This window comes from Larus michahellis, chromosome 24, assembly GCF_964199755.1.
Source record: "Larus michahellis chromosome 24, bLarMic1.1, whole genome shotgun sequence".
NCBI classification, from domain to species: Eukaryota; Metazoa; Chordata; class Aves; order Charadriiformes; family Laridae; genus Larus; species Larus michahellis.
Genome location: NC_133919.1, coordinates 790,793 through 846,014, shown reverse-complemented (window position 1 = coordinate 846,014; position 55,222 = coordinate 790,793). Strand labels below are relative to the sequence as shown.

At 58.7% G+C, this 55,222-nt stretch overlaps 2 protein-coding genes across 3 annotated transcripts; one reads left to right on the top strand and one right to left on the bottom strand.

Moving 5' to 3' along the window:
• The first annotated feature begins 14,218 nt into the window (after nucleotides 1-14,218).
• Nucleotides 14,219-25,255, top strand: LOC141734573 (transmembrane protein 107-like). 2 transcript variants are annotated; one of them, XM_074566463.1, is made up of 4 exons: nucleotides 14,219-14,296; nucleotides 14,768-14,859; nucleotides 15,277-15,344; nucleotides 23,232-25,255. In XM_074566463.1, the coding sequence occupies exons 2-4, from the start codon at nucleotides 14,773-14,775 to the stop codon at nucleotides 23,665-23,667; spliced, it is 591 nt and encodes a 196-aa protein (XP_074422564.1). In that variant the 5' UTR covers nucleotides 14,219-14,296; nucleotides 14,768-14,772; the 3' UTR covers nucleotides 23,668-25,255. The 2 variants fall into 2 exon arrangements, with proteins under 2 accessions (XP_074422564.1, XP_074422565.1); XM_074566464.1 differs by lacking the exon at nucleotides 23,232-25,255 and adding an exon at nucleotides 16,594-16,841.
• A 10,788-nt stretch (nucleotides 25,256-36,043) lies between these two features.
• LOC141734586 (SUN domain-containing protein 2-like) lies at nucleotides 36,044-48,148 on the bottom strand. The gene is made up of 11 exons (XM_074566491.1): nucleotides 45,571-48,148; nucleotides 45,210-45,310; nucleotides 43,980-44,064; nucleotides 43,185-43,249; nucleotides 42,546-42,591; nucleotides 42,196-42,292; nucleotides 41,599-41,683; nucleotides 40,914-41,026; nucleotides 40,342-40,509; nucleotides 39,883-39,972; nucleotides 36,044-39,086 (listed from the first exon to the last, which is right to left on the bottom strand). The coding sequence occupies exons 1-11, from the start codon at nucleotides 45,654-45,656 to the stop codon at nucleotides 38,955-38,957; spliced, it is 1,068 nt and encodes a 355-aa protein (XP_074422592.1). The 5' UTR covers nucleotides 45,657-48,148; the 3' UTR covers nucleotides 36,044-38,954.
• Nucleotides 48,149-55,222: the final 7,074 nt, after the last annotated feature.

Below are 55,222 nucleotides of genomic sequence, written 5' to 3'. Positions count from 1 at the left end.
CAGCCCGGCACCTCCGGTGCAGCCCCCCAGCCGTGGGACCGGAAAGGTACACGTGGAATGGTACAATTGGCAATACCATTCACCCTGGCATTTGAAAAAGGAACAGGATCCCTGAGCTCAGGCAATAGAGTAAAAAGAAGTTGAGGTGTATCCCTTGATGAACGGATCTAGAGAGAGATCCCATTGGAGTCCCTAGAGGGGTCCCAGATGAACACAATGCAAGGAATCAGATAGGAGCAGGATTCAAATCTGTCTTTCTCTGGTGGGTAACTATAAACCTAAATGTTGATTGGATAAATTATATTTCAGCATAACCAACAGAAGTTTATTAATTATACCAGAGATACATTAAAAGGGAATAGCGGAACAACAACGGTTGGGAGACGTGCTGCTTGGGCGCATCAGCGGAAGCAGACAACGGCGTGAGGTCGCTCTTCACCTCCCAGGCGCAGCTATGGAAACAGAAGCTGTGGCCACGCTACTCGCTGGGATCCTCTCTAAGAGAGGGATTGAAACACCAGCGAAACTGTTGCTCAAACTGATTAAGCCGGGGCAGGAGATGGGGCAACAAGTAACAAAAGAAGAAGGAGCTATATTAAGACTTCTCCTGCATATCCTCTCTAAGAGAGGGGTGAAATACGATGAGCGTATGCTCCGAAGGTTGTTAACCTGGTGCAGAGGGAACGGATTCGCACCAGAGCCCCAGACAGCTTTTAAACCAGAAATACGGGAGGCTGTTGGGAAAAAACTGTGGGAAGTGATAAGTAAAGGAGACAAAGAGGCATCACCGTTAGCGACGACATGGCGGTTGGTGTTATCGACCTTACAAGATATGAACACGGAGCAAGCCACGGCAGCCGGGGCTTTTGCAGCATTACAGCCCACGGGAGGGGGATCGAACAGGCCAGGTCCAAAGGTCTGGGACGATCCCCTGCTGATCCCCTCTGCTCCATCTGAGGCCGATGGAGGAGGCAGAATGTCAGCAGAGAAGGACAGAGCCGGAGCTGTTTGCTCCTGCCATTGCCCGCCTCGCCCCCTCCCCTCCCCAGTCGTCTCCCTGAGATAGAACTGCTGGTTTTGTATGTCTGCTGTGTAAGTGTGTGCGGGTGCCAGCTTATACCTGCTGATCAGCATCTGTGCTACTGTTTGCTTTTGTTGTGTGCAGTGTCGTTAGGTGACTCCACTTGAGCAGGTGTTCTGCCCGGTGTGGTGCTGTTCTCGTATGCAACTAGGGCTGACACTCCGTCAAGTGAAGAAGTTTGTATATACACAGTGTTTAGACGTAAGGCGAGCGCGCCCCAGGCAGATACACCAGGATGGGCTGTAGAACCGATGGAAGTCCTGAAATATTGGGGGAGTTTTCATCAGCCGACATGTTTACACTCTCGGGAACGGCTCGCCCGTGCAGGGCGTATCGCTGGTTGTTTGTTGTTTGTCTATAAGGTCATGGTTGATTGGGAAAAGGAGTTGAGCCAAAATCTATAGGATGCTCTGTAGGAAAATGAGAAACTTAAGGAAAAATGAGAAACTGAGCTCTTGTTGCAAAGGCAGACTTTTATGTCAGTCGTAAGTGATGGAAAAAAAAAACAAAAAAGAAAAAACAAAAAAGAGGAAAAAAAAGAGGGGAAAAACCCCCCCCAAAAAACCCAAAAAGAAACCAAACGGACCAATTAGATTGGAAATGTGCCACGTTAGCACAAATGTGTGCCATACGCATTACAAGAAAGCATCAGAAAAAGAGAAATAGGACACCTGATTCAAAGCAGTACCATAGAGATATGTTTTTGGTTTTTTCCTATATGTGTCTATGTTATTGCATGCCTTAGTAGATTGCTCTGTGTTATACCCTGCGAGACTAAAATGAACCCAGCAGAAGCGGTCTCTTGAGCACGGGGTGGAATATGGGAAAGCAACGGCAGATCAGCGAGGAGGGTTGTAAATACACTCAAGGGACTCGCACCTGGGTGCTGGAAAACACAGATATCACACCAATTGTTATTCAGTCTCGGGTGCTGGCAAGAAAAACATTTGGATGACATAAGCCTGTAATGGACTCACAGACACCTTATCCAGCTGCTTGAGAATCTTGGCCCGTTGTGGAAGAAGATCAAAGCACAGTACCAGCAAGAACAGGGAGTCCGCACGCGCTCTTGCTAACGAGGACTCTTTTGCTGCCAAGGATTCGTGATAACAAGGACTCTCTTGCTGCCAAGGATAAGTTTAACAATGCTACTAGTACCGCTATTTCTGAGTTATTGCTAGATGTAGATAGTATTCGATATGCGATGTTGCAAAACAGAACTGCTACTGATTTTTTGCTTTCAGCTCACAGACATGGTTGTCAAGATTTTAAAGGACTGTATTGTATGAATCTAAGTGACCACTCCACATCCATCCATGCCCAGCTGCAGGAACTGCACCGACCCAACCAGCAACTGGTGGAGACCACTGGGTGAAATCTCTTTGCTGGATGGACTTGGGGGTGGGGTTGGTTGAAGCAAATTATACTCATCGCCTGTGTGGAAGGAATTTGTCTGTTATGTTTAGTATGCTGTTTGCCATGTTTAATAAGCATTATACGATCAGCTGTAAATGCCGCTTTGCATCGTACCCTTGTACGAGTTGTAGAATATGTTTCTCTAAAAACTATGTGTGTATCCATGAGAACCTGACCTTCACAGAAGAAGATAACAAGAAGGGATTACAACAATGTAGTCACGTATCAGACAGCTGCTGTTAGCAAAGCTGGATCATGAGTTTGGTGAGACTCGCTGCATACGCTGGCCACGCGTGCAGCGACTCTGGCCTGTACTTTTCTACTCGATCCAGCGCAGGAGAGTCTGGTGGGACTCGCTGCGTGCACTGGCCATGCCTGCAGTGACTCTAGCCTGTACTTCTCCACTCAATCCAGTGCAGGATATAAGGAGGCTGTCTCAGGTCAGAGAGGGGGAGAGAGACATGAGCACACTTTGAAGGTACAGGGGATGCCCTGAAGCACTGTGTCTGCCCCCGCCCCCCCCCCCATAAGTTCTATGTTCATTAACCCCAACAGCTCAGAAGGCATTACAGCATGTTGAAAGATAAGATATAGTCTACTACTGCTGCAAGACGCACTGAACACCTTCCTACAAGAATTTCAACTTTATGCCCTGATAGGACAGTGGGATGATGCACTCGCAAAGAGCCTGACTGCATTAGAGTGGGTATTTTTGTCATGTACCTTTTCAAAACCAGTAACTATGATGATTGAAATGTTACCGCGATTGTTTTTCCAGGGTCGTTTGTGCTGTCACCAGCTTTCTGGAATGGATCCAAGCCACATACATGTCCCCATCTAAAAGGATGACCCTTGGTTATCACAATTTGACATGTCGTTGCAAAAAAAATATATTCGTCCTTTACATGATCAGATAAAAGCTCAAATACTAAAGATTCAAGACTTAATGAACCACAATGTATTTGAAATATTACAAAAGGATTTCTTGTGGGTAAATCCAAAGAAATTGGCTTTCTGGGCTAAATTTAGGAATCTGGGTATTTATTGCCTTAGCAGGGTTCTTTTTGATTCTGTTTTTAATTGTGTTTAGTATAACCCGCTAAGAGCGTCACAATGAGTAGAAGCACAAGTCATGGCGACCTTGTTAATAAATGGTCTGGTGTTAAACAAAAAAGGGGGAGATGTGGCAGATCTACGAGCAGAGGCCTGCGTACGGCCAAAGACACGGTGAGCAGAGCACACAGTAACCACAGAGCCAAGAGAACAGTTCATACCTTCACTCCATCCTGTGACGACCATATAACATTTTTGAATCTCGGACAAAGAACAGGGCTAATGCCGTGGTTTAGCCTCAGATGGCAACAAAGAACCACGTGCCGCTCGCACGTGCCTTCCTAATACAGGAAGGATCGTAAGAAAAGGCAAGACTCTTGGGTTGGGACAAAGGCAGTTTAACAGAACAGCGAAGGGAACATGCAAACAACAACACCACGGATAGGGGAATATACAAACGCGATTACGGAACCGCCGCTCCCCGCCGCTCGCCGACCGGCCAGACCCGGGACGCCCCAGCCCGCTTTTAAGCAGCAACTTCCTGCCCCCTCCCCCGGCAGCTCAGGGTGGGCGTGGCTCACATGGCATGGAATACCAGGAAAAGTTAACCCTATCCCCACCAGAACCAGGACAGCTAAGTATTCTTCCGTCGCTAGGAACAGCAATGGCATTAAATACGTTGAATAAGATAGGGTGTTGGGCAAGTAAACAGATAAACCTTACAACTGAAATCATATCTACCTTGCTTACTGATGCTGATAGCATTCGGCATGCTACGTTGCAAAATCGATCAGCTATTGACTTTTTGCTGTTAGCTCAGGGTCATGGATGTGAAGATTTTGAAGGTATGTGTTGCATGAACCTTTCCGACCACTCATCATCCATTCATAAGCAGTTACGGGAGCTGAAGGATAACATGTCCAAATTAAAAGCGGTTAAAAACAGTTTCGATGATTGGTTAAGCTCATGGGGTATAACGGGATGGTTATCAGACTTCCTAAAAGAAGGGCTCATGCTATTGTTGGTTATATTATTATTGATTATGGTAGCCTCATGTGTTCTCCGCAAAGTGACTGACGTGATAGAAAATGCCATGCACAAGGTCTGGCTGGCTCAAGAAGAAAAAGGGGGTATTGTAGGAATGTGTCTGAGAGAAAATGGCCATGTGAGCCAGCCTCCCTACTGTGAGAGACTGGATTAAGGGCAAAACAGGTGGTAGAAGATGGAATTACTCCATGGGAAAAACGGGAACTGAGAAGGTAGAAACCATGTTGTGCTAATGACTAAGCAATTTACTATGTGAATTCTTGTAACCAATCTGATCTGTGAATGAACTGCATGGACAGCGCGTGAACAGAGACTGTAAGCCAATCATATAGCTGCCGCTAGCGCGTGCTCTTATTGCCTGTCTATATATACTCTGTGAAAACTTGAATAAAGGCAGAACGATCATACTCATATTGAGACTCCATCGTTACTCCGGGTCCGTCTCCCACTCCAACACTCTGGAATAGACACCTCACCGACAGGTTGGCTGGATTCCTGGTTTGGGAAATGGAAAGGTGTGGCGGTATCAATATTGACTTCTCTTATAATGGTAGCAGGAGTTTTAGCGGCTGTAGGATGCTGTATCATTCTCTGTGTGCGAGGATTAGTTCAGTGATTGATTGAAACTGCCCTAACGAAACGAATGGAAGTAGACCCTCCCCCATAGCCGGGAAAAATGCTTCATCTAGAAGAAGAAGAAAATAAAAACTCTCGAGAAGAAGAATGTAACATCATGCTGTCGGCCCTAGAGGCCTCATGTGGAACCATGCCCTAGAAACGCAAAAAGCAGTAAGATTATGAAAAAGGGAAGGGGGAAATTGTAAGAAAAGCAGGTCTTGTTTTTGCAGTGGAAAAAAGCCGTTTCCATCGGAGGTGACACGATAAGGGAACGACTAGACAAAGAGGCTCCAGCAAAGGCTTGTGGAACATCTCCTATCGCACGGACAGAAGGACAAACTGATTCCTACTGGATTAGTGACTAGAAGGGGGGTCAAACATTTACCCAGGGCTAGTGACATTGGGCAGTTTTACCAAAAAGGAAAGAAATAAACTAGTCAGATAATCCCTCTAGGTGTAACATAAGGAGAAGTAAAGAGAGGGCAGGACATCCGGGAAGGATCTGAGGCGCTCCGGAGAGGCTGTGAACCCCGGAGTACCCAACCAACGGGAAATGGGAGGGAAAATTCGGCCGGGGATTAGGAAATAAAAAGGTGTGTTTCAAGAACGAAAAGTGTGCCTGCTTGTTAGGTCACCCGTTCTTGCGGGAATGTTCAAATACAACGTGCTTCGTATCGTTCATGGCCTGAGCCGTTGGTGTTGGATAAGGAGCATTTCTCACGCGGACACGAACCGGGGGGTTATGAGGGGGCCCGGGCACGTACCGAGGGGGGTTAGGAGGGGGCCCGGGCACGTACCGGGGGGCCGGCGGGGCGGGGCCGGGGCCGGGGCCGTCGTGGGCCCGCACTCACCGGGGGCCGCCGCCGCCATGCTGCCGCACGCGGGGATGAGGGCAGGGGCCGGGCGGGCCACGTGACGGGGGCGCGTGCGCGGGGCGGGTAGAAAAGGCCCGGCGGCGGCCAGGCCGCCTCAGAGCGGCGGCGGGGCCGGGGTTTGTGTGTGGCCGGGCCGGGGGCGGCGGCGGGGCGGGCTGTGTGAGGGGTCGCAGCGCCGCTGAGGTCAGTGTCCGTCCGGCTGTGGGAGGCTCTGAGCGCTCTGCGGGGGAGCAGGGCCTGTGGGCTGGGGGCGGCCCTCAGGAAGGGCCTGGCCGTGGGGGCAGGACCCCCGGGGGAGGGGCTGTCCGTGTGGGGAGGGGCGGCGCGGGGCGGCCGGTGTGTGGGCCTTGCACCGGGGAGAGGTGTCGTCCTGTGAAATGTGCTTAACTGATTCGTGTCAGTGTGGAACAGTGTTAGGGCCACAGGGTGAAGTGTGACCTTTGACTGTTTTGTCTGTCTGGCCGCAGACGAGACGGTGTGTCTGTCGTGTCTGTGTTTTGCAGGAGCCACCTGGCGAACATTCTAGAATACCACCTTAAACCGGTCCTGTTGTTATCTGCGTAGTGACCTGTAAGGGGGGGGATACACCCATTTTTGGCAAGGGCCAACCATTTTAGAGGCAGTTATGAATATGTATTATTATAGGAGATATAAACCAAAAATGGGGTCTGTAAGGTGTGTGTCTTGGTTGGGCAGGGACCCCTGGCACACCCAGCGCTGTTTGCTTGCCTTTGTTCCTTTAATAAATTATAAATTCTAATTGGAATCCTGTTTGCGATTAAATCATTTATCACAATGGGGTGAAATCCTCTTGGCGGCCGGTCACCAGTGGTGTCCCTCAGGGCTCAGTTTTGGGGCCGGCTTTGTTTAATGTCTTTATCAATGATGTGGATGAGGGGATTGAGTGCACCCTCAGTAAGTTTGCAGATGACACCAGACTGGGTGGGGGTGTTGATCTGCTTGAGGGTAGGAAGGCTCTCCAGAGGGACCTGGACAGGCTGGATCGATGGGCCAAGGCCAACTGTATGAGGTTTAATAAGGCCAAGTGCCGGGTCCTGCATTTCGGTCACAACAACCCACAGCAACGCTACAGGCTTGGGGCAGAGTGGCTGGAAAGCTGCCCGGCAGAAAAGGACCTGGGGGTGCTGGTGGACGGCCAGCTTAACATGGGCCAGCAGTGTGCCCAGGTGGCCAAGAGGGCCAACAGCATTCTGGCTTCTATCAGGAATAGCGTGGCCAGCGGGAGCAGGGAAGTGATGGTGCCTCTGTACTGGGCACTGGTGAGGCCCCACCTCGAGTGCTGTGTTCAGTTCTGGGCCCCTCTGTACAAGAGGGACATTGAGGTGCTGGAGCGTGTCCAGAGGAGAGCTACCAGGCTGGTGAGGGGTCTGGAGACCAGGGCATATGAGGAGAGGCTGCGGGAGCTGGGCATGTTTAGCTTGGAGAAGAGGAGGCTGAGGGGAGACCTCATTGCCCTCTACAACTCCCTGAAAGGAGGGTGCAGAGAGGTGGGGGTTGGCCTCTTCTCCCAGGGGAATAATGACAGGACCAGAGGAAATGGCCTGAACTTGCGGCAGGGGAGGTTTAGGTTAGATATTAGGAAGAATGACTTTACTGCAAGAGTGGTCAGGCACTGGAACAGCCTGCCCGGGGAGGTGGTTGAGTCACCATCCCTAGAGGTGTTTAAGAAACGTCTAGATTTGGCACTTCAGGGCATGCGCTAGTGTGGAGATTGTAGGTTGTTTGGTTAGACTCGATGATCTCCAAGGTCTTTTCCAACCATGAAGATTCTGTGATTCTAAGATCAGGAGGGGGATGCCCTCAGCATAGGAGCTTCCTGGGGGAATGGAGATCCTCTAGGGGTCGGGCAGCAGATTCGGTGAGCCCTTTTGGGTGAGGGGACACTGCAGGGTTCAAACAGACCCAGAAGTTTCTGTGGGTTCCTGGGGCCGGCTTCTGAGCACAGCTGCCAGATGTGCCAACAGAGGTGATGCTCACCTGGATCTCCTACATGCAATCAGGGAAAAAAGGATCAGGGCTGTGATAACGGAGTGGCAGCCTTGGCTGCAGTGTCCATGAAGTAGCGGGTTCTCAGCTCCCCAGGGGAGCAAGCAAGGAGAGACACAGAGTGCAGACAGCAGGTCTCAGAGGGGAAGACTCTGAAGTAACAACCGAAAGGCCGCAAGAAGGTCTCCCCGGAGCCTTCTCTGCTCCAGATGGAACAGCCCCAACTCTCTCAGCCCGTCCTCACAGCAGAGGGGTTCCATCCCTCCGATCATTTCTGTGGCATTCCTCTGGCCCGTTCTGTGAGGCAGCAGCAGGAATGCAGGGAGCTCTGCCTGGGGACAGACAGACTCGGCTGGGAGCTGAGGCGTCAACAGGAGAGGACAGAACAACCTGGGAAACTGGCAGCTTTGTGGCGGGTGAACGTCTGCTCCAGACTTCATACCAACAAACAAGCAACAGCTAGTCAGGGATGTAAAAGCCAGGGCTAAGAAGGTAGAGTTGAGGCTCCTGAGAGAAAGGAAAAAGGCCGAGAGCAGGAGACGTCTGGAGAGCAGGCTTTGGCCTGCTGGGGGACTGGCTTGGAAGAATCCTGTGGGATACGGCCCTGCGGAGAAGCAGGGTGCGGAGGGCTGCTTGAGGATCTCCTCTTCACGCTCCACAATGGCCCGCCTTGACATTCAGAAAGGACGGCGTGGATGAGAAAGAAGCTGCTGACAAAACCCAAGCCTGAAGAGGAAGCACAGAGGAGGTGGAAGCTGGCTGCCTGCCAGCCTCAGGGGTTTTGTGTTTCCATACCGGAGACAGGCAGTTGTGTGTGCGTGTGCTTGTTTATGTGGGGGGGAACTGAGGGATGAGGAGATCCTGGGGCCGGCTTCTGGATAGAGGATGTAAAACCAGCTCCTGGAGGGATCCATTTTCTCTGTGTGTCTCTACAGGTCTATATTTCCCACTGACGTAGTCTGCCATACAGGCAGCGCACCGTACCAATACCCTCCCTGGTATTTTGGTGATGGTTGTCACGGTACTTCCTACTTGAGTCGGAAATTCTATTGAACTAGTACCTCCTTTAATTGTCTATCGTGGCCTGCAACTCCTCAGGTTATCTTGTGAGAGACAGCACCACCAGGGTGAGCCATCAGCATAGAAACATTGACAGCTGAGCAAATGGATCTTCATTCCAGGGCAATGGAGCTTCACTTCAGGGGAACCGTGAGAAACTCTGGGATATGGCCAAGAGAAACCTCCAGAAGTTTACAAGGAGAAGTGTCCGGTCCTGCACTGAGGGGGAGGAAGGTGCATCAGAGCCCGCTGGGACCTAACGTGCTGAGCAGTGGTCCTGAGGAGAAGGTGCTGGGAACTGGAGTGGCCCCCCAAAGAAAAGTGTCCCCCTGCGTGCAGCTCCCCATTTTGGAGGAGTGGGGAGGAACTGGAGAGTGCCCAGAGGAGGTCTGCCCAGGTGTGGTTCAGCGTATAGTGCACATGCGCTGCGTGGGGAGGCTGAGGAATGTGGGCTTCTTTGCCCCTTTGGCCCCATGGTGGAGAGGCTCTGGGCAGGACAGGGGTTGCTCGAAGGACGGTTTCAGAGATGATGGGGCTTTTCTTCTTCGTGGGAGACCGCATGAGAAAGAAAGAATGCCAGAACTCGTAGCTTGGGAGGTTTAAACAGGAAACGGGAGAAAGAAACGTCACTCCAAGGGCAGTGCTGTGGAAAAGGCGGCCATCCAGAAAGAATGTGGATCAGCCCGTGGCTTTGTGTCTAAAGACATATCCCCGAAGGATGGCGAGACTTCAGAAAGCTTAGTGAGTTGCTCAGGCGAGAGCAAGGTGGAGAAGCAGGGGAGATGTCTGCAGCCTGCAGGGAACATGCCCAGGTGTGGAACACAATAGGACAGCCTGCGGTGGTTTCAACAGTGTGGGGCTGTTGAAATGTGAAAAGCCCCCAAGAGATCCAAGGTCTTAATCTCCGTGTCTGTGCCTGTTACCTCTGCCACTGATGCCTATAAGGAGTACAAGAGCCTGATGGCCTCCTCGTCCCCACCTGGGAGCCTGGGAGGTGTCCTGCTGTCATTCTGCACGTGTCATTGCACCTCCCTTCCCACATCATCCGCATGGAAGAGCAACTTGGAAGACATCATCCTGATTATGGAACAGGTCATCCTGAGTGCCATTATGTGGCACATGAAGAACAACCAGGCGATCAGGCACAGTCAGCATGGGTTCATGAAAGGCAGGTCGTGCTTGACAATCCTGATCCCCTTCTAAAACAAGGTGACCCGCTGAGTGGATGAGGGAAAGGCTGTGGATGTTGTTTACCTGGAGTTTAGTAAAGCTTCTTGACACAGTTTCCCACAGCGTTCTCCTGGAGAAATTGGCTGCCCATGGCTTGGATGGGCGTACGCTTCGCTGGGTGAAAAACTGCTGGGACAGCCGGGCCCAATGAGTGGTGGTGAATGGAGCTCAATCCAGTGGGCGGCCGGTCACAAGTGGTGTTCCCCAGGGCTCATTACGGGGGCCGATTCGCTTTAAAATCTTTATCAATGATCTGGACGATGGGATCGAGTGCACCCTCAGTAAGTTCACAGATGACACCAAGTTGGGTGTGAGTGTCGACCTACTCGAGGGTAGGAGGACGTTGCAGAGGGACCTGGACAGGCTGGATCGATGGGCCGAGGCCAATGGCATGAGGTTCAACAAGGCCAAGTGCCAGGTCCTGCACTTGGGTCACAACAACCCCATGCATCGCTACAGGCTTGGGGAGGAGTGGCTGGAGAGCTGCCTGGCAGGAAAGGACCTGGGGGTTTTTTGGTTGACAGGCATCTGAATAGGAGCCAGCAGTGTGCCCAGGTGGGCAAGGCGGCCAACAGCATCCTGGCCTGTATCAGGAACAGTGTGGTGAATTGGACCATGGAAGTGATCGTCCCTAGTCACTAGTTCAGGTTGCTCCAAGCTCCTGACCTTGGACACGTCCAGGGATGGGGCATCCACAACTGCAAGCCATTGCCCCTTGTTCTGCTATTACAGGCCCTGGTAAAAAGTCTCACTCCATCTTTCTTGGCCTATGACCACTGTGATTTCATCTGCAAACACTGTGGAGAGAGCCCAGAGATCTCCCAAGACAGGGTTTGGAGGCCTCAAGCACTTGACCAGTATCTAGAGGCTGAGAGCCCTGGGCTCAGTGGTTTGGAGACTGGGGACGGTATAGGAGGAGCCTGAGCGTGCTGGAAGGGTGCTTTCAGAGCTGGTGGAGCTTTTCTTCCTAGTGGAAAACAGCCTGAGAAAGAAAGAACTCCCCAACATGCAGGTGGGGAGGTGCAGCCTGGCCACGAGGAGAAAGAAACGTCACTCCAAGGGCAGTGCTGTGGTGCAACACGCCACCCAGAAGGAGTCTGGATCAGCCCAAGGCTTTGTGTTTCAAGGAAGAGCCAGGGAGGATGGAGAGATCTCAGCAAAGGAAGGTGACAGCAAGATGGGGCAGCCGGGTGGATGACTGCAGCCTGCAGGGAAAGAGGCAGAGGTGATGGGACACCGTAGGACAGCCTGTGGTGGAGAAGAAAGAGGGATGTGGCAAAGCTGGAAGTCCCCTAACAGAGCCAGCCTCTTCATGTCTTGGGCTACGGCTGTTGTCTCTGCCACTGATGCCTCTGAGACAACCAGTCCTTCCAGCACTGGGGTCTCCTTGCCTCCTTGTCCATACTCAGGAGCCTGGGAGGTGTCGTACCATAGTCCTGCCCTTGGCATTGCACATCTCCACATCCCACTGTCCCAGGAAGAGCCCTGAGGAAGGAGTGAGGGAGAGGATCTCCCTTCCTGGGGGCTGGGGGTCAGGCCTTGGCCCTTTGGGCGATGGAGTCAGGGCTTGGCCCTTTGCATTAATGAAACACATCCACGTTTACCCAGCATCAGAGTCACCTTCAACTTGCTTTTCCCGACCTGCCATCGCTGCCTCCAGTTTTCTGCTGTAACCGGACCCTGGGGGCAATTCCTCAGTGGTGTCCCTCAGTGGGACCCATCAACACCACAAGAAACTTTGGAGTTTGAACCCGACTTTGACTCCTTGAGAGGTTCCTTCAACTTCCTCGCAGCGTCTGACGTTCACGGACTGGGCCTCGAACCCACCGGAGGGGGTCTCTCCAGTTGCTGCCCCCCCAGAGAATCATAGAAGATGCCGAGTTGGAAGGGACCCACAAGGCTCAAGTCCAACTCCCTGCTCCTCACGGAAGCACCTAAAACTGAACCATATGACAGAGACCGATGTCGGATGCTCCTTGACCTCTGGCAGGCTGGGTGCCGGGACCACTCCCCTGGGGAGGCAGCGACCGACCACCCTCTCAGTGAAGAGCCTTTGTCTCACGTCCAGGCGGAATTTCCCCCAATGCAGCTTCGTTCCGTTTCTTCGTGTCCTGCTGCTGGTCACCAGAGAGAGCAGATCAGCACCTCCCCCTCCGCTCGTGTCCACACGCGTGTCCATTCATCTCCCTGCCTGTCTACACGTGTCCACACACCCCCGCAGGCTTCCATGCATCTCTGCACACGTGTCCATACGCCTCCACACGCATCCCCTCCCAACCACACGCCTCCACACGTGTCCACTTGCATGTCCACACACCCCCGCAGGCTTCCACGTGTGTCTGCACACATGTCCACACGCCTCCACACGCATCCCCTCCCAACCACACGCCTCCACACGTGTCCACTTGCATGTCCACACACCCCCGCAGGCTTCCACGTGTGTCCGCACATGTGTCCACACACCTCCACATGTGTCCACTCGTGTCCACAGGCCTCCACATGTGTCCACACGCCACCACTCCTGTCTCCACACACCCACATGGGCTTCCACACGTGTCTGCATGTGTCCACATGTGTCCACACACCTCCACACGTGTCCACTCTTGACCACAGGCCTCCACGCGTGTCCACACACCCCCACAGGCTTCCGCTCCTGTCTCCACACGTGCCCACACACCTCCAGACGCCTCCACCTCCACACCCCACCGTGTGTGGCCACACACATGTTCACACGCCTCCACACGCCTCAGACCGACCCCCCCCCCACCATCTTGGTGCCCCCCAACATCCCCTCCTGTCTCCCGTGGGGTGGCCCCCTCCCCGACCCACCTGTGTCCCCACTGTGGGGGATCTCCGTGTGTCCCCCTCTCCGCCTCCTGTCCCCCCCCACTAGGGTGTATCCCTGGCCCCCCCCGCCGAGTATCTCGGTGCCCCCCGTGTCCCCAGTGGGGGTCCCTGTGTTTGTCCCCCCCTCCGTGTGTCCCCCCCGAAAGGGTCTCCTCCTGCCCCCCCCCCCCCCCCCCGCTGTGTATCTCGGTGCCTGCCCCCCGACCCCCCCTGTGTCCCCGCAGGCTGAAGGGGGCTTTGGGGGGGGCCCTGGGGCTGCTGGGGGTCGAGTTCGTCAGGTTCTTCTCGGGGGTCTCCATGTTCCAGCCCGGGCAGAGCCTCTTCTGTATCCTGGGGGGGCCTGGAACCGGGGGGGGGAGAGGGACCCCAAAACCCGGGGGGGGACACCCTAAAAATGGGGGGGCCCTAAAACTGGAGGGGGGGGCCTGAAATAGGAAACCCCAAACCGCGGGGGGACCCCCTGAAATGGGGGGGACCCCAAAACCGGGGGAGGCCCTGAAACGGGGGGGGACCCCGAGATCGGGGGAGGGGGGAGGACAAAACATGGGGGGTGACCCTGAAACATGGGGGGGCCCGAAACATGGGGGAGGTGAAACATAGAAGGGGGACAGGGCCCGAAATGGCCGGGGGGGGGGGCAAAAACGTGTGGCGGGGGTCCGAAATGGGGGCAAGACACCCCAAAACCGGGCGGGCTGCCATCAGGGAGGTTCCTCCCCCCTCCAAAGGCCTCGGGTTCCCCCAGTTCCGCCCTGGAGGGGGGTGCCCGGGAGCGGGGGGGGCAGGGTCCGGCCTCCCCCCCCCCCCCCGTTTTTGGGGTGATTTTACCTGACGTGGGGCAGCGCCGGGGCCTGGCCCTGGCCCTGCTGGAGGACTGGGACGGCGGCTCCTTCTGGCTCCTCTGCGGCCTCTGCAGGTGGGTCGGGGGGGGGTGGGGGGGCTTTTTTGGGTGGCCAGGGCCGAGGGGGCGTGGTCAGCGCCGGAGGGGGCGTGGCCAGAAGCGCGCCCCGGGGGCGCGGCTGCGCGCGGGGCGCGTGGGCGGCGCGTCAGCGGTTGCCGCGGCAACGTGAGGCCCGGCGCGCGCGGCGCGGGATGGGGGGGATCCGGGGGAGGGTCCGGGGGGGTCCCGGGGGCGGGGAGGGGGGGTCCGTGGTGGCGACTGGGGGAGACGGGACCGCGGGGGGGGGGCCCGGGCTCCATGTTGGGGGGAGGGGTTTGGGGTGGGGGAGGGGTTTTGGGGGTGGGGGACGGGCTGGGGGTGGTGTTTGGGGTGGAGGAGGGGCTGGTGTTTGGGGGATGGGGGTGGGGTTTTGGGGGGTGGGGGAGGGGCGGGGGAGGGGTTTTGGGGGTGGGGGACGGGCTGGGGGTGGTGTTTGGGGGCGGGGGAGGGGTTTAGGGGATCCTGTGCCGGGGCGGGGGGTGTGTTTGGGGGGGGTCGAGCGCAGGGTGGAGGTTGGGGGGAGGGGTTTGGAGGGTGGGGGAGGGGAGGTCGAACCCCCGAACCCCCCTTAATTCCCCCCCCCGACCCCCTCCCCAGCCCCGATGCCGCCCCGGGGGCTGCTGGTCCCCGCCCGGTTCCTGGCCCTGACGGCGCATCTGGTGCTGCTGGTGCTGCTGGTCGGGGACACGGTGAGGGGCGGGGCCAGCGGGGAGGGGGCGTGGCCGGGGCAAAGGGCGGGAGCGGGGAGAAGGCGCCGGGGGCGTGGCCAAAGCGAGGGGCGTGGCCACGGCGAGGGGCGGGGGTGGGGAGAAGGGGCGTGGCCTCGGCGAGGGGCGGGGGGACACGGGAACACGTGGCGGGGGGGTGGGGGGGAGGCGGAGGCGGGGACGCGTGTGTCCGCACGCCCGCACACGCGTCATCACGCCTGTGCTCATGACGTCACACGGCTCCACGCGTGTCCAGGCACGTGTCCACACGACTCCCCACCCCCCGAGGACAGGCCACCCACACTGGGGTGTCCCGGGGGGGGGGGGGGGGGAATGATGTCCGTGTCCATGTCCCCCCCCCCGCACACCCATGTGTCCCCCCGTGTCCCCCCCCCCCAGGACTCCCCCGTCCGGGCCTCGCTGCCCCCCGACTTTTCGGCGGAGGAATACGCCCGTGCCCAGCGGTGGTGAGGCCCCACCCCACGTGTCCCCCCCACATCATTCCCCCCCCCCCCGGCTTCTCGGTGCCCCCCACACCTCCCCGTGTCCCCCCGACTCCTGTCCTCCCCCCAAGAGTGACTCTGTGCCCCCCCAGTGTGCCCCCCCACGTCCCCTCCTGTCTCCCGTGGGGTGCCCACCCCCCCGGACCCACTCGTGTCCCCACTGGGGGGGGGGTCTCTGTGTGTCTCCCCCCCCACCCCCTGTGCCCCCCCCGTGTCCCCCCACCCAGGGTGTCCCTGTGTCCCCTCCCCCCCCCCCCACCGTGTCCCCCCCTCCACCATCTCGGTGCCCTCCCACGTCCCCTCCTGCCCCCGTGGGGCGCCGGCCCCCCCGACCCACTCGTGTCCCCACTGGGGGGGTCCCCGTGTCCATCCCCCCCCTCCGACCCCCCCTGTGTCCCCGCAGGCTGGGGGGGGCCCTGGGGGGGGGCCCTGGGGCTGCTGGGGGTCGAGTTCGTCGGGTTCTTCTCGGGGGTCTCCATGTTCCGGCCCGGGCAGAGCCTCTTCTGTATCCTGGAGGGGGCCCAAAACCCGGGGGGGGACACCCTAAACATGGGGGGGCCCTAAAACTGGGGGGGGGGGCTAAAACTGGAGGGGGGGAGGGGCCTGAAATGGGGGACCCCAAACCCAAACCGTGGGGGAGGCCCTGAAACGGGGGGGGGACCCCGAAATGGGGGGGACACACACGAAACACGGGGGGGTGACCCTGAAACATGGGGGGGCCCGAAATATGGGTGTGGGGGGGCGAAACATAAGGGGGGACAGGGCCCGACATGGGAGGGGGGCCAAAAACCGGGGGGGAACCCCAAAAGGTGTGGGGGGGTCCGAAATGAGGGGGGATCCCTGAAATGGGGGGCGAGACACCCCAAAACCGGGCGGGCTGCCATCAGGGAGGTTCCTCCCCCCTCCAAAGGTCGCGGGGGGGCCCTGCCAGGCCCGGGGGGGGGCGGGTTTCGCCCAATTCCGCCCTGTGGGGGGGTGCCCGGGGGAGGAGGGGCCGCCCCCCCCCATTTTTGGGGTGATTTTCCCTGACGTGGGGCAGCACTGGGGGCCCACGTGGCGGCTGCCCTGGGCCTGGCCCTGGCCCTGCTGGAGGACTGGGACGGCGGCTCCTTCTGGCTCCTCTTCGGCCTCTGCAGGTGGGGCGGGGGGGCTTTTTTTGGGGTGTTCCCCCCCCTTACACCCGACTGACCCCCCCCATTTCCCCCCCCCGCAGCGTCCCCCCCGCTGTCACCGAGGCGCTGCTGCTGGTCTCCATTCTGGGGTGCAGGAGAAGAGCCCTCTGAGCCCCGGGGTGGGGGGGCGTCGGTGTCCGTACCCCCCGGAACCCCCCCGGGGGTCCCCAATATGCGCTGACCCCACCCCCCCGCGTGCCCCCTCACCCCCCCGCAACTTCCACCTCCGTGTTGAGAAATTAAAGGGTTTAGCGCGGGAAAGCGCCAGCGCGCCACGGCTTTGGCGCGGAAAAAGGGGGCGGTGGCCCCGCCCTCATGCAAATGAGAGCCGCGGGGCAGGCTGGGAGCGCGCGGGAGCCGGGAAGGAGGGGCTTTTGGGGGATGGGAGGGGGCTGAGGGAAGGGGATGGCGGGACACGGCGGGGGCCGTCAGGGGAGTGCGGGGGGGGATGCGGAGGGAGGGAGTTGGGGGGGGTCGCTGTTGGGTAGGGGGTGGTGGCGGGTGCCCGCCTCGGCGGGGGGGGGTAATTTGAGTATCGTCAGTGCGGTACATCCTAACTTGTGCCGCTTGGGGGGCAGCACGTCATGAGATGAGTGCGGCGTGATGACGTATGATTGCATGCAGCTGCGAGGGGCGGCGGTGGGCGAGTGGCAACACCCGCCGCCTCCGCGGGGCTTCTGAGTGAGCCTACGCGCGGCCGGTAGGATGGTGGGGGGTGGCGGCGGGGAGCCGCGGAGGGGGCGAGTGACAGCCCTTGCGCCCCGTACATGCCCCACCCCATGGATATCTGCTCTGCCCCACAGGCCTCCCCCCGCCCCATAGAGACCCCTTCAGCCCCATACGTCACCCACCCCGTGGACATCTGCTCTGCCCCATAGGTCCCCCCCCTGCCCCACACGCCCCCCTTGTGCCCTCCACTCTCCGCACTGGGACCCCACTCGCCCGCTCTCCGGTTTCTCCCGTTTCTCCCAGTTTCCCAGTTGGCAGCTCCCAGCCCCGTCACGCCGGTGCCCATCGGCACCACTCGCGTGTCCCCCCCAGGGACCCTCCGGTGCAATTCTGTGGTTCTCTGGGGCGGAAGAAGCTGTTTCTGCAGCGGCTCCCGGCCAGGCAGGAGCGTGTCTCCCCTCCCCGCCGTTGGCGGGGGCTGGATGATGGTCTCCGAAGGAGACGGAGGAGAGGGAAGGGTGTGGGTGAGGGCATGGGAAAGGGTCCACGGGAAGGAGGGGGACGTGGGGTTTTGGCGACGTTGGTTTTTGGGGACGTGGGCTTTAGGGACATCGATTTTCATGGATACGGGGTATTGGGGGACATGGGGTTTTGGGGGACGTGGGTCTCTGGGGACTCCTCCAATGGTTGGGGCTCTCTCCGGAATCCAGACGCCATTTGTCCTCTCGTGGCGTGTCGACACCAAGAGGCTTTTCCCTGGGGAACGCTGGCTCCAAGGTGCCATCCCCGAGCCAGAGGTGGCCGATGGGCAGCGCCGGGGACAGGCGCGGGGCCACCACAGCCCAGGGAGAAGAGCTGCCTCGGGGACTAGCGGGAGAGACCCACCAAGTGCCGGCCCTTCCTGCCCCCCGCCCCCCCCCCCCCCCAAAAAGGAGGGAATTTCCCCCCAAATTGGGAATGGGGGGAATTCCCGGGAGAGGAATGGGATGGGGAATTCCCGGGAGAGGTTGTGAGCTCAGGCGCCAGCACCGCGCGGAGCCGAGGAGCAAGTTCCAGCCCGGCTCCCACGGAGCTCTCTCCCAAGGGGGGCCCGTGACGAGCCCGCGCCGGCATTTCCGTCCTGTGCCCCCCATCTCTCCCCGGCCCCCTCCTCTCCCGAGACGCTCTGGCCCAGTTGGCCACTTCCAGCCCCCCCGGGGGCTCCTCGGAGCGACCTTTTTGGGGCGGTTCCGACCGCAGCCGGCGCCAAACCCCGCTCCCGGACATCGGAGGAGCCCCCCGGCGGGGACGGAGCTGGGTCACGAATCCCTGGGGGATTCTCCGCGTTCCCGAGGCTCCTCCCCGACCCGCGATGCCCCAGAGAAGGGGGTGGGCTGGGGGGGAGCGGTTCGGGAAGGCAGGTGGCCCGGCGTGGGGCTCCGAAATGGCCGGGGAACCCCCCGGAGGGCTGAGTCCGTGGGGCAGGTGCCCAGAGGTCCGGGCCGTCCCTCCACGCTCCTCTCCTGCCCCACACCACGGGGAGAGGGGCCACAGAGGGGGGGGCCACGTGCAGGCAGATGCGGAGCGAAGCTTTGCTGAAGGAGTTTATTGATGGCGAGAGGGCAACGGTCCGGGGCTCCCGGGGGGCCATCCAGGGATGACCATCTCCTCGTGCCGCTGGGGGGGGATGGGACGAGGGCGTCACCGCCGGTTCCAGTCCTGGAAGACAGAGCCCGGCGTGAGACCCCCCCGGCGTGCGCCGGGCCAGGAGAGCGGCCGCGTCCCCCCCATCTCCCCGCAGAGCCCTGGGGACGGAGAAGGGACCCAGAGCCCCCCACGCACCCAGGGCAGGACCTGGCTCTCCTGAGCCCCCCGGGGCACCCCCAGCCCCTCGCCCGGCGTGGCCTTACCCGGGGACGCCCCGAAACCTCCGCGAGCCCCGCCCGGCCCCCGTGGGCATCCCGGGGGGCACCAGAGCCCCCCGCCCGGCCGCGGCGGGGCCCCCGGCAGTCCGTGCAACGCCCCCCGGGCGCGGGGACCGGCAGGGCAGCAGCTGCGTCCCGCTGGCCCGGGGACACGCGTCGCCGCCGTCCCCTCTGCGTCCTGCTCCCGCGGCCCTGGCGGTCCCGGCCCCGAGGGCTCGGGGACCCCCTGGGGCCCAGGACCCTCCGTGGGGCTGGAGCGGCCGGGCCGTCGCTCACCTAGGCCTCAGCCGCCTCAGCCATGCGTCTCTGGCGCACCAGCTCCAGCAGCTTCTCAGCCCCGGGGGCCTGGGGAGACGGGGGGGTCAGGGAGGCGCTGGGAAAGCCCTGGGGGGGCTGGGGGTGAGCAGGCTCCCAGTGCAGGCACTGGGGGGAGTGGGGTCCCAGTGGAGATACTGGTGGGAGGGGGTGGGGTCCCAGTGCAGACACTGGAGTGTCGAGTGGGGTCCCAGTGCAGGTACTGGGGAGGGAGCGGGATCCCAGTGGAGATACTGGTGGGAGGGGGTGGGCTCCCAGTGCAGATACTGGGGGGGGAGTGGGGTCCCAGTGCAGACACTGGAGTGTCGAGTGGGCTCCCAGTGCAGGTACTGGGGCGCACTGGGATGCTCTGGAGCGCGGTGGCCATGGGAGGGAGGGTCTGGGGGCAGCAGAGCTGGCTGTACCTACCGCAGCCCTCTTCACTCGCCCGAAGCAGACTCCCCCCTGTGGAGAGACCGTGGGGTCGCCCGGGTCACTGGGATGTCCCCAGCCCCGGCGAGCAACGGGGGGACCGAGCGGCCCCCCCAGTTCCGCAGACTGGGCACCCTCCCAGCCCACCCGCCGCTTACCCCGATGCAGTAACCTCCGCTCGCTTCGAAGGCCTGGGGAGAAAGAGCGCAGCGGGCGCTGGAGGGGACCGTGGCGGGGCCGGGGGGGACGACACAGGCTCCCCCCGGCCCCAAGGCTTCCCAGGAAAAGGCCTTCTGCTGCCCCCCAGCACCGTCCCCCCCCCCAAGGTTTCACCTCACGCGAGGACCAGGGGTGAGGATGGAGACGAAGGAACCGCGGGGAGTTCGGGAGCCCCAGAGAGGACAGGGCGGGGGGTGGTGGGGACGCAGCGATGGGGCGCGGGGGCGGTCGGCGGGACCCCTGAGGGCCGGGGCCGGGGGCTCTGGAGGGCCGGGGGGGCATGGGACGGACGGGAGAGGGAAGGAGCCCAAGCGGAGGGGCCGTGGGGGCTCCGAGGCGGTGGCTGGGGGGGGCAGAGAGCGGAGGAGCACAACGAGGGGACGGCGTGGGGGGACGGTGGGGTCGGGCAGGGGCTGCGGGGACACCGCTGCCGGGGAGAGGGGGGAAGGCGAAAGGCTGAGGGGAAGAAAGACCTCGTCAGCGACGGAGAGGTGGGACACGGAGCGCGTCCCCAGGGGGAGATGGCAGCGGGGCCCAAAAGGACGGGACTCGGGGGTGCCGGGGGGGGATGGGACGGATGTGGGGGTGCCGAGACGAGAGGCCAAGCCAAGGGCTTTTGTGTCCCCCGCTGCGGCGGAGCCAGCGTCCCCCAGCCCGGCCCCGGCCCGCGGCCCTGGGGACCCACCTGGGCATCCTCCGGGGTGCAGAGCAGGACGGCGAAGAGCAGGGCCAGGCTGAGCACCGCCACCTTCATCTTCCTCTGCCGTGCGGAGAGTCCCGGCTGCAGCTGGGGAAGGCGAAGGGGCAGATTTATCCCCCCTGGGACTCCTGCTCGTCCCTCCCCGCCCCGAGAGCCCCCGGGGCAAAGCCGGCCTTGGCAGAGACGCCGGCCCTGGCCACCAGCCCAGCCCCGGCACGGAGTCACCTCCGTCCCGGCACCGGTCCAGCGTGGGCATGGGGCAGCTGGGCAGGGAAGGGCCCCGGCACCGGGGGGCGGCCGGAGCCTCCTGACAGCTGGACGCCCGACAGCCATGACCCACTGCTCCATCATGAGACCGGCCTCCAACAGCCCCCAAAGCCAGAACCCCCCAGCTCCCCGGGTCCCTCACCCCCAGACCCCCATCTCCCCACGTCCCTCTCCCCCAGACCCCCATCTCCCCACGTCCCTCACCCCCAGACCCCCAGCTCCCGGTGTCCCTCACCCCCAGACCCCCATCTCCCCACGTCCCTCACCCCCAGACCCCCATCTCCCCGTACCCCTCACCCCCAGACCAGCCTTTCCCTCCAGGGCCCCCCAGGGGCGACAGCACCCTCCAACCAGGGCTCTCAGGGCAGAAATACCTCTGCCTCCTCCCCAGCCCCTCGGGTAAAGGGGGGGCTGGGACCGACCCCTCTTCTTCGGCGCCGGGGACCCCGGGAGGAGGGAACATGGGAGGGGGGAGGACGGCCGGGGGCAGGGGCCACGGGGCCGGCAGGAGACCGGGGCCTTCGGGCACTGGGGGACACTGGTGGGTGCTGGGCGTGGGGAGGGGGGCGCTCGGCATGGGGGACGTGCTGGGGGGCGGCCGTGCCTGGCTCCAGCCCCCCCCGTTCCCCAGGCTCCGCGGGACCCAAACCGGTGCCGTTCCCAGCCACGGCCCCCCCGGCAGAGGGGACTGGCCCCCGCCGCCTGGGGACACCCCGTCCCCCCTCATCCCCGGGGTCCCCCGGGCAGAGCCGGCCCCGAGAGCGGGTCCCAGCGCCCCGGCCCCGGTGCGGCGCTGGCTCCGCTCCCCGCTGGGGCTCGGCCACCGCTCGCCAAAGGCCCTCGTCCCCTCCGGTGTCCTTGGCCTCTGCTGGCCCCGGACGCGGCCGTTCAGAGGGACGCGACGAAGCCTCGGCTCATCCCCGGGCAGCCCCTCGGCGCTGATGGCGGGCACGGAGCCCCCCTGGCGAGAGGAGGGACGTCTGTCCCGCAGCACCTCTGACACCTGCCCGCGCCCCGCGGCACACAGGGCCCTCCAGCCCCCCCGGGGCTTCCCCAGAGCCCGCTCGGGGGCAGAACGGCGGGGGCGACGGCAGCCGGGGCGCCCTCCAGCCCCGCCAGCGGGCAGAGCCCCCTCAGGAGGGCGGTGCTGGGGGGAGCGGGGAGCAGCGGGTCCTGGGGCGCCCCAGCGCCGCGGTCCCTCCTTCCCCGGGGACAGGCCGGCGCCCAGAGGCGGGGGATCTCCCTTTCCCCCTGGCTCCTGCCCCAGCCACGACCGTCAGCGGGAGGTGTCCTAAGGCGCACCCCGGCCTTGGGGGGGGGCTGCCCGCAGCCGAGCGCTGTCTGGGGCGGGGACCGAGGGGTTTTGGGCCCTTGCGAATATGGCTGTGGGTCACTTCTCCTACCCTGTGAAGAGCGCACAGCCCAGGAGCCCTCGGGGCTCTCCTGCGCGGCGGCGCCTGCGCCCCAGGATCTCCCCTGGAGCGGGGACGCTCGCTTGAGGTTCTGCTCCTCCGGGCCAGCAGGTTCCTCGCCGCAAGAGGCTCTCGGCGGCGTGCTGACCCCTGAAGTCTTGGCTAAGTGACGTAAGGGTTGATGGCGCGGCTATAATCCCTTAGACGTGAACCCTTGGCCAAGCCTGGGGCTCGGATTGGATCCAGCTGCACCTTGACTCCTCTCGGAGAAGGAATTCGGAAAGCCGGGGGGTCCTTCCCAGCCCCAGGACCCAACGGGAGGGTCTCCCTCGCGGCTCGCCTGGCCCTGGCCCCCGTGCGGTAAATAACCGGGTGCCCCTTGCCATCGAATCCCGTAAAACACTGTCACCTTCACTGCTGGCTTTGGTAAATGGTGTTTGCTGTTCATCACTATTTCACTGCTGCTCTCTTACGAGTGAAGCTCATCCCTCCGCCGGGGACAGGGCGGTGCCGGGGGAGCAGCCGGACAGCCGGGGGGGCTGCTCTCCTTGGGGGAGCCTGGGGGTCCGAGCAGCCGGGGTGATGGAGCTGCCTCCCCAGGGGCGCCGCGTCCTCTTCCCTCTCCCCCGCCTGCCCCGCGCTGGGCCTGGCTCTCCAGCCTGGTTTCCTTCACCCCCAGCCCGACCACCGCCACCCCGGGGGCCCTGGGCAGCCCCCTCGGGGCGCTGTGGGGCAGGGATGGCGTGGGGCTGGTCGCAAGCGGTGCGGGGCTCCGCTCCCAGCAGGGAGAGCCGCCGGGGGAAGCCGCACAAGCCAAGCCAGACCTTTTCCAGCAAGCCGGCGCCAACGGAGCTGCTCTCTGCCGTCGTGACGCTCCCGCAATCGGCCCCGGCTGCTCTCTTCAAGGGCGCAAGTGCCCCGAAGGGCAGAGAGAACGGCCAGGACCTCTCCCAGCGGGGACGGCTTCAGGGCGGACGTGGGCATTTTTGGCTCGAGGAGCTCAGGCACCCCGGGTTTTCCCCCCTGCAGACGCACACAGCTCTCAGGGGAGACAAAGAGCGGCACAGAGAGCGACTGATTGGCTTCTGCATAACGAGGAGACCAGCCCTTCGATGGCGTGAGCCACCGCTGGGAGGACATGGGACCGGCAAGGTCTCCATCGGGAGGCGCAGCACGGATCGACGGGTCTCTCTGGGTGGCAGAAGGAACCGCCCGTAACGACCAGCAACTCCACCGGCCGCGCCGAGCAACGGCGGCACCGAACGCCTTGGACTCGCCACCTGCGCTGAGTTCCCGGGACGTCGGCGTTATCCCGGCAAACCCGCGGGTGCTCCGTAAGGCCGGCGCGTTCCTCTGTAAGCTCGTCCTCTGTTCCCTGCCACAGGAATTCCAGCCACCGCGCTGCGCTGCCCAAGGGCCGTTCGCCCCCTAACCCACCCAGCGGCCCACGGCTGAAAGTAAAACAGCGCTCGATTGGAGTCCGTGGCCCCTGGGGTCGGGGGGGTGGTTTGTGTTTGTAGGAGACGCGGGGTGGGAGTCAAAGGCCGGTGGGAAAAATCTGGACGGGGCTTTGGAAGTCAGCTGGGAGGTTTGCCCGAGTTTCAGCGAAACTGAGGTGTCGCTGGTCGCGTCCCCATGACGGGACAGGCTCCTGTCCCGGCTCGGAAGAAACCCTGTCTGGGGTCATCTGCCCGAGAAGAGGGAAACGAGGGTGCGCTGAGAAGTCAGACACGAGAACCGTCAACGGCTCAGGGCCCTCGTTGACATTAGATGGCATTTCCGAGGGTTAGGGATAAGGTCGTGTCTTCACGAGACACTAACTCTAAATAAGGGATCTCTTGTGGCTCGGTCGCAAAAAGATTGAAGGCGCCTGACTGGAATATTTGCTTTGGAAATGCCCAAAGAGCAGGCAGCCACCTGGCAGATTCTCATTTTGACAGCTTCTGCTTTCTGCGTTATCTGTTGGACAGACAAGTCACCCGGCGCGGAATCATGCACCGCATTTAAACACGCTGGGGTGTTTTTTGCGTTCCGGGCCTGTTTTGAAAAGAATCGACGAATCGTAGGTGCTGCCACCATTGAGGAATATGGGATTAGGAGCGGCTGATGAGAGAAACACAAACCAGCGGGCGGCACTGGATGCCCCTTGACATTCACGGTGGTGTTCGGGGAAGTCCCCTCTGCTGGCTCAGTGGTGGGGACGACGACGCGCTCGGGTGGTTGCGATCGTGAGCTGCGCATTGAAAAAGGTAAATGTCAGCAGTTGGCCGGTTTGACCAAGGGCTGGACAAGAGCCTCCTCAAGGTCGCTCTGAAGGGTGGCTGATCCTACCTGCGCTGTCCCCCCGCCGCCTCCTCAGGGGGAGCGCAAGGCCTGTGGCTTCGACAGTTCGTGTCCCAGACAAAACCCCACCGACGCTTCCGAGCGCCCCAAAGTGCCAACACAAACCGGCTTTTAACAAACCCAACAAAAAGGGGCGCAGGGCACAGATCTGGAGGTGACTCCCGTTGAGCGCGAAGAAGTGTCCCGTCAAGGAAAGGTCTTGCCAATCCCCAAACGAGTGGACCACCGTTGAGGGCAGCACCCAGAGGGAACCTCCCGTGGGGCCAAGAGCACGTCTGTACCTTTCTCTCTTTTTCCTACAGTCCCTTCTGGGAGGCAGGGGGAGTTTTACCACATTTATTTTCCAAATAAATTTTTATCAGGGTTGCTCTCCTCAGGCTCTGACCCGCAGTGAGGCGTCCCGCCGTTTTACAGAGGGAAAGGGGAGGGAAAGTGCATGTACCGCTTCTTCTTTGGTGGGAACACTTGGTTCGGTGCTCATCGTGCACACTCGGATGGCGCTGGAGCCTGAGCCACGACCCCAGCTCTCCCCTCGGCTGGCTGGAGATGGATCTTCCCCGGGGATGGAGGCGGGAGCGAGTCTGTCTGGGGTCAACGCCTGGCACATCAACCCCATGGGAGTGTGAAGCTCTGGTGGACTCTGGTGCAATGTTTGCCTTTTTCCAGTCACTGGGGACTTCACCTGACTGCCATGGCTTTTCAAATATCATGGAGAGCGGCTTGGCAACTCCACCAGCCAGTTCCCTCAGGACTCTGGGAGGCATCTTGTCAGCCCCCATGGACTTCTGCATGCTCAGGTTCCTCAGGTGGTCACAAACCTCATCTTTTGCCACAGTGGGGGGGACTTTTTTCCTCCAGTCCCTGCCTTGAAGTTAATCCACTCAAAAGGTGTGGGAAGCGAGGTTGCCAGGGAAGATTGAGGCAAAACTGTTGTTGAGTACCTCAGCCTTCTCCTCGTCCATTCTTACCAGTTTGCCAGTCTTGCTCATCAGGAGGGGTACGCTTTCTTTGAGCTTCTTTTTCTGGCTGACGTATCTATAGAAGCCCTTCTTACTATTTTTTGCCTCCCTTGCCAAGTTCATCTTGAGCTGCACCTTGGCCTTCCTGACCCCATCCCTACACACCTGGGCAACATCCCCATGCTCTTCCCAGGATACCTCTCCCTGCTTCCACTGCCTGTGCATTTCCTTCTTGCCCTTTAGTTTGACCAGCAGGTCTCTACTCAGCCATCACATTGCTCAAGGCTTTATCCACGGGGATTATCTCCACCCCAGCCATCCCCAATGCACTGAATCTCCCCTTCCATGTCATTCCTGGTCGCATCTCTGTCTCCTTCCCTGTCCATTGCAGACCAACCATCTGCAATATAAATGTGGGCACCAGATGAACTCCTCCTGGGGCCTTTGACAAGCACTTAGACCTCAAAGAGCAGAGAGGTGCCTCTAGGAGGTCCTCCTCTTCCCGAGATAAGCTTCCTCAACTGGTGTCTTTAGGACGCCTGAGTGGTAAATGGAGAAACATGGTCATCCCCTGAGAGCTTCTTAACATTTCAGTTAGTGGTTAGGCAGTGATTGGTGGTGGGTAGGGATGCCAGAGAGGGCAGAGGAAACTCCGAGACAAACAAGTCTTATGAGGAGTGTCTGAGGGATCTGGGATTGTTTAGTCTGGAGAAAAGGAGGCTGAGGGAGACCTTATCGCTCTCTACAGCCACCTGAAAGGAGATGTAGAGAGGTGGGGGTGGGTCTCTTCTCCCAAGTAACAGGCAATAGGAAAAGAGGAAACAGCCTCGAGTTGCACCAGGGGAGGTTTAGACTGGATATTAGGAAAAAAGTTTACTCTGAAAGGGTTATTAAGCATTGGACGAGGCTGCCCAGGGAAGTGCAACCATCCCTGGAGGTATTTCAAAGACGGGTAGACGCAGTGCTTAGAGATATGCTTTAGTGATGGTTTTTGTCAGAGTTAGGTTGGTGGTTGGACTCGATGATCTGAAAGGTCTCTTCCAACTTAGGCAATGCTATGATTCTATGCACCCCAGAATGCAGGTTGCCCTCTTGGCTGCCAGGGCACTCTCCTGACTCACATTAACCCAGCTGCCAACCAGCGCCCCCAGATCCCTTTCTGTGGGGCTGCTTTCCAGCCACTCCTCTTCCAGCCTATACTTATGGCCACCATTATTTCATCCCAGGTGTAGAATGCAGCGGTTGTTCTTGTTAAACATGCTGAGAGTTGCCTTCTCTGGGTCACGGACACAGGTGCTAAACTGAACAGGGCCCAGGAGCCAGCATCCCTGTGCTGCCCCACAATGCCCCAGTATGTCCCAGTACGTACCCTCAGTAAGTCCATGCTGACTGCATTTGAAGACAATTTTTTCTTTTTGGTGCCCAGAAATATCACCCAAGAGGACTCTAACTGGTGGCACGCTCCTCACCAATGTGAGCTTGTACAGCCAGTGAGTTGTTCCCTGAGTTGCATTTTTGGCCTCGTTCAAAGCTGGGTGCAACACTTGCTTGTCCTCTCTCACAAGAGACCTCTGCTAACCCAATGACTTTTCAAAAGGGATATTCCAAAGAAATGTCAATCTTCCCCTGTAACTTCATTACCACTATTTTGCCTGTAATCCTACGTACATAATTTCTCTAATCTTTCATACATTTTCACCTGTCCAAATACAATGACCATTTCTAAAGTCATCTTTCCAGGTGCAGACTGTCTAGACAGGGGCCTTTTCTATTATACTCCCGTTTTCTCCTTCCCTTACTCTTTCTTCATTCAGGTTCCCGTCACCCATCCAGCTGCTGCTTTGAGCTTCACATGGTTAAAAGTTTCCCCGTCTTTCAGTAGTCTAATTATCTCCTGTAGCCAACTCTTTAACTGTGTTTATATCAACCTTTCTGTACCTACCTATCTAAAGCATGTCTCATAAGATTACCCCTTGCAGAAAAGCAACCTCATTAGAGGCAGCATGGACTTAGCATATGGCCGCAGAGGGTGTTTTATTGTTTATCAAACATGATCCGACATGATCAGGCTTTACTTTTCTTTGCTTGCAAAGAGGAGAAACCCTTCTGTGCCTGGGCGCAGCCAGGTCTCTAAGGAGCTCAGGTGGGAGCTGGTGCAATGGAGCTGTAACATCCAGCTGCAGAGACCAGTGGAGAAGTTTGATGGAAGGACACCGATGTAAATCCCAACTGGGCAATGACAGAGATGGTGGGGTTGGGGTGGGGGCGGTGAGGAGTAGCGTTGTCCATACAGTGTCAGACCTCAAGGGACTGCTTTTCCTAGCCAGCCAGACCTCCTGAGGAGACCCTCTGGATCAATATCAGTTGCAGAAGATTTCTATCACCTCTTCTCTAGACTGAAAAGTAAAGTAAAACAAAACTGCCATAGCCAAGGGGACAAAGACCTTGGTGCTGTTGGGCTTTGTAGCCTTGCCAGAGCCCTGGGCCACCTCCACTGCAGGCTGTCCATCACTGCCCCATGCCTGCGCCTCTTTCCTTGCAGGCCGCAGACACCCATCGTGCTTTCCCACATCGCTCTCACCCCGGCATTTCTATACCTGTGCTGATGTCTCTCCACTCTCACCGGCTGTTCCTTGAAACACAAAGCCACGGGCTAATACAGACTCCCTCTGGGTGACCTCTTGCACCACAGTGCAACCATTTGACTGAGATTTCTTTTTCCTCACATGCAGTCCGACCCTTCCAAGCTGCGCTTTGTTGAGGTTTCCTTCTCTTCCCACTACCAAGAAAAGCTCCATGATCTCTGAAGCCACCCTTCAAGCAGGTGCAGGCTACTGCTAGAGAGCCCTGGGCCTCCACTTCAAAAGGTACAGAAGCCCAGCTCCCTCAGCTTCTCCACACAGGCCCCAAGCCCCATCCTGGCCAGTGTCCTTTGGAGCTTCTCCAGTTCCTCCTCCTTCCTTCAGAACAGAGAGCCCCACACACAGACACACTAGGCCAGATGTGGCCACACCAGTGCTGCGTCAAGGGGGATTATAATCATAGAATCTTCATGGTTGGAAGGGACCTCTAAGATCATCGAGTCCAACCATACACACACGAAAAAAAGCCCTACAATCTCCACACTAGCGCATGCCCTGAAGTGCCACATCTAGACATTTCTTAAACACCTCTAGGGATGGTGACTCAACCACCACCCTGGGCAGGCTGTTCCAGTGCCTGACCACTCTTGCAGTAAAGTCATTCTTCCTAATATCTAACCTAAACCTCCCCTGCCGCAAGTTCAGGCCATTTCCTCTGGTCCTGTCATTATTCCCCTGGGAGAAGAGGCCAACCCCCACCTCTCTGCACCCTCCTTTCAGGGAGTTGTAGAGGGCAATGAGGTCTCCCCTCAGCCTCCTCTTCTCCAAGCTAAACATGCCCAGCTCCCGCAGCCTCTCCTCATATGCCCTGGTCTCCAGACCCCTCACCAGCCTGGTCGCTCTCCTCTGGACACGCTCCAGCACCTCAATGTCCCTCTTGTACAGAGGGGCCCAGAACTGAACACAGCACTCGAGGTGGGGCCTCACCAGTGCCCAGTACAGAGGCACCATCACTTCCCTGCTCCTGCTGGCCACGCTATTCCTGATAGAAGCCAGAATGCTGTTGGCCCTCTTGGCCACCTGGGCACACTGCTGGCTCATGTTAAGCTGGCCGTCCACCAGCACCCCCAGGTCCTTTTCTGCCGGGCAGCTTTCCAGCCACTCTGCCCCAAGCCTGTAGCGTTGCTGTGGGTTGTTGTGACCGAAATGCAGGACCCGGCACTTGGCCTTATTAAACCTCATACAGTTGGCCTTGGCCCATCGATCCAGCCTGTCCAGGTCCCTCTGGAGAGCCTTCCTACCCTCAAGCAGATCAACACCCCCACCCAGTCTGGTGTCATCTGCAAACTTACTGAGGGTGCACTCAATCCCCTCATCCACATCATTGACAAAGACATTAAAACCGGCCCCAGAACTGAGCCCTGAGGGACACCACTGGTGACCGGCCGCCAAGAGGATTTCACCCCATTAATCCCAACTCTCTGGGCACGGCCAGCCAGACAGTTTTTAACCCAGCAAAGAGTACACTCGTCTATGCCATGGATCGCCAGCTTCTCCAGGAGAATGCTGTGGGGGACGGTGTCAAAGGCCTTGCCAAAGTCCAGATAGACAACGTCCACAGCCTTCCCCGCATCCAGAAGGCGGGTGACATGGTCATAGAAAGAGATCAGGTTGGTTAAGCAGCACCTCCCTTTCCTAAAGCCATGCTGGCTGGCCCCGATCCCTTGGCTGCCCTGCGCTTGCCGTGAGAGCTCACTCGAGATGATCCTCTCCATGATCTTTCCTGGTACCGAGGTCAGGCTGACAGGCCTGTAGTTCCCCGGATCCTCCTTCCGACCCTTCTTGTAGATGGGCGTCACATTAGCCACCCTCCAGGCATCTGGTACCTGCCCTGTTGACCAGGATTGTTGATAAATGATGGAGAGAGGCTTGGTGAGCTCTCCCGCCAGCTCCCTGAGTACTCTTGGGTGAATCCCATCCAGCCCCATAGACTTATGTGCGTCTGGGTGCAGAAGCAGGTCATGGGCTACTTCCTCCTGGGTTATGGGTGGGTTGTTCTGCTCTCCATCCTTATCTCCCAGCTCAGGAGGCTGAACACCCTGGGGATAGCTGGTGGACATGGCCAATTCCATACCCGGACGCAGCAGCCGGGCTTGTCTGGGGCACGGGCAGGGCCCTGCTGCCCTCCAGGCAACCCCAGGCCTTCTCCGGCCCTCTCAGGAGCATGAGCTGGGCCAAGCGGTCCCCACCAAGAGCCCCAGGGCCTCTCCCGGGCCTCGCAGGGCCCCACGGAAGGCCCAGTGGGGCCTTCTGCTGCTGAGCAGAGCGGCAGTTCCTCCCCCAGGCACGCTCGGGGCGCCGGGAGGGGTGGAGAGTGGCCCCACCAGTGGTGGCAGCCCCACAAGAAGGCCAGAGGCACTGGAAGCAGAGCAACTGGCAGCACAGGCAAACCCAGAGGTAAACCCCTCTGGGCTGCTCAAGTATGGCAAGATATTGCTGACCCGCTGGGGAAACTAGTGGTGAAAGTACATCACGTAGGTGCCCACACACCCATGAGTCGAGCCACCGAAGAACATCGAAATAATCAGCAAACCCACCTAGAACCGGAAAAAGAGACCTTGAAAGCTCAGCGTGAGGACGTGTTTTCTTGCCTGTAATCTCACAGGGGCAGCGAATGTGTCACGCGCACAGCGGGCAGCGTCTTCACTAGAGCAAGAAGCGACCACTGACACCCACCTCCAGTGACACTGCCAGAGCTCTGCCACGCAAAACACACAACAGAAACGTGCCCCGTGCATTCGACAGCAACAGTTAACGTGTGCTTAGGGAAGCACGAGAGCGGTCAGACAGGGCGCGCGCATCGGGTTGTGCCCACGGATCAGGCCTACCTGTCCCACTCCTTTCATGTGATTCGTAGCACTTGAGAATTTCCTCATAATCACCTAAAGCCATTCTGAGAGCAACGGGGACCTGGCAATTCTTCTCAGCCCCTGCGAGGAGAAACTGCAGCCGGCCTTTGGGCTTCTCCACGCTGAGCAGACTCTGGAACGGAAAACGCATTTACTGCAGCCCAGCGCGGGCCGGGGCGGGGGGCGACCTGCGCTGATGACCAAGCGCTACACCCCCAGCGGGAAATTCACCAGACGGGGCAGCCCGAGCGCCCGCAGGCCCCGGGCACAGGCGGCTACCGTCTGACGGGGGCTCCTGGCTAACGCTTGCCAGCGAGAGCGGGCGACTGCGCTGCCGAAGAGGCAAGCACGCCCGACCCGGCGGTATCCTCCGCGGGGCAACGAACGAGACCCAAGGAGACGCCGCCGCGGCCGCCTCCTTTCGCGGGCCCGCCCGCGCGGCCCGGCGAAAGGCGCCCAGCCCCCCCAGAGTCCTGCCGCCAGCAGACCCGCCGGGAGCCGCTAACGGGCTGCGGGGCAGCGGGGCCCGGAGGCTACACTCACCGGCTCGGCAGCCGCCTCCCGGGGCGGCCGCTGCCGTTCAAATCTCTTGCCGCGGCGCCCGCTTCCGGGTAGGACGCCCGAGAGGCCAATCACCGCGCGGCGCTGGGCCGGAACAGGCGGAGACGCGCGGTGCATGACGGGAGGAAGGTCGAGGAGGAGCTGGGCGTGCGGGCGTCGCCATGGCGGGAGGGTCTCCGCTGCCCAGGCACCCGGTCCCGACAGGTGACGGGGAACAGCGCCCGCTCCCCCCGGGAATGCTGCCGCTCCCTACCGCCGGTGGGGGCTGGCGTGGGAGCCGCGCCGCCGGGCCTGCCGCCGCGCACAAGATGGCGCCCGGCCTACGGCCCCGGGGAAACTACGGCTCCCAGAACGCTCCGCGGGCCCGCCGTTCCCTGAGGGGAGGCCCTTCCCGCCGCCAGGCCCGGCCCCGCCCGCTCCGCTCACGGCACCGCCCGGCGCCGGCCCCGAGCAGAAAGACGGGGGTTGCGCTGTTAGGTCCGGGCGGGGGCTGACGGTCTGCCTTGGCTGCGGGCGGCCATTCCCCTGCCAGGCCTTTGACCTCCCTGCGTACAGGCGTGTCGGCCTAAAGCCACGAGCAGAACAGGAAGAAGCAAAAAATGAAAAGACGACGGGTGGAACATCTTACTTCTGTAAAATGGTTGTCCTTTGGAATCCTCCCGGACACATTGCATCTTTCCTGAAGAAAGACCTACATTTCTAAGAGAAAGTTTCAGTTCTCTCCTGAATAACAAAGGCGAAGAAGGCTGTTTCGGGGACAGAGAGAATGGGGCCGTTCTTTTAGGGCGAGGCAAATGGTATCTCTTCTCGATGGGGCAGAGCCAGCGCTACCCATGCCAGAGCACTCAGTGCGACACCTTTTCCCTCCCTCTCTCCCTCAGCTACTTGGCCGTGGGGCTGGCGGGAGGCTTGGGATGAACCAGCCCATCAGCCGCGGCGGGGGATGGCACGGCCTCCCGCCCATCAGGCTGCGGGGAGCCACCACCTCTCTGCAGGGAGTAGTCCAAGGCTTTAGCCCAGCGTCAGCACAGCAGCTCTGGCCATTCTGGCCACCGGCGAGCTCTGGTTGCCGGCAGAGCTCACGGTCCCTGCAGCCAGGGCGCTCGGTGTGACGCTTTTTCCCTCCCTCTCTCCCTCAGCTACTTGGGAGCCCCTTCTTCCCGTCTGAGATGAACGACTTTGTCCTTGCCATCTTGAAAAACATGGCAGACCCAAGGGTCTCTGACACCCTGCTGGTTGGCAGGGTGCTGGAGCTGGTCTTGAGAGGTTCGTGCTCAGAGCTATACGGGGTAGGCAGTGTGCAGCCGGGTTGCCCTGTGCGCGTGCCCTGCGGGGGCCGTTCCCCCCGCCCCGAGGCCAGGGCTTGCAGCACCTGACGGGCATCCCTTGAGGCCAGCAAAGGGCAGCAGGAGGGCAGCAGCTCTTGGTGTCAGCAGGGGCCGTAGCTGTGCTCCAGCCCGCTGTCTCCAGTAGGTCAACGACCTCGTGGAGGTCATCGATAGGCACCTGGTCTGCGTCAGCAGGATGCTGCTCCAGGACATCCTGACGTTCACCCTTCCCTGGCTGGCCGACATCGACAGTTATGAAGTGGTCACTGGCCTGCTGAGGGTTTCCCGGCCCTGTGACAAGTACGTGGCCCGTCAGCCTCAGGGGCAGCTCAGGACCTCCGGGGCCTGCCCAGGCAGAAGGGGTGGTGGCCGAGGTGGCCCTGCTGACAGTGTGCTCTGGCTCTGCAGCACTGCCAGGGCCACGTGGAACACGCTGTCCTGTGAGCCCAGCCTCCTGGCCGACCTGCTGAGGATGCTGCTGAGGCTGCTGCTGGACGGTCTCCAGCCCCTCTGGCCCTCTCCATCCACCCCCAAACCCGTCCTTCCTGGGGCGCCTGGCCCAGGGCCCTCGGGCCGCAGCCAGGCAGGGAGCGCGTGCCGCTCAGCCCCGCAGCGCGCACTGCCCTGCTGCCCTCGGCAGCCCCACTCCCTGGCCGCCGCCCCCGGCCAGCTCAGCAGCGGGGAAGCTGGTAAAACTGAGAAGATGATTGAGAAAAAGGAGACACTGTTTGAGAAACTGTCTAGGATGGAAGAAACATCCCGCTTTTCCCCTGCATGGACCCATGTCGCAGCCATTAGGAGAAGATGCCCTCCTACGAGACCGACTTGGAAGAAAAAGAAGACACTACGAGACACCTTGTGGTTTTACCTCGGTGCCTATGGAGAGGACCTGAGTAAGTGGGATGAAGGACCTACCTTGGCCCTACAGGCACTAGTTGCAAGGTAAAACAGATAGAAGAAAGAATTCTTCCAGGAGGGTGGCTGCTCCAGTGCCCAGGGAGCAGTTCTCTGGTCCGGGTCGGAACTCATCTGCTAACTGTAGATGTTGTCCTCAACATTAGAGGTGCCCTGCCTCCAGCCAGGAGGGGGAGAGGGATAACCGAGTTTATTGGGCTGTGTGGATTCGATGTCCTCGTGTATTAGAGCCACAAAAGCATAAAGACATGGTGGACAGCGGTGCACAGTGTACCCTATTGCCATTGACTCATAAAGGGACAAAATCTGTTGCTGATTCTGGTGTGACAGGTCTCAAGAACTGACTGTACTTCGGCCAAAGTGAGCCGAACTGGGAATAAATGGCGGAAGCGCTCCATTGTGAGTGGCCCAGACGCTCCGTGCATCCTTGGCGTAGACTTGCTCAAGAGAGGGTATTTCAAAGACCCGAAAGCGTATCGGTGGGCTGTTGGTATAGCAGCTGGAGGGACTGAGGACATTACACAGCTGTCTGCCTTACCCGGTCTTTCAGCTGACCCTTCTGTGGTGGGACTGCTGAAGGTTACAGAACAGCAGGTGCCAATGGCTGCTGCCAGGGTGATACCGTCGCTGGTGATACAGTAGCCTTGAACAGCACAAAAGGCTGGGGTGGAAAGCCCCTCAGGCCTTACTGATACCCAGTTGAAAAGAACATCTGGTTCCTCCTTACTGGAATAATGTAGCTAAGTTTGAAACGCTTTGTAAGCGGATGGGTTAGACATCTGCTGGGCTTAGTTGGATACAAGGAAGTCTTGGGATGTTGTATCCTTGAGGAGAGTAGATGGGGAGAGATGCCAGAACAAGCTAGTTTGGTGAGAGCAGGAGTGCACCCACCATGGCTCCAGCACAGGCGCTGCCTCCAGCGGAGCTTCTGATGCTGCTGACCCCCGAATTTGGGCTCGTCCCGGCAGAAGTGGCACCGGCCGGGCGCAGGCAGCCTCGCAGGCCCCACACTGCCGGCTGCCCCAGCCCCGCGCCCTCCACTGGGGGCAGAAAGCGGGGTCTCCCAAACACACACCGCCGATCCCACCAACTCCTCCCCGCCGCGCCCCGCTCCCTGCGCGGTGGCGCTTTAGCACAGGAGTGGCCACTGGGAGCGTTCCGGGAGTGGTGGCAGCATTAGGGGCATTTCAGGAGTCCGGCACCAAGGGCCAATTTGTGGCGCGCGCAGCCATTGGCTTCACTTGTGGGAGAGAAGTGGGGAAATATTTATTAACATAAACCAGCGATTTAACAAAGTCAGCGGTGAATGTGGCAGCGCTTTACGAGACAGGCCGCGGAGGTGATCCGAGGGCGGGAGCCCCTCTGCTGTGGGGACAGGCTGAGAGAGCTGGGGGGGTTCAGCCTGGAGAAGAGAAGGCCCTGGGGAGACCTTAGAGCCCCTTCCAGTCCCTGAAGGGGCTCCAGGAGAGCTGGAGGAGCTGTTTGCGAGGGCACAGAGCCACAGCACGAGGGGCAATGGCTTTAAACTAGAGCAGGGCAGGTTTAGATCAGACATTAGGAAGAAGCTCTTTACACTGAGGGTGGTGAGACACCGGCCCAGGTTGCCCAGAGAGAGGGTGGAGGCCCCATCCCTGGAGACATCCAAGGCCAGGCTGGATGAGGCTCTGAGCAACCTGATCTAGTTGAAGACGTCCCTGCTCACTGCCGGGGGTTGGACGAGATGGCCTTTAAGGGTCCCTTCCAACCCAACACATTCCATGACTCTGTGACACGCTGGAAGGGCACACTTGGTTATTTACTGCACAGGGGCCGGGGTCAGACCAGCCGTCAGGGAGACCTTCCCGTTGGGTCCCGGGGCTCAGAAAGGACCCCCCGGGCTTTCTGAACCCCTCCTCAGGGAGGAGTCAAGTACCATTGACCAGACGCTCAGTCCCTGGGTGTAACAGTTCCCCTCTTTGAGACTTCCAAAGGTCACTCTTTGGGGGTCTCACCTAAATCAGATGGTTATAATATTTTCAACTTTCAGGATTACAGAGACGAGCTGAAGCAAAGAAATAAACTCAACAGCAGATGGTCCTGTAGAGCAGGTATTCTTTATTAGCAGCGCTGCGGTCGCACTGGGGATTTTCCACCATAAGTGCTCCCACAATGATCTTATTTTGAGCCATTTATATTTACAAAATTGTTACGTATTCATTCGTTTTCCCTAAATCATTAACATAAGCACGCCCCCTCCCAGAACCAATTGCACAATCATGAGGCAAGTCATTTCGCGAATCACAGTCGTTCTGGTGGTCGTTTACTTCATCTGGTGGTCGTATCTTCCTCTCCGTCAGTTGCCCTCCAGATGAACTTTCCTCTTCAGCAATCCTCGATGCATGCCTGCTATTGATTTGTTTACGTAGGTGACTTATTACTACTACCTGTTTTGCAACGCTTCCCTAAACCATCACCTAAAGCCATCACCTTGACAGGCTGCAGGATCGAGCCTTGGTTACTGACTCTAGGGCACGCGTTTTTCCAATGTCCTCGCTCTTTGCAGATCGCGCACTGAGCTTCTGCTAAACGAGTTCCTTCCCAACTCTTCTGTAGCCTCCTCTACTTCCCTGGGCCCCGTTCATTCTTCCCGGAGCAACTCCCGTCAATGCGGCAATTAATCTCCCTTCTCTTTGATTCTCCCTCTCCTTTTCTCTGTTATTCTAGATGGTCCAAGCTACTTACACCAATGTTCCCAAGTCCCTCGAATCTTCTCCTTCTAACTTTTGGAGTTTCTTTTGTACATCCGGGGCAGATTGTCCCATAAAAATAGAGGCCAATTGCCCAGCCTCCTCTCGGGGTCCACGTTCGTGTATTTCCTAGCAGTATTCTTTACTCGTTCCATAAATGCAGGTGGCGATTCATTTGGTTCTTGTTTAACCTCATACGATTTTGACCAATTAATGGCTTTTGGCGTAGCATGTCTCATTCCGAATAACCGTCTCTGATATCTGGTTATCGCCCACAATCCTTCTGCCACTCTGGGTGGTTTCTTAAAGTGAAAAACAAATCTACATACATCCCATTTGTTTTCCCTGCTACAAAATAACATAAGCTGTAAAATTGTATTCTATTTTAAAGTCCCATTTCTTGTCCATTTTTCTTGATCTTCTGAAGTACATAACGGCCACCAATTGTTACAATATTCAATCAGCTGCTTTCTCGTGAGCGGGTCCCCTCCTATTTGTTTCCAACGCTTCAGTATACAACCTAAAGGAGTATACAACCTAAAGGAGACTTTTTCAAAATTCCCCCTTCCGCCAAGGGCTTGCTACCCATTATAGGATAGTACTAGTAGAACGAACAACACAAAACACAAAGAAAATGACAACTGAACATAGCACTTATTACACAAGACAAAATAACAAAACCTTAGGGCCTGAACCTTTTATACCAGACCTTTGCTCTTGGTGCGGCCCTTCCCCGCCTGGTGTTGAGGACAATACCTTTACGCTTATCAGCCGCGTTTCTCACAGGCTTTCATCCAGTGAGACCAACTCCTTCCCTTAGGTACCTTTACAGCCCAACCCTGCGAGGCTTATGCCTCGCCTTATGGACAGGCAACCCTTAATATCCCTTAAAGAAAAGAATGCCTTCACTTTTCCAGGGGCCTTGCTCGGAGCTCTTTGGTCCGGGGATCGGAGGTTCTCCCTGAGAATCCCTCGGTGCCGGATGGAGGCCCTGCAATTCCAAGGATCTGTCGAGATTCAGAGGCAGAGTCCCATCTGGGTCGCCAGAAACCGTCACCGAAATCGGGAATGAACTTCTTAACACCGATGTAGTCTTAAGAAGCAGGCATTCTTTTATTCAGCACCGGGGACGTGGGGGATCTCTCCACCTGACATGTCCACTGAATGTGAGATTCACAGAGACTTACATCCATACAGAATATGCGTGGTCGTTACATGTCTCAGCACTCATTGCCACGTTCATTACATTTCCAGAACTCATCTCCATATTCACATCCCCTTGGCACATGCACATTAACTCTGTTAGGGGCTTCACGGTAGGTCTTGGGTGGTTCCTAGTGGTGTACGGTGGCTGGTTTGAGCTGATAATAGAGGAATCTCTTTGTGTGGACTGGGGAAGATAAATGCAGCAGCTTTTGCAACTCCCCCATTTATTTTGCGAGCTTGTTATCGGTCCCTCCAGTCTCTTCGGGGATGTGGTATTCTTCGCTGTTTGTTCTTCACAAGGAGCTACGTTTACCTATTTACCAGACTCAGTCCCTGGTTGTAACCCCGCTGTGTGAGCCGATGCGGGCAGGACGCAGGAACAACCACAAAACCACGGATGAAAGGCAAAGAACAAGTTTCTTCTCGATACCTCACAGACCAGGGAATCTCCGAAGCAACACCCGGGCAGAGGCACGGAAGCAGGGACTGCGGGCACCGTGGAGTGAGAGAGAGTCCTTGTTAGCAAGAGCCCTTGGCAGCGAGAGAGTCCTTGTGAGCAAGAGCACGCACGGACTCCCTGTTCTGCCTGGCATTTAAAGGGTTCAAACAGGCATCGTTTTCCCACTGTGCTTTGATCTTCTTCAGCACCAGGCCAGGATTCTCAAGTGGCTGGATAAGGTGTCCCTGAGTCCATCACAGGTTTATGTTATCGAAGTGCAAGTGTTTTTCTTGCAAGCGTCCGAGACTGAATAACAATTAGTGTGATATATGTGTTTTCCAGCACCCAGCTGTGAGTCACTTGAGCGTATTAACAATCCTCCTCGCCGATCTTCTGTTGCTTTCCCACGACTGCCCTCCCTGCAATGGACCTTATTGTGCACCCAACTTAGGAGACAAATCTTCTACACCAATCTGAGTCGCAGCAACATTATTCTTTTTCTTCTTTTTTATGTTTGTCCTTTTTCTGTCTCTGGTTTCAGTTGAGGCTGTTTGGTTTTGCCATCTTCCCATGAACCTGCACTCGGTAAATGCATGTGTACTTTGGTTTTCCCCAGTTGCTCTTCACAAGGAGTTTGAGATAGGAGAAGGCTCTGGGATGCGGGGCGTTCTGCGAGGAAAAGAGGGAAGAGGAATCGGAGGTGTTAAGAGCCACAATGCAGTCAAGGTATCTCCCCCCACCAGCCCTGCTCCTGCTCAGGAACAAGCTCCTGACAGTGGGTGGGAGCGGCTGTGGAAACCTGAGGCTGGCTCTGGTAGCGGGGTGCTGGGGGGAGGCTGGGGACACGGGGAGGGGGAAGGCACCTGGCACCCTCTGCATGGGCCCGGCTGGGGCTCAGCCTCCCTCCCCTCTGCCCCTTCCCTCTGCGCCTCGCTCTGTGCCGGCAGAGAGGCCGGGGAGGTGCTCCTTTGCGTGGGGCAGCTGGTGTGACACCCCCCCGAGCTCCCGCTGTCTGCTCTGCCCGCTTTCCTGCGGGCAGGCGTGAGAGCAGCGGGAGAGAAGGGGCATGCTATGCTGGGAGGAGAGGACACCGTCCAGCCTGCCAGCAGGCCACGGGATGGAGCCAGGGTGCTGCCCGACGGCTTTCTCCAGCGGGCGTCTCGGTTTCTCCATGGCACAAAGACGTTGCTCGGGTGCAGTGGCTGCGTGTGCAGCGGGCTCTGCTGAAGGCAGCCAGGGATCTCTTGGGACTCATGCTCCCACGGGCCTGACCTTGCCCTCACTGTCCTTTTGCTAGCACCACCGCGTGCCACTCAGCCCTCCCAACCCCACCAGCTCTCTCCTGGCGGTGACCCAGGCCCCCTCTGCCCAGGGAGAAAGCATTCACGCTCCTCCTGCCATGGCCCTGCAGGCAAACCTGCTTTGCTCCCTGGCATCTTCCCCCAACACCGTGCGTGCATCGCACCTTCAGAGGGAAGGTCTGAATGGCCTCTTTTGCCACATCGTACATGAAGGTCACCAGGAGAGTTTCCTCTTCTCCATCCACATCCACTCCCTGTGGGGCAAAGCACAAGGAGAGCAGCTCAGACTCGTCCCGACAAAGAGGGAACGTAGGTGCTGGGTCAGCCCTGTTACCTACCCACCCTCCCCTGGGGCTCTAGCCCTAGTCTAGCACTGGTTACGGTGGAGCTCAGGCTCCGCTTGAGTTTTAGTCAAGAACCCTGAGCTGCTTGGCCAGAACAAGTCTTAAGAGGGAGGAGACCTCTAGAGCCCTTAGGAGGAGACTCCTAGAGCCTCACCAGGGCCCTGCAGTGCTCAGGAGACCGGGACTCCAACCTCAGAGGAGGCACAAAAGCAAGGAAGACCCTGTCATGGCTTTCCCCCAGGACCAGATCCGCACCAGAAGCACCCAGCAGAGACTTACAAAGACAGCGATGTCCCTGGGGGCGCTGGTGACGGTCCCAGATGGAGAGACTTCTTTGGAGATGTGCTGCACAGTGATGGCAGTCAGGTGGACTCGCGCTGGCAACCTGATGACCACCTGGCCCTGATGCCCTGGGAAAGCCCAGCAGTTTCCTGGGGAAACATCCGGCTGCAACCAGAAAGCCAGAGCAATGAAGCGTGAGAGAGTGTTGGGGCCAAGACAACTGCCCATGTAGCTTGAAGCGTAGGCACCGGTGTGTCTGTGGGGTCTATTTCAGCTTGAAAATGAGGTGTGTGTGAGGAAGTGGACAGAAGCAGGAGGCCTCCTTCCCTGACCGACCTTTGCCAGGGCTGTCAGTATTATGGAGCAGAGGAGAACAGCGGTTACGAAACCATTCTAGTCAGGGCCTTGCAGAAACACATCCCTGCCCAGGGGCTCTGCAGGGCACCCCCCACCTCTCGCCTCCCACCCCCAAGACGGCGCAACACTGGACCGAAGGGAGAGCCCTGAGGTCAGTCTCCAACTTCACAGGAAGAAAGGAAAGAATTCCCTCTCGATTTCTGCTACAATACCTGCAAAATGCGATCGGGACCGCGGGGAGTGCAAAAGAACTCAATAAACCTCCAGAACCAGTCGTTTTTGCAGGTGTAGGTCTCCGAAGTTCTCTGCAGGTCAATGCTGGCACCTGCAGGGAAGGGAAAGCAGACGACTGCAAGAGGCCACAGACGAGGAGGGCTTGGTGCTCAGACACTATTTCTGACACCGCCGGCCAGCTGCGCCTCTGTCAGTCCTGTCCTCGTCCCAGGCTGGTGGGCTGCCCAGCTGCCCAGCCGCGCAGGGGAATGACAGCGGCCACGTGCCTGGTGACTGCTGCACTCCCAGCGCCAGCAGGAGAAGGTCTGAGGGTTCTGGGAGACAGACGGTGCCCATGTGAATGGCAGCAGACCCAAGCTGAGGGCTTGCTGCGTGGGCAGCCAAGGACGGCCCGGCCATCTCCTTTTCCAATGCTGAGGAGAGGAAGAGAGCCCCTCCGTCCGCACAGGAACACGTGCGGGGGCAGCGCCAGAGGCAGCGTGAGGATGCCGAGGGCAGGGTTGGGAGGGAGTCTGAGAGAGCTGCTCTGCCACAGCCTTGCCCTGGGACCCCCCAAGCATTTCAGCTCCCCCACTTTGGAGAGCAGCGCCTGGAGCGCAGGCGCCTTTGGGGAGGGCTGCAGACAAGCGCAGGGCAAGGAGACGGGGCTGCTTGTGTCCATACCAGAGCTTTGCAGGGCCCAGTCAGACATCTCCACGTAGGCTTCCAAAGCCCTCTCAGATGCTGCCTGCTTCATTTCCTCGACTTCCTGGGAACGCCATAAACAAACAGAGAAAAGGAGCACATCAACGTTCAGCGTGGCTACTAGCGCCCGGAGCGGCAAAGGGCCACTGTCAGAAAGGCAAGGCAAACCCTCTCCACGGAGCTGCAGGACTGAGGAACAGTGTCTGTGCCCACAGCCATGGCCACGGCCCCGAGGTGGGTTGATGAGGGTCCCCACACCCTCGTCCCCATCCTCCACACTCTCCAGGGCAGGTGGAAGGTGGACTCAAGCCCTGCCAGCGATGGCTGGCCCCCCGTGAGCGTGCCTGGGTCCCACCCCTGCCTGAGGAGCCCAGCCAGAGCAGCCAGAGGTGCTGGCGTGCCAAGGGAGTCCTGCGCTGCCTGAAGCGGCCGGTGAAAGTGGGGCCGGAGAAGGGCCTGTGCAGCCCAGGAGGCCCCTGGGGCAAAGGCTGGCTGACTGCAGTCAGCAGTCCCACACACCCACAGCCCCAAGGGCTTCTGCCCAGCCAAGCCTCCTTCCCCAACACGCCGCAGCACCTGCTTCATGCTGCTGATCTCTGCCCTCAGCCGAGCCACCTCCTCCAGCATTAGCTGCATCTTTTGAGTTTGCTGCGCCATTAAAACCGGGCAGTTCCTGCAGGAACCAGGAAAGCAGATGTTGTCAGAGAGCTGCCCACCCCACTGGGAGCCTCTGAGCTCAGCAAGGAGGAGAGACACACGTGCGTTCCCTGCTTTGCCAGCGCTTCCCTTCCGCACCAGCTGGCGCAAGAGGCAAAGGCAGGAAGGGCCGTGCGGGAGCCCCGGCTCTCAGGCAAATGGGTGCAGGGACACGAGGTCGTCTGACCCTTCTGCACAGACCCAATTCCAGCTCAGGAAACATCGCTTACCACAGGGGCTTCAGGCCTGGCAGCGAGGTCCCGCAGTGAACAGCAGCTGCAATTCACATCAGCAAGAGACAGTTATTTTACCGGGGGTGCTGGCGATGCCTGCAGTGGCGTTGTCTGTCCCTGTTGCCTTGGGGCTGGGGCAGCAGGTGAGCTGAGGAGGCGGGGGGACGTGGGGTGCAGGGAGAGGACACACCTCTGACCGGGGGCCATCAGCCCGGGCTTGAGCGGACTGCGCAGCCGTGATCTTCAGGTGTGCTCGGTGCCCCAGAGCTATTCCCCATTTCCCCTCACTGCCCCAGTGAGCACCGAGACCAGGCTGCTGGGCGAGGAGAGGTACCTCTCCATCGGTCCCCCTGCATGGCCCCTGCCCTCTGGGAATCCCCAGGTCAGGCTTGCAAAGAGCTACCCCCGTCTCTCGCAGAGGTGCCGACTAAGTGAGCCCTGTGGTCCGGTAGGCAGGGCAGCAGTGTGACTGGGAGGCTACCAGTCTTACTGGGAGCCCAGAAGGCAGTCCCACTCAAGGACTTGCTTGGGAAGCACTTGGGCCACGGGAGTTTCCGCACATACTGGCCCAAAAGGAAAGGTGGCGTCCAGCCCAGCCAGGCTGTCGCTCTCAGATGGTTGCTCATGAAAACTCACCAAGAGCCAGGGGGAGCAACAAGAAGACTTGCAAGAACGCCTTCTTCTGCAGGGCCATCTTTTGCCTGAAAAAGAGGGAGTCCTGGTGCTGTCATGATCCAAGCCTTGGACAAACCCCTTCACAGGCGGATTTCCCTTTTCAGGCCAAACAGACACCATTTTGGAAGCCTGCTGCTGACAGAGAACTGACAGAGCAGCGTCCAGCAGGAACACGATTTCTGTCCACATCGTTCAACGCTGCCGGCAGCTCTTCCCCAAAGGAAGGTCTCCAGGAAGATCATCCCAGGAAGCAAAGACGTCGAGCACACGAAGAGTGCTTTCCAGCAGTCTTTCTGGTGCGGACCTTGCTCTCCCTCTGGCTGAGGAGGCAGGCCTGTTCTCCCTTGCCATCACACACATCCCTCTTAGGGCAAGTGTTTTCCCGCAGAGCTGGGAAGCGCAGGAGCCTTGTCCGCCTTTCCTCCCAGAGGCCTCCACAGACCGGCGTGGTCTCTCGCCTGAGCTGGGGAAAACCCTTGCCCTGCGGAGGCTTGGCTCTGCACCCGAGCGTCTGGCTACGGGGCAGTTTGTCCTGCCGCAGCCAAAGCTTGGGGCTGCAGCAAATGGCTGCCGAGGGGCTTTGCTCTTGGCTCCCCTGAGAATGGCCACAGCACGAGCAGCGCCCAAGCTGAGGCGCCCCACTGGGAGCCCCGGGCTGCTGGCTGGGAAGCACCCTCTGCTCTGCCCTTTGCTGGCACCGTCCCTCAGACACCCCCGTTCTACCCCCCATCCGCAGCAGAAACATGTCGTACGTACGCGGCCAAGAGGCACATGCTCAGCAGATGTCTCCACAGAGAGACCAGGGCAACAGCCAGAAGGCAAGGAAGGCTGAAGACCGTCCCTGGGCAAAGAAACCAGAGAAAAGTTAAGCCTGCCCCTTGAGATCTCTTCTCTAGGATGCCCAGCCAGGCATATTTCAGCTCCCTGTGGGGAGGTGGGCACCGAGTCCCAGGCACGCCCTCCCCGGGGCAAAGAGCAGGGCAGCCTACACTGGACAAGGGGATGGAATGCACCCTCACTAAGTTTGCAGGTGACACCAAGTTGGGTGGGAGTGTCGACCTGCTTGAGGGTAGAAAGGCGTTGCAGAGGGATCTGGACAGGCTGGATCGATGGGCTGAAGCCAATGGCATGAGGTTCAACAAGGCCAAGTGCCAGGTCCTGCACTTGGGTCACAACAACCCCATGCAGCACTACAGGCCTGGGGAGGAGTGGCTCGAAAGCTGCCCGGCAAAAAAGGACCTGGGGGTGTTGGTCGACAGACGGCTGACTATGAGCCAGCAGTGTGCCCAGGTGGCCAAGAAGGACAACAGCATCCTGGCCTGTATCAGGAGCAGTGTGGTGAGTACGACTAGGGCAGTGAACATTCCCCTGTACTCAGCACTGGTGAGGCCCCACCTCAAGTGCTGTGGCCAGTTTTGGGCCCCTCCCCACAAAAAAGACATTGAGGCACAGAGAAGGGCAACGGAGCCGGTGAGGGGTCTGGAGCACAAGTCTTGTGAGGGGCGGCTGAGGGAGCTGGGGCTGTTTAGCCTGGAGAAAAGGAGGCTGAGGGGAGACCTCGCTCTCTGCAACTCCCTGAAAGGAGGGTGTAGAGAGGTGGGGGTCGGTCTCTTCTCCCAAGTAACAGGCCATAGGACAAGAGGAAACGGCATCAAGTTGTGCCAAGGGAGGTTTAAACTGGACATTAGGAAAAATTTTTACACAGAAGGGGTTATTAAGCATTGGAACAGGCTGCTCAGGGGAGTGGTTGAGGCACCATCCCTGGAGGTGTTTAAAAGACGCGTAGACATAGTGCTTAGTGATGAATTTTGTCACAGTTAGGTTGATGGTTGGACTAGATGGTCTGAAAGGTCCCTTCCAACCTAGGCAATTCTATGATTCTACGATTCTCCTGCCACTTGTGACAACTGGCCCGAGCTCTGGCACAGCGCGGCTCTCCACGTTCACCCCGGAGGACTTTGGAGCAAGCAGCAGTGCTGAGCTTACTTGCGATTTCTGTGGCCTTGTCGCGCCCCTCGGCAGGCCCTTGAGCGGCTGAGCCGGCAGGTGAAGGGCGCATCACCAGCTCCACGCCAGCGCTCGGGTCCCTGTGGGAGGACAAAGACAAATGCCGGCTGCCCACCGTCCCCAGGCCGCGGGAGCTGAGGCGGGGAGGAGTAGCCTGAGCGGAGGCCCCTGCCAGAGGAAGGGCTGTCCCAGCAGCAGCGAGAGCGGGCAGCAGGGCTGGGGTCCCCCTCCTTTCCCCACCCTTTGCGGGACAGGCCTGCCCCGGGAGAAGAGGAGGCGAGCTGGCAGCAGCAGTCCCCCGCCCCGGGAAGCCCGCCCGGCAGCGCAGCCCCGTTCTCACCCTGCCGGCCGTTGGTTTCCCTTGGTCCCCAAGGAGCCTTTGGAGGCCCCTGGGCGTCTTGTCTGGGGGGCCTTTCTCCTCGCCATCTCGGGCAAAGGCAGGCTCCCCGCTGAGCCCCAGCAGCGTGTCCTGTCCCCAAAACCAGCTCCAGCAGCAGCCTCTCGCCGCAGCCAGCAGGAGCCTGTCCAGGGCCGCAGCCACAGGGCAACTGTGGGCTCCTGCCCCACACGCCACAGCGCTGTGCAGGCAGCCAGCTGTGACCTCACAGTGGTGTCACCTCTGACGTCATGCTGGGGCTGCCCAGGGCTGAGCAGGGCGGGGAGACCCTGTGCTCCTTCCTTCTCCTTGCGGGATATTAATTGTTCAGCATAAATACATACGTTTTAAGTAGAATAAATGATTTAGGATTATCATTCGGTGTGATTTGTGCTGCTTGCTTAGCTCTACTTAGCATGAGGTGCTGGATTTGCTGAAACCTTTAGGCTGGAAAAGAATCCAATGAGATGTTAGAAGACACCAGACCAAAAATCATCACCATTGGCCCCCTCCTTGCTGTGCTTCTGGAAGTCTCCAGGGAATGTCCTGCAGTGATCTGCAGCTGTGAGCAGCCCTCAGCCACGCAGAACCCTCTCAGCAGCAGGACCTTGCCCCGCCGGGGGATGCTCCTTCCATGCAGAACTTCTCCCCACAGTGATGTGGTGGGCTTCCCAGGCAGGCTGAGAGCTGACCCTGGCAGGTGGCGGAGTCCCTGCCCCGGCACACAGACCCCTGGGGTGCAGGGAGCCTGCTCTGAAGGACAGCCCTGGGCACCCCTGGCTGCACACCCACCTTCACAGCTATTCAAAGTGCCTGACAAGAGCTCCCACATGTACAGATCCCGTAAGCTGTGGCTGTGCCAGCTTTAGGAGATGCCTCCAGCAACTCCGCCTGCAGTGCCCTGCACCCGCAGACTTACCCTGTCAAGGGCTGCAAAGATTTCTCCTCCAGTGAGCTCTCAGTCGTCCTCTCAATCCTGACACCTTCAAGCTCTCTCTCTGCCTTGCTCATCTCCCTGAGACACCCTGGCAGTGCCCTCAGCCCTGCTGCGCTTGGCAGAGGAGCTGCTCCTGGGCAGAGCTGTCTCTCTGCAGCGCTGCCCGCTTGCCGTGAGCTCCCTCCATCCCAGGAGCCCAGCCCAGCTCAGACGCAGAGGACCAGCCCAAGGAGTTTTAATGACCCCTCTGGTGGGTTCGAGGCCCAGTCCGTGAACCTCCGACGCTGCGAGGAAGTTGAAGGAACCTCTCAAGGAGTCAAAGTCGGGTTCAAACTCCAAAGTTTCTTGTGGTGTTGATGGGTCCCACTGAGGAATTGCCCCCAGGGTCCGGTTACAGCAGAAAACTGGAGGCAGCGATGGCAGGTCGGGAAAAGCAAGTTGAAGGTGACTCTGATGCTGGGTAAACGTGGATGTGTTTCATTAATGCAAAGGGCCAAGCCCTGACTCCATCGCCCAAAGGGCCAAGGCCTGACCCCCAGCCCCCAGGAAGGGAGATCCTCTCCCTCACTCCTTCCTCAGGGCTCTTCCTGGGACAGTGGGATGTGGAGATGTGCAATGCCAAGGGCAGGACTATGGTACGACACCTCCCAGGCTCCTGAGTATGGACAAGGAGGCAACGAGACCCCAGTGCTGGAAGGACTGGTTGTCTCAGAGGCATCAGTGGCAGAGACAACAGCCGTAGCCCAAGACATGAAGAGGCTGGCTCTGTTAGGGGACTTCCAGCTTTGCCACATCCCTCTATCTTCTCCACCACAGGCTGTCCTACAGTGTCCCATCACCTCTGCCTCTTTCCCTGCAGGCTGCAGTCATCCACCCGGCTGCCCCATCTTGCTGTCACCTTCCTTTGCTGAGATCTCTCCATCCTCCCTGGCTCTTCCTTGAAACACAAAGCCTTGGGCTGATCCAGACTCCTTCTGGGTGGCGTGTTGCACCACAGCACTGCCCTTGGAGTGACGTTTCTTTCTCCTCGTGGCCAGGCTGCACCTCCCCACCTGCATGTTGGGGAGTTCTTTCTTTCTCAGGCTGTTTTCCACTAGGAAGAAAAGCTCCACCAGCTCTGAAAGCACCCTTCCAGCACGCTCAGGCTCCTCCTATACCGTCCCCAGTCTCCAAACCACTGAGCCCAGGGCTCTCAGCCTCTAGATACTGGTCAAGTGCTTGAGGCCTCCAAACCCTGTCTTGGGAGATCTCTGGGCTCTCTCCACAGTGTTTGCAGATGAAATCGCAGTGGTCATAGGCCAAGAAAGATGGAGTGAGACTTTTTACCAGGGCCTTTAATAGCAGAACAAGGGGCAATGGCTTTACACTGGAAGAGGTTATATTTAGGTTGGCCATAAGGAAGAAATGCTTTATGATGAGCGTGGTGAGACCTTGGAACAGGTTGCCCAGAGCAGTTGTGGATGCCCCATCCCTGGACGTGTCCAAGGTCAGGAGCTTGGAGCAGCCTGAACTAGTGAAAGACGTCCCACCTCACGGCAGGGGGTTGGACTAGATGATCTTTTAGGTCCCTTCCAACCTGAACCATTCTATGATGCTTGGATTCTAATATGCCCAACTCCTCCTGCACAAGGCTTCAAACACCTACATACACCATATAGGGATTTTCACCTGACCTAGTCTCCAACCCTTCCATAAAAAAGAAAGGATTGCCATTTCTAGGACAGAAGTTGCCATGTTTTCAGAGGAACAATTCAAAACCCAAAAGGAAAAAAAATCCTTCCAAGAAAGTCCTGGCATAGTTGCATCAATTCAGTTAGTTAAGTGAGCCAATGGGAGAGCCTTGCACGGTGACCTTGCCAACGGAAGAGGGTTTTTTTTCTTTCGGGGTCTGAGACTCATGTTGGGACGCCAGAAAGTGCATTTGGGGACTGTGCAAGACTTGCCATGGGATGTCTAGGAAAGGATCAAAGGTTTGTAGACGAACGACCATGGGAAAATAGAGAGAAAAGGGCTGAAAGGAGATGGTCATGTGTAACCAGATGGCTGGCCAGGACACTTCCCTGGCTGTGCCCTGCAACGGATCACCGCAGCCTGCCCTGTTTTCTTAATACCTCCCTTTCCAAGAGCTTTGTGGGGCAAGGGAGATCTCTGCTCTATGCACAGATGGAGGTTCAAGTGCCAGCAACCGGAGTGGGAACCACAAGTCCTAAGTTCTTTTGTACTTTGGGGGACCAGCAACTGGTGAGACTGGCGGGTGTGCACTTAAGATTGGTGTGTATGGTAGTGGTTTAATCACAAGCAAACACCAAACAAGAGAAACCAGAGAGTAAAACACACCTGCGAGCAAGTCATTTTTGAGGGCCTAAGTCTGGACTGGACGCTAGAGAGACCAGAACGTCTGCAAGTTGGGTACTGGAGGAAGAAGGTAGCCCAGACCGCCTCCTAGAGAAACTGGGGGGTCACAGAATCATAGAATTGCTTAGGTTAGAAGGGACCTTTCACATCATCCAGTCCAACCATCCACCTAACACTGACAAAAACCATCACTAAACCATGTCGCTAAGCACTACGTCTACCCGTCTAATTTTAAATACCTCCAGGGATGGTGATTCCACCACTTCCCTGGGCAGCCTGTTCCAATGCTTAATAACCCTTTCAGTGTAAAAGATTTTCCTGACGTCCAATCTAAACGTCCCCTGGTGCAACTTGATGCCGTTTCCTCTTCTCCTGCCTTCCTACCCTTGGGCAGGTCGACACTCACACCCAACTTGGTGTCATACTGAGGGTGCAATCGATCCCATCGTCCAGATCATTGATAAAGATTTTAAAGAGAATCGACCCCCGTACTGAGCCCTGGGGAACACTACTTGTGACCGGCCGCCCACTGGATTGAGCTCCATTCACCACCACTCATTGGGCCCGGCTGTCCCAGCAGTTTTTCACCCAGCGAAGCGTACGCCTATCCAAGCCATGGGCAGCCAATTTCTCCAGGAGAACGCTGTGGGAAACTGTGTCAAGAAGCTTTACTAAACTCCAGGTAAACAACATCCACAGCCTTTCCCTCATCCACTCAGCGGGTCACCTTGTTTTAGAAGGGGATCAGGATTGTCAAGCACGACCTGCCTTTCATGAACCCATGCTGACTGTGCCTGATCGCCTGGTTGTTCTTCATGTGCCACATAATGGCACTCAGGATGACCTGTTCCATAATCAGGATGATGTCTTCCAAGTTGCTCTTCCATGCGGATGATGTGGGAAGGGAGGTGCAATGACACGTGCAGAATGACAGCAGGACACCTCCCAGGCTCCCAGGTGGGGACGAGGAGGCCATCAGGCTCTTGTACTCCTTATAGGCATCAGTGGCAGAGGTAACAGGCACAGACACGGAGATTAAGACCTTGGATCTCTTGGGGGCTTTTCACATTTCAACAGCCCCACACTGTTGAAACCACCGCAGGCTGTCCTATTGTGTTCCACACCTGGGCATGTTCCCTGCAGGCTGCAGACATCTCCCCTGCTTCTCCACCTTGCTCTCGCCTGAGCAACTCACTAAGCTTTCTGAAGTCTCGCCATCCTTCGGGGATATGTCTTTAGACACAAAGCCACGGGCTGATCCACATTCTTTCTGGATGGCCGCCTTTTCCACAGCACTGCCCTTGGAGTGACGTTTCTTTCTCCCGTTTCCTGTTTAAACCTCCCAAGCTACAAGTTCTGGCATTCTTTCTTTCTCATGCGGTCTCCCACGAAGAAGAAAAGCCCCATCATCTCTGAAACCGTCCTTCGAGCAACCCCTGTCCTGCCCAGAGCCTCTCCACCATGGGGCCAAAGGGGCAAAGAAGCCCACATTCCTCAGCCTCCCCACGCAGCGCATGTGCACTATACGCTGAACCACACCTGGGCAGACCTCCTCTGGGCACTCTCCAGTTCCTCCCCACTCCTCCAAAATGGGGAGCTGCACGCAGGGGGACACTTTTCTTTGGGGGGCCACTCCAGTTCCCAGCACCTTCTCCTCAGGACCACTGCTCAGCACGTTAGGTCCCAGCGGGCTCTGATGCACCTTCCTCCCCCTCAGTGCAGGACCGGACACTTCTCCTTGTAAACTTCTGGAGGTTTCTCTTGGCCATATCCCAGAGTTTCTCACGGTTCCCCTGAAGTGAAGCTCCATTGCCCTGGAATGAAGATCCATTTGCTCAGCTGTCAATGTTTCTATGCTGATGGCTCACCCTGGTGGTGCTGTCTCTCACAAGATAACCTGAGGAGTTGCAGGCCACGATAGACAATTAAAGGAGGTACTAGTTCAATAGAATTTCCGACTCAAGTAGGAAGTACCGTGACAACCATCACCAAAATACCAGGGAGGGTATTGGTACGGTGCGCTGCCTGTATGGCAGACTACGTCAGTGGGAAATATAGACCTGTAGAGACACACAGAGAAAATGGATCCCTCCAGGAGCTGGTTTTACATCCTCTATCCAGAAGCCGGCCCCAGGATCTCCTCATCCCTCAGTTCCCCCCCACATAAACAAGCACACGCACACACAACTGCCTGTCTCCGGTATGGAAACACAAAACCCCTGAGGCTGGCAGGCAGCCAGCTTCCACCTCCTCTGTGCTTCCTCTTCAGGCTTGGGTTTTGTCAGCAGCTTCTTTCTCATCCACGCCGTCCTTTCTGAATGTCAAGGCGGGCCATTGTGGAGCGTGAAGAGGAGATCCTCAAGCAGCCCTCCGCACCCTGCTTCTCCGCAGGGCCGTATCCCACAGGATTCTTCCAAGCCAGTCCCCCAGCAGGCCAAAGCCTGCTCTCCAGACGTCTCCTGCTCTCGGCCTTTTTCCTTTCTCTCAGGAGCCTCAACTCTACCTTCTTAGCCCTGGCTTTTACATCCCTGACTAGCTGTTGCTTGTTTGTTGGTATGAAGTCTGGAGCAGACGTTCACCCGCCACAAAGCTGCCAGTTTCCCAGGTTGTTCTGTCCTCTCCTGTTGACGCCTCAGCTCCCAGCCGAGTCTGTCTGTCCCCAGGCAGAGCTCCCTGCATTCCTGCTGCTGCCTCACAGAACGGGCCAGAGGAATGCCACAGAAATGATCGGAGGGATGGAACCCCTCTGCTGTGAGGACGGGCTGAGAGAGTTGGGGCTGTTCCGTCTGGAGCAGAGAAGGCTCCGGGGAGACCTTCTTGCGGCCTTTCGGTTGTTACTTCAAAGTCTTCCCCTCTGAGACCTGCTGTCTGCACTCTGTGTCTCTCCTTGCTTGCTCCCCTGGGGAGCTGAGAACCCGCTACTTCATGGACACTGCAGCCAAGGCTGCCACTCCATTATCACAGCCCTGATCCTTTTTTCCCTGATTGCATGTAGGAGATCCAGGTGAGCATCACCTCTGTTGGCACATCTGGCAGCTGTGCTCAGAAGCCGGCCCCAGGAACCCACAGAAACTTCTGGGTCTGTTTGAACCCTGCAGTGTCCCCTCACCCAAAAGGGCTCACCGAATCTGCTGCCCGACCCCTAGAGGATCTCCATTCCCCCAGGAAGCTCCTACGCTGAGGGCATCCCCCTCCTGATCTTAGAATCACAGAATCTTCATGGTTGGAAAAGACCTTGGAGATCATCGAGTCCAACCAAACAACCTACAATCTCCACACTAGCGCATGCCCTGAAGTGCCACATCTAGACATTTCTTAAACACCTCTAGGGATGGTGACTCAACCACCTCCCCGGGCAGGCTGTTCCAGTGCCTGACCACTCTTGCAGTAAAGTCATTCTTCCTAATATCTAACCTAAACCTCCCCTGCCGCAACTTCAGGCCATTTCCTCTGGTCCTGTCATTATTCCCCTGGGAGAAGAGGCCAACCCCCACCTCTCTGCACCCTCCTTTCAGGGAGTTGTAGAGGGCAATGAGGTCTCCCCTCAGCCTCCTCTTCTCCAAGCTAAACATGCCCAGCTCTCTCAGCCTCTCCTCATATGCCCTGGTCTCCAGACCCCTCACCAGCCTGGTCGCTCTCCTCTGGACACGCTCCAGCACCTCAATGTCCCTCTTGTACAGAGGGGCCCAGAACTGAACACAGCACTCGAGGTGGGGCCTCACCAGTGCCCAGTACAGAGGCACCATCACTTCCCTGCTCCTGCTGGCCACGCTATTCCTGATAGAAGCCAGAATGCTGTTGGCCCTCTTGGCCACCTGGGCACACTGCTGGCTCATGTTAAGCTGGCTCCACCAGCACCCCCAGGTCCTTTTCTGCCGGGCAGCTTTCCAGCCACTCTGCCCCAAGCCTGTAGCGTTGCTGTGGGTTGTTGTGACCGAAATGCAGGACCCGGCACTTGGCCTTATTAAACCTCATACAGTTGGCCTTGGCCCATCGATCCAGCCTGTCCAGGTCCCTCTGGAGAGCCTTCCTACCCTCAAGCAGATCAACACCCCCACCCAGTCTGGTGTCATCTGCAAACTTACTGAGGGTGCACTCAATCCCCTCATCCACATCATTGATAAAGATATTAAACAAAACCGGCCCCAGAACTGAGCCCTGAGGGACACCACTGGTGACCGGCCGCCAAGAGGATTTCACCCCATTAATCCCAACTCTCTGGGCACGGCCAGCCAGACAGTTTTTAACCCAGCAAAGAGTACACTCGTCTATGCCATGGATCGCCAGCTTCTCCAGGAGAATGCTGTGGGGGACGGTGTCAAAGGCCTTGCCAAAGTCCAGATAGACAACGTCCACAGCCTTCCCCGCATCCAGAAGGCGGGTGACATGGTCATAGAAAGAGATCAGGTTGGTTAAGCAGCACCTCCCTTTCCTAAAGCCATGCTGGCTGGCCCCGATCCCTTGGCTGCCCTGCGCTTGCCGTGAGAGCTCACTCGAGATGATCCTCTCCATGATCTTTCCTGGTACCGAGGTCAGGCTGACAGGCCTGTAGTTCCCCGGATCCTCCTTCCGACCCTTCTTGTAGATGGGCGTCACATTAGCCACCCTCCAGGCATCTGGTACCTGCCCTGTTGACCAGGATTGTTGATAAATGATGGAGAGAGGCTTGGTGAGCTCTCCCGCCAGCTCCCTGAGTACTCTTGGGTGAATCCCATCCGGCCCCATAGACTTATGTGCGTCTGGGTGCAGAAGCAGGTCATTGGCTACTTCCTCCTGGGTTATGGGTGGGTTGTTCTGCTCTCCATCCTTATCTCCCAGCTCAGGAGGCTGAACACCCTGGGGATAGCTGGTGGACATGGCCAATTCCATACCCGGACGCAGCAGCCGGGCTTGTCTGGGGCACGGGCAGGGCCCTGCTGCCCTCCAGGCAACCCCAGGCCTTCTCCGGCCCTCTCAGGAGCATGAGCTGGGCCAAGCGGTCCCCACCAAGAGCCCCAGGGCCTCTCCCGGGCCTCGCAGGGCCCCACGGAAGGCCCAGTGGGGCCTTCTGCTGCTGAGCAGAGCGGCAGTTCCTCCCCCAGGCACGCTCGGGGCGCCGGGAGGGGTGGAGAGTGGCCCCACCAGTGGTGGCAGCCCCACAAGAAGGCCAGAGGCACTGGAAGCAGAGCAACTGGCAGCACAGGCAAACCCAGAGGTAAACCCCTCTGGGCTGCTCAAGTATGGCAAGATATTGCTGACCCGCTGGGGAAACTAGTGGTGAAAGTACATCACGTAGGTGCCCACACACCCATGAGTCGAGCCACCGAAGAACATCGAAATAATCAGCAAACCCACCTAGAACCGGAAAAAGAGACCTTGAAAGCTCAGCGTGAGGACGTGTTTTCTTGCCTGTAATCTCACAGGGGCAGCGAATGTGTCACGCGCACAGCGGGCAGCGTCTTCACTAGAGCAAGAAGCGACCACTGACACCCACCTCCAGTGACACTGCCAGAGCTCTGCCACGCAAAACACACAACAGAAACGTGCCCCGTGCATTCGACAGCAACAGTTAACGTGTGCTTAGGGAAGCACGAGAGCGGTCAGACAGGGCGCGCGCATCGGGTTGTGCCCACGGATCAGGCCTACCTGTCCCACTCCTTTCATGTGATTCGTAGCACTTGAGAATTTCCTCATAATCACCTAAAGCCATTCTGAGAGCAACGGGGACCTGGCAATTCTTCTCAGCCCCTGCGAGGAGAAACTGCAGCCGGCCTTTGGGCTTCTCCACGCTGAGCAGACTCTGGAACGGAAAACGCATTTACTGCAGCCCAGCGCGGGCCGGGGCGGGGGGCGACCTGCGCTGATGACCAAGCGCTACACCCCCAGCGGGAAATTCACCAGACGGGGCAGCCCGAGCGCCCGCAGGCCCCGGGCACAGGCGGCTACCGTCTGACGGGGGCTCCTGGCTAACGCTTGCCAGCGAGAGCGGGCGACTGCGCTGCCGAAGAGGCAAGCACGCCCGACCCGGCGGTATCCTCCGCGGGGCAACGAACGAGACCCAAGGAGACGCCGCCGCGGCCGCCTCCTTTCGCGGGCCCGCCCGCGCGGCCCGGCGAAAGGCGCCCAGCCCCCCCAGAGTCCTGCCGCCAGCAGACCCGCCGGGAGCCGCTAACGGGCTGCGGGGCGGCGGGGCCCGGAGGCTACACTCACCGGCTCGGCAGTCGCCTCCCGGGGCGGCCGCTGCCGTTCAAATCTCTTGCCGCGGCGCCCGCTTCCGGGTAGGACGCCCGAGAGGCCAATCACCGCGCGGCGCTGGGCCGGAACAGGCGGAGACGCGCGGTGCAT

Coding starts and splice junctions, on each gene's coding strand:
- LOC141734573 (XM_074566463.1), top strand. CDS start 14,773: ATGCCGCCCCGGGGGCTGCTGGTCCCCGCCCGGTTCCTGGCCCTGACG. Junction 14,860..15,276: donor TGCTGCTGGTCGGGGACACG/GTGAGGGGCGGG, acceptor CCCCCCCCCCAG/GACTCCCCCGTCCGGGCCTC. Junction 15,345..23,231: donor TACGCCCGTGCCCAGCGGTG/GTGAGGCCCCAC, acceptor CTCCGCTCCCAG/CAGGGAGAGCCGCCGGGGGA.
- LOC141734586 (XM_074566491.1), bottom strand. CDS start 45,656: ATGGCGAGGAGAAAGGCCCCCCAGACAAGACGCCCAGGGGCCTCCAAA. Junction 45,311..45,570: donor GGAAACCAACGGCCGGCAGG/GTGAGAACGGGG, acceptor GTCCTCCCACAG/GGACCCGAGCGCTGGCGTGG. Junction 41,027..41,598: donor CTGGGCCCTGCAAAGCTCTG/GTATGGACACAA, acceptor CCTTCCCTGCAG/GTGCCAGCATTGACCTGCAG.